Source organism: Trichosurus vulpecula, chromosome 8, assembly GCF_011100635.1.
Source record: "Trichosurus vulpecula isolate mTriVul1 chromosome 8, mTriVul1.pri, whole genome shotgun sequence".
Classification (NCBI taxonomy): Eukaryota; Metazoa; Chordata; class Mammalia; order Diprotodontia; family Phalangeridae; genus Trichosurus; species Trichosurus vulpecula.
In genome coordinates this window covers 81,297,997-81,362,856 of record NC_050580.1, presented here as the reverse complement: position 1 = coordinate 81,362,856, position 64,860 = coordinate 81,297,997, and the positions used below count along the sequence as shown (strand labels likewise).

Here is a 64,860-nt window from a genome sequence, read left to right as displayed (position 1 = left end):
TACAATGGATGACTTCTGTTCAGTAGAGAATGGGATCTTATAGAAGGGATGAAGCTTCAGGAGAATAGGACACAAGAACAAACGGAGGCAACTAGGTGGTGCAGTGGATAGAGCAGTGGTCCTGGAGTCCAGAGGACCTGAGTTCAAATCCAGCCTCAGACACTTGTTAGCTTAACTAGCTGTGTGGTCCTGGGCAAGTCACTTAACCCTGATTGCCTCACAACACTCCCCCCCCCCCAGAAAAAAAAAAGTCTTGGAGCCTTAATTCACAAAGGAACATATTCATTAATGTTTACACATCTTGGATTGAAAATTTTAAGATACAGATTTTGAAATGAACTCTCTTACCTATATCTACAATTAAAAGCATAATATATCTTTAGAATAATAATAACTTATATAGCACTAATTATGTGCCAGGTACAGTGCCTATACATATAAGAAAAGGGAAGACATTGCCTCCTGTCAAGGAGCTTACAATCAAAAGAAGGAAAACAACCAACCCATCAAAGGAAACTTAAAAGGACTGGAGTGGGATAAGGTACTGAAGATGAAGGTATGATGATGATGGAGTGGATTCCAAAGAGTGCAGCTTTCTGCTACATGCTTTTATACAAGTTTCTTATTTTCCCTATGGGAACATACTGTATTTGTTATCATTTTGTGATTTGAACTAAATACTTATCTAAATTTTATGCAAGAAAATGGACTTTGAGTAATAATGGATATTTCTTGCAGTGATTTAGAAATACCAGCCAAGGGGCAACTAGGTGGCACAGTGAGTAGAGCACTGGCCCTGGAGTCAGAAGGACCTGAGTACAAAGCTGGCCTCAGACACTTGACACACTTACTAGCTGGGTGACCTTGGGCAAATCACTTAACCCCAATTGCCCTGCCTTCCCTCCTCAAAAAAAAAATAGAAATATCAGTCACAGTGTGAAGAATTAAAGTAAATCTTAATCACACACAGTCTTTATACACACTAGAGGAGTAAACTGCAGATTTTTTTGAGCATCCTTGCATAAGATAAGATTTGTACTTAATCTCTACTGATTTTAGAAAAAAATCATGGAGAGGGAGGAGCAAAAGTAAGACTTAGGATATGTATTGTGCATTTCAACTCCTTTACATTTTTTGCATATGAGGAAAAACTGGAACATAGATTTTAAAAATGATTTATAAAGTATAGCCTTATTTTGTTACTTGTTAGACTTTCAAAAAGCTTTTTGGGGTCCAGTCAATGATTAATAACATAATAAGCAGTCCAATACCTAGCAGTTACTGGGCAAACTTAACATTTTTCATATATCCACAAATCCACGTGGGAAAATATTAAAAATTTTAGACTTTGATATCTTTTACATTTTCCACCCATTATATTAAGAAATGATAGGCGCTTTATTTTGTCAAAAAGCAGTGCATGCATCTTGGCAGTTATGTGTGGCTTCTAGTAAAATGACAATCTGTTGTTCAGCAGAAATGGTTCTTCACCAAGACAGCATACAAAGATTGTATTTCTAAGAGTAATTACTACAAATGGGCCATGTAGCCACCCCTTGTTTGTCTAGCAACTCAGTGAAATTTGAATAATCGCCTATTCCCCTTCACATAATCTATACATGTCCTCCAATAAGATTCTGCCCTGGACTGACTTTCTCTGTTACACTTGGTTATTTCATCAGCTCCCTGTGGATTGACATCTCTATGCATTTGGTTCGTAAACTCAAGTCCAGTACTGAACTTTCTCCTCCAAACAATTCCCCTCTCCCTAAATTCCGCATTACTCCCAAGGAAACCATTTTACCAGTACCCATATTTCCAACCTAAGTGTCATATTCTTCCTCATTCTCATTTAACCCCTATGTCCAATCTGTTGCCAAGTCCTTTTGATTCTCTCCACGGTAGCTCTCATAGACCCTTTCTCTCCTCTGATAGTGCTGCCGCTCGAGTGAATCACTCATCACCTCATGCCTGGTCTAACACAATTGCTTTCTGGTTCCTGCCTCTAGAGGAAGGGTGGGATTAAGCATTTTTTAATAGTGCCTACTATGTGCCAGACACTGGCTAAGTGCTTTACAAATTAATTTGATCCTCACAACAACCCTACAGGTGGGTGCTTTAATCCCTATTTTATAATTGAAACTGAGCTAAATATAGACTTGCCCAGAGTTACAGCTAATATGTTAGGTCATATTTGAATTCAGATCTTCCCTGACTCCAAGCCCATCCATTGTTGCCACTGCACTCAGCTGTCAGTGATCTTTCCAAAGCACAGGCTTGACCATGTCACTCCCCTCCCCACCCCAAATCCCCAGCTCCAATGGTTCCCTGTCACCTCCAAGATCAAATATAAAGTCCTTTTACTTTTAAAGCCATTCATAACCTCCCTCCTCACTCCACACTTCACTTTGCCATTCTTAGATGCATGTTACCCTGGAGTGCTGGTGCTTGCCTGCTCAATGTTCATATTTACCTTCTCTCACTAAAAACAGACCTATACTTCTTGCCTTATTGTGAGAGCCTTAATGAGTGAAAGTATATAGGATAAAGTTTGCCTGCTGACCTGAAACCCCCAAGTAATCAGCCTCAAATTTCCTTTGTTGGGAGCTTCATACTTTCTGGAGGTGTATCTCATCTTGGTTCTTCTGAAACTGAGGCTGCCTGTCTTAGGTTACTCTTCCTGTGGCAGGAATCCTTGGAGAAAATGTTGATTGCCCTTGGGGCTTCAGAGACCCAGAAAATTTTGGTGTTCCCTCTCCGGTATTAGACTCCGGTATTTTAGGGATCCCTGGAGAAAATTTGGGTTTCTCTACTATGTTGCTGAATTTCCTAGAATTAAACTGATTCTGTGACTCTGACCTCAGAGGAGAAAGGGGTGGCCTTTAGCAGAAGAGGGAGAGGGTGAAGTGGCCCAGCTCCCCAGAGCTCAGAGATGATTTATAAATACCAAGCCTGAGAATGAGGAGGTGACCACCTGTCTACCCTACATCCTAAATCTCTTCAGGTGGAAATCTGAATAATCTAGGAAGATCTGTACTTAGAAGGTTTCATTCTGAAATAAGACTGAAAGAACATTTTTTACACATACATATGCTGTTTTTCAAAACTGTAGTGAAGTTTGATTTTTAAAGTGCAAATTAACTTATAAGCATTGCTGAATTTATAAAAAGCATTTTTATAATTAATGTGTTTTTGCTGAATACTAATGGCGTAACTATAACGTGTTGGTCAATGAAACCTATCTCCAGATGTTTCTGGGGATGTGTCTACAGTCAGTGACAGATATGGTAGGGGAAAAATCAGATAAAGATGAACAGGAAATAATGTTTTATATTAACTTTGATGGGGAATTTTAAAAGTTTTAAACCCTTGTGCTTTTTTTTCAGCTGTCATGATTGCAGTGAATTTTGTATTTTGCAGATATTTAGGAGCAGCATGTGGCCTGATGTTTGTGGTCATATATATGCCTCTCATTCACATAACATACCTATACAATGAAAGCCTGACACATCCCACACTGTTACTCCATGCCCATTTTAAAGATCTTATGCAAATTAATTATGCCTTCTGGGTTTTTAAGAGTCTCCTGGCATCTTTTAAAAATGTAGTTGTTCCTGAAGTGCCTCAGTGATGTTCATTGTAAATATTAAAGACTAACAAAAAAGGAACCTCTTCCTCCTCAACAACTCAAGTTTTCCTGAATAAAGGTATGATAGGTCCTACAAGTCCTTTCCATGAGAGCTGGGAGAGACTTCAACTTAAAAAGGCCAAGGTTTCCCACTGCATCTGGTCATCTCCAGTTCTGATCTATATCGTGTCAGTGGACCTAGATGGCTCTGGAGAAGAAAGTGAGGCCGGTGACTTTGTATAGCCCTCCCTCGCTTACATCCAATTCACTTGCAAGTCATGGCATCACCTCCCTGATGTCGTGCTCCTCTTCAAGAACGAAGGACAAACAACAATAGGTCAACAAAGTTTTTTATATTATAAAAACGCCCTCAGTCTTGGAAAAGATTAAGAAATACTTCCTCTCAGTAAGGTACTATGGGATATGACACACACTCTCAAAGTCCTAGAATCAATGATTTTCTTTAATGTTTGTTAAAGGTATTGGTTGTAAGGGGAGAAGGGGCCATATTGGGAAATAACTCTGGTGTATAGGAAGCAAGATGAATCATTAAAACTTCAAATAACAAATTGAATGGCCCCTCCTGATACTTTAAAATATCCTACTTTGGAACAAGGGTAGGGTTATCTTTATCTTATGGGCAGGCCCAAGTCTATTGGATGCTTACTCAGGATACCAAGGAATTATTAGCTGATTGATCTTGTGTTAGCAGTGCTCCCCAGCTTTGGATTCTAAGCCTTGTATTGCATTAGCAGTAAGGAACAGTGTCAATGGAACCATATGTGGTCGTTGCTGTTGGCTTACTGATCTGTATCTCCTGTCTGCTTCTCATTTTATCATGGAAAAAGGGCTTTGGAAGAGGAAAGCTTCCACTTGGTCCTGTTCCTCTTCCCATTATTGGCAATATACAGCAGCTGGACCTTAAGAATGTCTCAGAATCTCTTTGCATGGTAAGTAAACAACTCTTGCTCCTGTTGGTTTCATTCCTGACTAATGGCTGTCAATTTGTTTTGGGAGACTTTTCAAGCAGCTTATTTGAATGAGTACAACATGTTAGAGTAGGTGGATATCTTGTAGGTTTTCTAGACCTTATTTTGATTCACTGTAGTGGCCATCAGGGCCCAGTGTTTCAGCAGTAGCTGGGTGCTATCAAGTCCCTGTAGGTATCGATGAAATCCATTCTACAAAAAGTGCCATCCTATGCTATTACTGTTCACATTGGCCCTGCAAAGTTCTAGGAGAAAATGCCATCAGTCCCACTTGAAATGCTCACTGCCCCCTGTGGGAAGAAAGGGGGTGTTTAATGTGCTTGATTATTGCTGCTGCCTGAGGAATGAGTCGGTTCGACCAATAGGTAGGGACCTGCAGCCTTTGTTGGATCGGAGTGGAGAATGTTTTCCTTGCATATTCCTTCACAGGAGCCTTCAGGCAGCTTCTGTGTACAACCCCAGTCCTTGCATGTAATTTTAAATGTGCTTGGCTGAAAGCAAGCTCAGCCTCAAGAGGAACCAGCAAGTTCAGAACTCAGACCTGTAGATCTCAAAGCCTTTTGAAAGGTAGCCTGGAGTGAGTGGTAGAAAAGGCATTGAACTTGGTATTAGAAAGGCCTGGGTTCAAGTCCAGATTGTCACAGTTGATAGCTTTGTGCTTTGGGTGATTCATGATGACGTCTGTGGACCTTAGTTTCCTATGTCTGTATGAGAACATTATCAATAAGTATCGTATTTGCCTCACAGAGTTGTGAGAAAAATTGTGTGAGGTTAACCTGTGAAAACAAAAATATGTTCTCATTTTGACCTAGTAGATTTCCTAACTGATATTTTTATCATATCCTCCCCAGATATACCCTGATCTTTGTGGCCTCAGTGTCCTCATCTGTAAAGTTATGATTGGCTTAGGAGTTCTTCATATTGGGAATATGAACTCCCTGTGGGTCTGTCGATATATTTCAGAGGTTCTGTGAGTTTGGATGGGAAAAATGACATCTTTATTTTATTCTGATATAAGTGGTTTCCTTTGTAATCCTATGTATTTTATTTTAAAAATATCTTTCAGAGGAACACACAGGCTTCTCCACACTATTTAAAGCATCCACAACAACAAAAAAGATTAAGAACCTGTGGTTTAAATGCTCTCTAAGGTCCCTTCTGGATCTATACCCATGATGCAATGATACTGATTTGTAGGATTTCTATTGGAATCAGGACCTCTTTTTGCTCCAGAATTTCACTGACATCCTTGTCCCTATTCCCCACTCTGCTATTCTTTTTTTTGGCAATGTTTATCCATTCATTTTTTTCTTTTTATAATTAAGATTTTTTATTCTTAGTTTACAACACTAAGTTCCACATAACTTTGAGTTCCAGATTTTCTTCCCCCCTCCCCAGCCCCCTTCCCACCCCAAGACGGCATGGAATATGATATATCTTCTACATATAACTTCACATTGAACTTATTTACACAATAGTCAGGTTGTAAAGAAGAATTACCACTAATGGAATGAATCATGAGAAAGAAGAAACAAAACAAAACAAAAAAAAAACCAAAGACAAAAACAAAAAAGAAAAAAAAAGGGGGGGGAAAAAGGCAAGCATAAGGTATGTCTCAATCCGCATTCAGACTCCATAGTTCTTTCTCTGGATGTAGATAGCATTGTCCATCGTGAGTCCTTTGGAATTGTCTTTGCACCTTGTATTACTGAGAAGAGCGAAGTCTATCAGGATTAGTCATCACAGAATCCATATATCTGTGGCTGTGTATAATGTTCTCCTGGTTCTACTCCCCCCACTCAGCATTATATAGTGTAGGTTTTTGCAGGTTATTGTGAAGTCCGTATCTTCCCCATTTCTTATAGCACAGTAGTAGTCCATTACCTTCAAATACCACAACTTGTTCAGCCATTCCCCAATTGATGGGCATCCCCTAGACTTCCAATTCTTTGCTACTACAAAAAGAGCTGCTATAAATATTTTTGTACACATGGGTCCTTTTCCCACTTGTGTGATCTCTTTGGGATACAACCCTAGAAGTGGTATTGCTGGGTCAAAGGGTATGAACGTTTTTATAGCCTTTTGGGCACAGTTCCATATTGCTCTCCAGAATGACTGGATCAGTTCACAACTCTACCAGCAATGTAGCAATGTTCCAATTTTCCCACATCCTCTCCAGCATTTACCATTTTCCTGTTTTGTCATTTTAGCCCATCTGACAGGAAAGATGTGGTATCTAAGAGTTGTTTTGATTTGCATTTCTCTAATCAGTAGGGATTTAGAGCATTTTTTCATATGCCTATAGACATCTTTAATTTCTTCCTCTGAAAACTGCCTGTTCATATCCTTTGACCATTTCTCCTTTGGGGAGTGACTTGTATTCCTATAAATTTGGCTCAATTCCCTGTATATTTTAGAGATGAGGCCCTTTGTCAGAGACAGTAGTTGTAAAGATTTTCTCCCAATTTTCTGCTTCCCTCCTAATCTTTGTTGCATTGGCTTTTTTTATACAAAAACATTTCAGTTTAGCATAATCAAAATTATCTAGTTCGCATTTTGTAATGCTCTCTATCTCTTGTTGTGTCATGAATTCTTTTCTTTTCCATAAATCTGATAGGTAAACTATTCCTTGCTCTCCCAAATTGCTTAAAGTATCAGCCTTTATTCCTAAATCATGAACCCATTTTGACTTTAGTATTAGTGTAAGATATTGGTCTATGCCCTACCATTTTCCAATTTTCCCAGCAGTTTTTGTGAAATAGTGAATTCTTAGCCCAGAAGCTGGATTCTTTGGGTTTATCAAAGAGTAGATTGCTATAGTCCTTCACCACTGCATCTTGTGTACTTATCCTATTGCACTGAACCACAACTCTGTTTCTTAGCCAGTACCAGGTAGTTTTGATGACTGCTGCTTTGTAGTACAGTTTAATATCTGGTATGGCTAGGGCACCTTCCCTAGCATTTCTTTTCATTAATTCCCTAGATATGCTAGACCTCTTGTTCTTCCAGATGAATTTTGTTATTATTTTATCCAGCTCTGTAAAATAATTTTTTGGTAGTTCAATTGGTATGGCACTGAATAGATAAATTAATTTAGGTAAAATTGTCATTTTTATTATATTAGCTCAGCCTAACCATGAGGAACTGATATTTTTCCATTTATTTAGATCTGACTTAATTCATGTGAAAAGTGTTTCATATTTATGTTCATATAGGCCCTGGGTTTGTCTTGGCAGATAGACTCCCAAATATTTTATAGTGTCTACAGTAACTTTGAATGGAATTTCTCTTTCTATCTCTTGCTATTGGGCTTTGTGAGTAATGTATAGGTATGTTGAGGATTTATGTGGGTTTTATTTTATATCCTGCAACTTTGCTAAAGTTGTTTATTATTTCAAGTAGTCTTTTACTTGATTCTCTAGGATTCTCTAAATAAATCATCATATCATCTGCAAAAAGTGATAATTTAGTTTCTTCATTTCCTATTGTAATTCCTTCAATTTCTTTTTCTCCTCTTATTGCTACAGCTAACGTTTCTAGTACCAAATTGAATACTAGGGGTGATAATGGACATCCTTGTTCCTTGATCTTATTGGGAATGCATCTAGCTTATCCCCATTACAAATAGTGCTTGTTGATAGTTTTAGATAGATGTTATTTATAATTTTAAGGAAGGCTTCATTTATTCCTATGCTTTCTAGTGTTTTTAATAGGAATGGGTGTTGTATTTTGTCAAAGACTTTTTCTACATCTGTTGAGATGATCATATGGTTTCTGCGAGTTTTGTTGTTGATATGATCAATTATGCTGATAGTTGTTCTAATATTCAACCAGCCTTGCATTCCTGGAATAAATCCTACCTGGTTGTAGTATATCATTCTCGTGATAAGTTGGCTGCAATCTTTTTGCTAATATTGTATTTAAAAATTTTGCATCAATATTCATTAGGGAAATTGGTCTATAATTTTCTTTCTGTGTTTTGACTCTTCCTCGTTTAGGTATTAGTACCATATTTGTGTCATAAAAAGAATTTGGAAGGACTCCTTCTCTGCCTATTTTCCCAAATAGTCTATAAAGAATAGGAATTAATTGTTCTTTAAGTGTTTGGTAAAATTGACATGTAAAAACCATCTGGCCCTGGAGATTTTTTTCTAGGGAGTTCATTGATGGCTTGCTCAATTTCTTTTTTTGAGATGGGATTATTTTGGAATTTTACTTCCTCTTCTGTTAACCTGGGCAATTTATATTTTTGTAGATATTCATCCATATCCCTAAGGTTGTCAAATTTATGGACATACAATTGGGCATAATAATTCCTAATTATTGTTTTAATTTCCTCTTCATTGGAGGTGAGTTCACCCTTTTAATTTTTGATACTGATAATGATTTTCTTCTTTTTTTTTAATCAAATTGACCAAAGGTTTATCAATTTTGTTGGTTTTTTCATAAAACCAGCTCTTTGTTCTATTTATTAATTCAGTAGTTTTCTTAATTTCAATTTTATTCATCTCTCCTTTGATTTTCAGTATTTCTAATTTGGTATTTAATTGGGGATTTTCAATTTGTTGTTTTTCTAGTTTTTTCAGTTGCATGCCCAGTTCATTGATCTCCTTTTTCTCTATTTTATTCATGTAAGCATTTAGAGATATAAAACTTATCCTAAGAACTGCTTTTGCTGCATCCTATAAGTTTTGGTATGTTGTCTCATTATTGTCATTTTCTTGAATGAAGTTATTAATTGTCTCTATGATTTGTTCTTTGGTCCACTCATTCTTTAGAATTAGATTATTTAGTTTCCAATTAATTTTTAGCTTATTTTTCCATGGTTCTTTATGACAAATGATTTTTATTGCATTGTGATCTGAAAAGGATGCTTTGACTACTTATGCCTTTCTGCACTGGATTGTGAGGTTTTTTGCCCTAGTACGTGGTCAATTTTTTTTTATTCTTTTTTTTAAATTTAATTTAAATTTATTTATTTAACATATTTGGTTTTTAGCATTGATTTTCACAACAGTTTGAATTACAAATTTTCTCCCCATTTCTACCCTCCCCCCCCCCCACTCCAAGATGGCATATATTCTGGTTGCCCTGTTCCCCAGTCAGCCCTCCCCTCTATCACCCCCCTCCCCTCTCATCCCCTTTTCCCTTCCTTTCTTGTAGGGCAAGATAAATTTCTACACCCCGTTGCCTGTGTATCTTATTTTTTAGTTGCATGCAAAAACTTTTTTTTTTTCTTGAACATCTGATTTTAAAACTTTAAGTTCCAAATTCTCTCCCCTCTTCCCTTCCCACCCACCCTCCCTAAGAAGTCGAGCAATTCAACCTAGGCCACACATGTATCATTATGTATAACCCTTCCACAATACTCATGTTGTGAAAGGCTAACTACATTTTGCTCCTTCCCAACCCATCCCGCTTTATTGAATTTTCTCCCTTGACCCTGTCCCCTTTCCAAAGTGTTTGTTTTGATTACCTCCACCCCCATCTGCCCTCCCCTCCATCATCCCCCCCCCCTTTTATTTTTATTTTTATCTTCCTCTGTCTTCTTTCCTGTGGGGTAAGATACCCAACTGAGTATGTATGGTATTCCCCCTCAGGCCAAATCTGATGAGAGCAAGGTTCGCTCATTCCCCCCTCACCTGCCCTCTCCCCTCCTCCCACAGAACTGCTTCCTCTTGCCACCTTTATGCGAGATAATCCACCCCATTCTATCTTTCCCTATCTCCCTCTCTCAGTATGTTGCTCTCTCATCCCTTAATTTCATTTTATTTCTTTTAGATATCTTCCCTTCATCTTCAACTCACCCTGTGTCTGCTCTCTCTTTTACATATATATATATATATACACATACATACACATACATACATATACACATAGATATATACATACATACACATTCACTTACATATATACAAAAACATATATATATATATGCATATTCCCTTCAACTACCCTAATACTGAGGTCTCATGAATCATACACATCATCTTTCCATGTAGGAATGTAAACAAAAGAGTTCAACTTTAGTAAGTCCCTTGCAATTTCTGTTTCTTGATTACCTTTTCATGCTTCTCTTGATTCTTGTGTTTGAAAGTCAAATTTTCTATTCAGTTCTGGTCTTTTCACTGAGAAAGCTTGAAAGTCCTCTATTTTATTGGAAGTCCATATTTTGCCTTGGAACATGATACTCAGTTTTGCTGGGTAGGTGATTCTAGGTTTTAATCCTAGCTCCATTGACCTCTGGAATATCGCATTCCAAGCCCTTCGATCTCTTAATGTAGAAGCTGCCAGATCTTGGGTTATTCTGATTGGGTTTCCACAATACTCAAATTGTTTCTTTCTGGCTGCTTGCAGTATTTTCTCCTTGATCTGGGAGCTCTGGAATTTGGCGACAATATTCCTAGGAGATTTCTTTTTGGGATCTATTTGAGGAGGCGATCGATGGATTCTTTCAATTTCTATTTTGCCCTGTGGCTCTAGAATATCAGGGCAGTTCTCCTTGATAATTTCTTGAAAGATGGTATTTAGGCTCTTTTTTTGATCATGGCTTTCAGGTAGTCCAATAATTTTTAAATTATCTCTCCTGGATCTATTTTCCAGGTCAGTGGTTTTTCCAAGGAGATATTTCACATTGTCTTCCATTTTTTCATTCCTTTGGTTCTGTTTAATAATATCCTGATTCTCATAAAGTCACTAGCTTCCACTTGCTCCAATCTAATTTTTAAAGTAGTATTTTCTTCAGTGGTCTTTTGGACCTCCTTTTCCATTTGGCTAATTCTGCCTTTCAAGGCATTCTTCTCTTCATTGGCTTTTTGGAGCTCTTTTGCCATTTGAGTTAGTCTGTTTTTTAAGGTGTTGTTTTCTTCAGTGTATTTTTCAGTATTTTTTTGGGTCTCCTTTAGCAGGTCATTGACTTGTTTTTCATGGTTTTCTCGCATCCTTCTCATTTCTCTTCCCAATTTTTCCTCTACTTCTCTAACTTGCTTTTCCAAATCCTTTTTGAGTTCTTCTATGGCCTGGGGCCAGTTCATGTTTTTCTTGGAGGCTTTTGTTGTAGGCTCTATGACTTTGTTGTCTTCTTTAGGCTGTATGTTTTGGTCTTCTTTGTCACCAAAGAAAGAATCCAAAGTCTGAGACTGAATCTGGGCGCGTTTTCGCTGCCTGGCCATATTCCCAACCAACTAACTTGACCCTTGAGTTTTTCAGTGGGGCATGACTGCTTGTAGACTAACGAGTTCTATGTTCCACGTTTGGGGGGGAGGTGCCAGCTCTGTCAGACCCGCACTACTCCTTCCCCAAGAACCCCCAGCCCGGGCTGGGCTTAGATCTTCAGCAGGCTGTTGCACTCCTGCTCTGATCCACCACTTAATTCCTCCCACCAGGTGGGCCTGGGGCCAGAAGCAGCAGCAACCCCACCTCCGCTGCCCCCGGGGCTAGAAGCTGAACCGCGAACTCCTTCCACTCCCGCAGCTTTTCCCACTAACCTTCTCCGCAGTCTTTGGTGTTTGTGGGTCGAGGGGTCTGGTAACTGCCGCAGCTCACATATTCAGGGCGCTAGGGGCCCCATCCGCCCGACTCCAAGTTTGGTTGTTCCACGCCGCTCAGGCTGGGCTCTGTTCCACTCCGTTCCCAGCTCCCAGCTCCCAGCTCCGTGTGGAATAGACCTCACCCAGAGACCATCCAGGCTGTCCTGGGCTGGAGCCCTGCTTCCCTCTGCTGTTCTGTGGGTTCTGCCGTACATGGTCAATTTTTGAGTATGTGCCATGTACCGCTGAGAAAAAAGTATATTCCTTTTTATCCCCATTCAGTTTTCTCCAGAGGTCTATCATATCTGCCTTTTCTAAAATTCTGTTCACCTCCTTAACTTCTTTCTTGTTTATTTTGAGGTTAGATTTATCTAGTTCAGAGATGGGGAGGTTGAGGTCTCTCATTACTATAGTTTTTCTGTCTATTTCTTCCTGTAACTCCCTTAACCTCTCCTCTAGGAATTTGCATGCCATACTTCTTGGTGCATATATGTTAAACAATGTTATTGCTTCATTGTTTATGGTGCCTTTTAGCAGGATGTAGTGTCCTTCCTTATCTCTTTTAATTAGATCTATCTTTCCTTTTGCTTTGTCTGAGATTAGGATTGCTACCCTTGCTTTTTTTACTTTAGCTGAAGCACAATATATTTTAGTCCAGCCTTTTCCCTTTACCCTGTGTGTATTCCCCTGTTTCAAATGTGTTTCTTGTAAACAGCATATTGTAGGATTATGGTTTTTAATCCATTCTGCCATCTGCTTCCATTTTATGGGAGAGTTCATCCCATTCACATTCACAGTTATGATTACTGTCTGTGTCTTTTTCTCCATCCTATTTCCCCCGTTTATGCTTTTATTTCTCCCTTTCCCCTTCCACTCCTCAACAAAGTTTTGTTTTGACCACTGCCTTCCTCAGTTTACCCTTCCTCTTGATTCCCCTCCGTTATCTTACTGTTTTCCACTTGCTACTTCTTCCCTCCCTTCTGACCACCCCCCTCCCTTTTTCCCCCCTTTCCCTTCCTACTGCCTGTAGGACAAGTTAGATTTCTACTTATCAGGGCATGTTATTCCCTTCTTGTACCAAATCCAATGAGAGTAAAGCTCAAATACTGCTCTTCTCCCTCCCTTCTTTTCCCTCTACTATAATGTGTTTTTGTGCCTCTTCATTTGATGTAATTTACCCTTTTCTACTACCTCCTTACTTCTTCTCCCAGAACCTTTTATATCTCTTAATTCTTTTTTATCCTTATATCAGTTAATTATACAGACATCCACAGTCTATGTGTATCCCTTTCAATTATCATAATAACTGTACTACTATATATATATATACATATATATATATATAACATATATAAGATGATATAGTGCTATATAAAGATGTAAATAATTTTCCCTTATTGATTAATAAGGTTTGTGGGGTTTTTTCCCCTCTTTGCCTTTTTATGTCCCTCTTGAGTTTCGTGTTTGAGTTCTGGCCTTTTCATCAGGAAGGTCTGGAATTCCCTTATTTTTTTGAACGTCTATCACCTTGCCTGAAAAATTATGCTCAGTCTTGCTGGGTAGTTGATCCTTGGTTGTAGTCCCAGCTCCTTTGCCCTTTGGAATATCATATTCCAATTTCTCCTGTCATTTAATGTAGAAGCTGAGAGATCCTGCGTGATCCTGAAATTTGGCTATAATATTTCTTGGTGTTTTCAGTTTGGGATCTCTTTCAGGCGGTGATCGGTGGATTCTTTCAATGATTATTTTGCCCTCTAGTTCTAGGACCTCTGGGCAGTTATCTTTGATAATTTCTTGGAAGATCCTGTCAAAGATCTTTTTTTCATTGTGGATTTCTGGTAGACCAATAATTCTTAAATTGTCTCTCCTGGATCTATTTTCCAGGTCAGTTGTTTTCCCAATCAGATATTTCACATTTTTTTTTCTATTTTTTCATTCTTTACATTTTGTTTTACTACTTCTTGATGCCTCATAGAGTCATTAGTTTCCACTTGCTCAACTCTAATTTTTAATGAGTTGCTGTCTTCATTTTGCTTTTGAGTCTCCTTTCTAATTGGTTGATATTACCTCTCAGGGTGTCATTTTCTCTATTTAGATTCTGAATCTCCATAGCCATTTTGTCAAACTTATTCTTTAGGGACTTGATTTCATCAGTGGATATTTTTTTCCATTTTTTTCATTTTTTTTCTTTCACCTCCCTAATTTGATTTTTAAAATCCTCCTTTAGCTCTTCTAGTAATGCTTTTTGGTCTTGAGACCAGTTCACATTACCTCTCCAAGCCTACAGATTCGTTCCTTTGGCCTTTCAGACTCTCCTGGCTTGGAAATTTCCCCCACTCAGACTGCTCGCGGTTTCTAACTCTCTCAAATCTGCTCAGATTCTCTTTTTTATGGGAATCTCACAGAACTTGTGAGAGAGCTCCAGAAGATGCTGTTTTCATGCAGCCATCTTGGCTCTGCCCCTTGAGATATGTCTAGGAGGAAATTCAATCATCCCTACTTAAAATACTCATTCCCCACCATAGGAAGAAAAGGTATATTTAATGTGCCTGATTATTTCTGCTGCCTGAGGAATGAATAGATCCTGCCAACAGGTAGGGCCCTCCAGTCTTTGTTGAATCAGAGTGGAGAATGTTTTCCTTGCACATTCCTTCAAAGGAGAACACAGAAATCCTCTGTGTGCAGCCCCAGTTCTTGCATGTAATCTTAAATGTACCTGGCTGAAAGCAAGGCCAGCCTCAAGAGGAACCAGCAATTTCTGAACTCAGACCTCTAGATCTCAAAGCCTTTGAAGGTAGCCTGGGATGGTAGAAAAGGCATTGAACTTGCTATTAGAAAGGCCTGGGTTTGACATTCCTAGCTTTGTCCCTTGGGCAAGTATGATCACCTCTGTGGACTTTAGTTTCCTAGGTCTGTATGACAACATTATCAATTATTGTCCTATCTGCCTCACAGAGTTGTGAGAAGAGATTAGTTGAGTTTAACATGTGAAAACAAAAATATGCTCTCATTTTGACCTAGTAGATTTCCTAACTGATATTTTTATCATGTTCTCCCCAGACATACCTTGATCTTTGGGGCCTCAGTGTTCTCATCTGTAAAATTACAATTGGTTTAGAAAAGGAGTTCTTCATCTTGGTACCATGACTTCCCAATGGGTCCATAGATAATATTTCAGAGGTTCTGTGAGCTCAGATGTGAAAAATGACATCCTTTATTTTATTCTAATTATGTTTTTCCAGTTGTAATCCTGTTTTATTCTAAAAATGTCATTCAGAGGAGCTCATACGCTTCACAAGGATATTAAAAGCTTCCATAACAAGAAAAGGGTTAAGAACCTGTGGTTTAAATGATCCCTAAGGTTGCTTCTGGATGTATAACCATGATCCAGTGATACTGATTTGTAGGATTTCTATTGGAATCAGGATTCTATTGGAACCAGAATTTCAGTGATAGCATTGTCTCTGTTTCCCAACTCTGCTATTCCCAAAGTTGTAGATGAATAATAATAATAATAATGATAATAATAGCATGTATATTGTGATTTGAGGTTTGCTCAGTATTTTACAAACACTATCTAGTTATTCTCACAAAACCCTTAAAATTAGGTGTTATTATTATCCTCAGTTTACAGATGAGGAGACTGAGGCAGACAGAGGTTAAGGGACTTCCTGGAGTCACATAGCTATGAGGTATCTGAAGCTGGATTTTGGGTAAGGTCTTCTTGATCCCAGGTCCAGTGCTGTGTCCACTATGGCACCCAGCTATGAAATATTGGATCAACCTCTCAGAAAGGCTGGGGATACTGCCCCAAGGTCATATACTGTACCTCATTAGCCAGTCTTCTGACTGCTAGCCCAAGGAACGGAATGAAATTTTAGCCTTTTGAACCGTCTATAGCTTGGATTGGGTTCATGGATTGCATCATCCTTCTCTGTAATAAATGTCAGAAATGTGTTGAAGGAGATGATAATGGATTGAGAACTTCTCCAATAAGGTCAGCAATAGTAATCTAAGCTGTTTATCACCTAATTCAGTGATGACCCTCTCACCAATGCCCACCTCTCTTTCCACAGCTAGCTAAAAAGTATGGCCCAGTGTTCACTCTGAAGTTGGGTGTTGAGCGTATTGTCGTGTTACATGGGTACCAGGCAGTGAAAGAAGCTCTGATTGATCATGGGGACAAGTTTGCTGACAGAGCACAGAAACCGATGTTCAATGCGGTTAACCAAGGATCAGGTAAGTTTCTGCTTGGTGTAGAGGAAGAAGAGAAAGACAAGAATAGGGAAAAGAATAGTATTCTGAGAAATTGGTGGACCCACTTTCAAACCAAAGCCACCAAAGCAGTGGCATGCTGGGTAGGATGTAATGAGCGGTATGGAAGCCGTTTGTCTTTTCTCCATGGTGGCAAGTGAGTAATGTCATGTTTTATGTTATAGCCAGTTAAAGTAGGAAGAAAGAGACTAAGGGAAAAATAAAAAGAGACAGACAGAGACAGATACACACTCAGAGAGAAAGAGACAGAGATAGAAAGGGAGAGAAAAGGAAAGAAAGAAAAGAGGGGAGAGAGAGAAAGAAAAGAAAGAAGAGAGAGAAAGGAAGGAAGAACGAGAGTGAAAATAAGGAAGAAAAGCAGAAAGAGAAAAAGAATGGAAAGATTGAACCAAGGAAAGAAAGAATGAAAGAGGGAAAAAGAGAGAAGGGAAGAGAGAAAGAGAATGATGTTGGGATGTAAGTGTCCTGGAGGGAGAAGAGAGATGTCCTTCTCCCATCCATCTATCCTTTACAGTTTCCTGTAATCATTTACCCCTCAGGTGTGACATTTATCTTCAAAGATCCATTACTCTAGTTCATGTTCCAGTTGGTTGAGGTTTTTCCTTGCTTTTCAGAGATCCAGTGTTCAGCTGTTTAGCACCTACATTAGTGTCTTCTTACTGGAACCTGACTACAAGTTTATGTAGCCTGGGATTCCTAGGAACATGTTTTCTGGCAATCTGAGTAGTGTCTCCTCCATATACTATATGAATATATCATTAGGAGACAATGTCAGATGTCTGCTAAAATCTGTGTCTAGTCTGGCAGGACATTGTCTAGATCTACTAGTCTGATACTAACATAAAAAAACAAATTAGATTAGGCTAGCGAGACCTATTCTTGAAGAACCCATACTGACCCATAAGTGACCACCTTTTTAAGTGTTTACAAATCAACTTCTCTTGAGAGTAGTAAGAAAGAGAGTAACTGAGACAAGACCCCACACTGTGTACGCCATTAATACCTTTGACTTGCCTTGTACTTATTGTTGGGCATAGCAGAAAAGGGTCAATGGCAGCCAATAGATGTACAAGGTTAGAAAATTTGGCAGAAAATGGATGAAATGAAGCTGGTGGTCAGCGATTTGCTACCTGCCACCAATAACAGGCAAATCAAAGTTGCTTCAGTCTGCAAGGATAATTATCATCCAAAATGTCAAGCTTTTGAAGGCCAAAGAAGGTGTAGTATAGGCAACTGTGGATTGGAATCCATATGAAAGAAAGGTATCTATACTTTTTGAAATAGTCTTAAAAATTATAATAATCTGGCTACTTCTGGAATAGGTCACCTTGCTTGGGCTACTAGAGCTAAAATTAGGACCCAAATACCTCTCTCATGGTATTCTACAAGCTACATCCTGGCAAAAGTCTCTGACAATATTTTTGATTACCACCCTTGATAACCTGACTAGAAGGCAATTTCTCTTTTTACAGAAAATGTCGAACACTTGGGGTAGGGATATTTGAGTAAACCAAGGTGGGAAATGAATGAATCAACAATAACAATAAGGCAGCTAACAGATACAGTACCTACTATGTGCCAGGCACTTTGTTAAGTGCTTTATAAATATCATCTCACAGGGGCAGCTAGGTTGTGCAATGAGTAGAGCACTGGCCCTGGAGTCAGGAGGACCTGAGTTCAAATCCGGCCTCAAACACTTGACACATGTACTAACTGTGTGACCTTGGGCAAGTCACTTAACCCCAATTGCCCTGCCAAAAAGCAAATAAATAAATAAATAAATAAATAAATATCATCTCACTTGATCTTTGCAACTGCTCCAGGAGGTGTGTGCTATTGTTATTCTTCATTTTGCAGGTGAGGAAACTGAGGCAAAAAGAAGTTAAGTGACTAGCTCAGCTAGTAAGTATCTAAGGCTAGATTTGAACTCAGATGTCTTGACTGCAGGCCTAGTGTTCTATCCTTTGTGCCACGTAGCTGCTTTGGTTATTAGGCAGTAGTTTATCTGAACAAAAGATCTGGGAAATCTCAATTGATTGCGGGCTTGACATAAATGAGCAGCACAAAATGGTAGCCCATGGAGGCCCATAATGACCTCCTATAAAAGGTGGGATTTGAGGTGAGTATTAAAGGAGATCAAAGATACTAGGAGGAAGGAGAGCATTAAAGCCATGGGGGAAGGAAAAAGGGAATAAGAAAGTCAACGTGAAGGTACTGAAATGGAAAGTGGAGTTCCATGTGGGAGGACCTGGAACATAGAGTTTGTAGAAGGGAGTGAGATGGAGGAAGATCTGCACCTATCATGTGCTGAGCAGTGGGTGAGGTGTTGGGAGATGGAAAGACAAACATGAATATAGTCAGTTCCCTCTAGGGGTTTACAGTTGGATGGGGTGGGGAAGAGACAACATGTACATTTTCACATATATATGGATAGATATATATACACACATACATATGTGTATATATATATACACACATACATATGTGTATATATATATACACACACATACATATGTGTATATATATATATACATAGTATATATATATTATATATATATATTTTTAGACACTATGCATACATACTGTGCACACAGACACACACAGAGACACAAAATAGATGCAAGGAGAGGACAGTAGCAACTATGGAGATCTGCTAACATCTGATTCTACAATGTGGCACTTTAGCTGAGCTGATTCTGGGGCATGATTCCAGGGCAGCGCACCATATATGAGGAACACCCAAATGCCTTGTTCACCCTAGTGTGCTTGGAGGGGAATAATGTGCAGTAAGTTTGAAAGGGTAGGTTGTGGCCAGGTTGCGAAGCCTTGTAAAAACCTAATAGAAGTTTATGCCTTTGCTCCTTAATGTGATAGGGAACCAAAGAATTTGTTGAATAGGGTCATGATATGTTCAGCTTCTCACTTGAGAAAAATCACTTTGTTTATTGTCTTTCACGCTGGAAGAGAACCAAAACGATATCACTATGTCAGGGTCAAGGTACAGTGTGTCTGACTGTGGCTCATCAGTCCAGTTACTCTGGTAGCTAGGTGAAGGATGAATTGAAGAGAGTAGACTGGAGGCAGAAATATTGCAATATTCCAGGCAAAGCAGTGATTAAGTCGTGGACTAGAGTGGTGGATACATGAGTGAAGGCAGGGGAACAGTTGTGAAAGCTGATGTAGGGGTAACTAGGTGTCTCCTTGGATAGATCCCTTGTTTGGGAGTTAGGAGAACCTTAGTTCAATTCTGGCTTCAGACACTTGCCACTTCCTAGCTGTGTGACCCTGGGCAACTCACTTCACCCCAGTTGCCTCACCTAAAAAAAAATGAAAGAACGCTGTTGCAGAGATAGGAAAGCTTAGACAACTAATTAGATGTGAGGGTAAGGGAAGAATTAGGAATCAAGGACCCAATGAGATTGCTAACCTGAATGATTGGAAGGGTGGTGGTTCCCTCAACAGGAATACAGCACAAAAGAAGGGGAGTTTTGGGTGAGGAAGATAGTAAATTCAACTGTGAATGTGATGAATTTGAGATGTCTATAAGAAGTAAAGAAATGGGAGTGTGAAGGGTAGTGTTTTTCCTGTTATTTTCCTTTCATTTCATCATCTGATGTGGCAAGAATCCAGGATTTTGGTTAGAATTCCTGAGTCCTAGGCTTAGTGTGATATTTAACTATTCCTTGCTTCAGGTGAGTCACTTAATCTTTCTCCAATTTTTTATATATAAAATGAGAGGAGAGGACTGGACAATTTCTAAGATCCCTTGCCTGTATCAGTGTATGATTCAGGTAAATCAGATACAGAACAATGGCAGAAGTTAAAATTTCCTGAAAAATTTTTTCTAAACCCCTTTTTTTACATCTTCACCTACGCTGAAACGTTCTTGGTTTTCTTTCTTTTTTTTGAAGGTATTCTGAGGCAGAGTAGGAGTTACTTAAGGTCCAGTGTTTTTTGTTCTATGAAATTAGGAGTATGTGTCAGTGAATGTATATTGATTAGCAGAATGAGCAGAGAGCAGAAGCCCTTTGTTGGGGATCTCAACTTTGCCACAGATCCTAGGAGGTCTCACTGTGTTAGCTTCTACTTTTTCAGGGAGGTATTTAATGAAACCAACGTGAATTAAAGTCCATTCCAAGGAATATGAATCACTTTCTTGTCTGAGGTTTTCTTTAAGCAGGATCTTGAAACAGAGGGTGAAGAGTTTGATCCTGATAAAGGTACTTTGAAAACAAGATTGCCAGCAAATATAGTTTGTGATTTAAGGGTAATTCGGTGAAGTCCTCAAAGGTGATATCTGGAGTTAGGAAGGTGTGATGTATTCAGGGAAGGAAGGACATGACATTTTAATGTCAGTAGGTATTTATCATACATGTACCATAACTGTATGTGTACATCTTTACCATTGCTCAAATTAACTACCAGTCTTTGTGTTATTGTATTTTCTTCTGACTCAACAATCCTTTCCCCACAAACAACATTCCTACATAGTACCTATCCTTAGGAAAAAAAGGAAGCTCAGAAAAGCCATCTAATGTAAGGATTGCTAGTGAGCTTAGGTAACTTTCCATTCTTATTGAGAGTACCTCTTGTCACTCAGCCATTTCAGTCCTGTCTAACTCTTTGTGACCTCATTTGGGGTCTTCTTGGCAAAGATACTAGAACAGTTTGCCATTCCCTTCTCCAGATCATTTCACAGATGAAGAAGTGAGGCAGACAGGGTTAATTGACTTGTTCAGGGTCATGTAAATACTAAGTGTCTGAGGTTGGATTTGAACTCATGAAGATGAGTCTTCCTTACTCCAGGCCCTATTCTCCATCCAATCCACCACCTAGTAAGCCATACAAAGACAAGAAGGAGAGACTCTCACTCTTTGGTCCCTGTGTGAAGTAGGGAGACTAGCACTTCAAGGCATTGTAATCCTTTAGGTTCTTTGGGTCAAAAGATACAGAGATACAAACTAACTAACCCTACAAACATTCAGGGTCTCCAAAATAGGTCTTTATCCTGGCCTGCCTCTTTGTAGCCACTACATTTCCAGGAGGAGGATGTGGGTGTAGGGCCACCTGATGTTTCTGACCATGGGGAAGAGAGAATGATGTGTGGGATGGGGCAGGAGAGGGTATTGATAGAGGAAAAAGCAAACTGACACCTGTGCTATTTCATTCTATTCTGCTAGGAGAAGGGGTGTGGGCCAAAGGCCCTGGGAATAGACTTTTTTTACATGGATTATAAGGAACTTTGGAGTCTCAGGCTTTTCTTCTTTCTGCTCCCCTTCATAGGCATTATTGTGAGCAATGGAGAGGCATGGAAACAAATCCGGTGCTTCTCCCTCATGACCCTGAGGAATTTTGGGATGGGGAAGAAGAGCATTGAAGAGCGTGTCCAAGAAGAGGCCGGGTACCTTGTGGAGGAGTTAAAAAAAACGAAAGGTTGGTGTGTTTTTACTTTGTTACCACTGACCTTAGAAAAATCCATTCTGTCCCTGTTAACTTCTGCAGACTGAGGTTGGTCCAAGAAGTTACTTTAGTCTGAAACCACCATGTTTGCACTTTGGGTCCATCCTGGAATATGCCCATAACCATGTGCTCATTCCTAGAAGCCCTGAAGGACGACAGCTGAAGAGAGAAGAGATGGGAGGAAGTACAGCTCTGCTAATGAGTTCATGCTAATCTTGTGGCGAGGAGCATTTGGGGGATGACTTTCTGTGTTTTTATCCTTTTCAGATGGAGCAGAGCTCACAAGAACGTAGCTGCACCAGTTCTGTTACCTCTGGTCAACAGTTCTAGGGGGAGAAGGCATTGCTTTAGGATCATTTTTAGGAATCCAGGGATTTTCTTGATATTTTGGTGACTAGTTGAAGGAAGGGAAGCAGAGCTGAGAACATTGCTAGGAAGGCAGTGAGCTGACTCAGCAAGTTCTCTTGGAAGCTCTTTCCCTTCAGGCTTCCTCCTCCTCCCTTATCTGAGGTATCTAGTGGAGGGTTTGTCTTCCTTCTATGAAATCTGAAACTTAGAGGGGCCACAGGGCCCTGGAGGAGGGCATGAATAGAGATGCTAATGCCATAAATTCAATGGAATAACTACTTTTAAACCATAAAAGACAAAGTCTATGTATAGTGTGTGTGTGTGTATGTGTGCGCGCGCGTGTGTGTGTGTTTGTGTCTATGTGTGTGTTTGTGTCTGTGTGTCTTTATGTGGGTGTGTCTCTGTGGGTGTGTCTGTGTCTGTGTGTTTTTGGTGGCAGTAATTCGGTAGTAATAGGGTACTGTCAGATGTTACTCCTGGGGTGGAGCCAAGATCGCAGTGTGAAAACAGCGTCTTACCGGAGCTCTCTCACAAGTTCTGTCAGATTCCTATAAAAAAGCGAGTCTGAGCAGATTTGAGAGTTAGACCGCGAGCAGTCTGAGTAAGGCAAATTTCCAAGCCAGGAGAGTCTGAAAAGCCGAAGGGACAAGTCTGTAGACTGGGAGAGCGCTCGGCATGCAGAGCTGCTCCAGACAGCACCAAAGCGGAAGCAGCCGCCTGGGAAACCCATGTGGGAGACAGGCTGGGACAAACCTGGGCACCCCAAACCGGTGGAGATCCCCAGACCTCCCAACACAGGACATATACCAGTCATGGCAACCTACCATTGCCACCTTGACATCATCACTCCTTTGACAGCTCAGGACTCTGAACCTAAGAGCATTTGGCATAGCAAGGCTTCAAGTCCAGTGCTTGCAACCCTCATTATGGGATTACTGATTGAAATAAAATGAAATATAATTTAAAACAGACATGAAGAAGTCTGAAAGCAAAAGCTGGTTATGGTGAGGTGATGAATAGCAATTAAGAAAAGGGAAGTGATACAGTATGGTAGGAAGAGCAGTGTATCTGGGGCCGGGAGAGAATTTGGGTTGAATTCCACTTCTTGTGCCTTCCTAGTTGTGGCATAAATTAGCTAATGGTCTTGAGCCTCAGCAACCTCATCTATAAAATGGAAATTATGCTATTTGCCCTTAGTATACTTGTGTGGATCAAATCAGATGCTTCATAAAGGCTGCTTTGTGTTCAACCTGACTGCATCAAATAACTGTCGGCTACAATGTAAGCTAGAGGGGAAAGTAGAAGTCAGGTCCTACCTAAAGGCAAGCTTTCCTTTTGATCACAATGGCAGCATTAAAGTCTTTATCTCTCTCTCTCTCTCTCTCTCTCCTTTAGGATTGCCATGTGACCCTACGTTCATCCTTGGGTGTGCTCCCTGCAATGTAATCTGCTCTATCGTTTTCCAGAAACATTTTGAATATAGAGACCAGAAATTTCTATTTTTAATGAAGATGTTAAATGAAAATATTAAGATCGTAAGTTCCCCGTGGTTTCAGGTGAGAGCAATGTTCTCTCCTTTTGGAGCTCAGAATATTTTTTTCTTTACTTCAAAGAAACTACTGCAAGGAGTTAGTCTAGAGTTCATCATGCATTCCATTGGCAGGTACAAAAGTGTCACACTGGGATGTGTTCACATTTTCTTCTTTATTGACAAGCACTAAAGATGGAGAAGGTCACCCTGATATGGTCTGATTGGAGGGACATTACAAGGCCCCTCCTTGGGGTAGTTCACCCACTGCTCACAGAGACTGAATGTTAAAATTCATGTTACTTTAGAGAAGCTGACTTTTCCCTTGAGCATCTGGGTCTGAATCAGTTCAGCAGATGAGCTAGCTGTACCAATGGAAGGAGGTAGGCAGAGCTCCTAGAAGACCTCATAATGAGAAAGGATGGCAACTTTTCTGTAGGAAGTAAGAATTGAGAATGAAGGCCAAGGTAGGCTCAGGCAACCAAGGAACAGAATACTTAATTATGTTTAGGGAGTTTGTATAGAAAATGATGAGAAAAGTCACTATTTTACAAAGGCCATTTTCCTATACTTACTCAGCCCTCTTCTGAACATTATCCAAATGTTAGAGTAGAAAATTATTTTCTCTTTCTAATAAAGCATGATATCAAACTCTTCTTTTTAGGTCTACAATTCTTTTCCTTCTCTAGTATATTATCTCCCTGGATCTCATCACAAAGCAATTAAAAATACTCATTCACTACATAAATTTATTTTGGAAGAAGTGAAGGAACACCAAAGGACACTGGACCCCAGTAATCCTCGGGACTTCATTGACTGTTTCCTGATCAATGCAGGTACAGTGTGAGCAGTTTTTTGGAATCTCCGTTCTTGTACGTGAAATGGCTTGTGTATTCAGAGGCTGACATTTTCACAAATGAATAACAGTAAATAACCATATTAATTGTAATGTGCTCAGAGCACTATACAGGGCAGATTGGAGAATTAGAAGACATGGTCCTAGCCCTAATGGAATTCCTAAGCCAACAGAAAGAAGGAAGCACATGTAAAGACAAGAGAATATTTATCAGGAATGTGTAGGGAAAGACCAAATAGATTATAAATTGAAGACTTAATTGATGAAGGAATTTGGCATTAGCAAGAAATATAATATTTGGGGAGGGGATAATATAAAACTTCCTTCTAGAAGAGTTAGGTTTTGTTCTGGGTCTTGAAGAAGGTCCTAGAGCTAGGCAGTGAGGACTGGGCAGGACATTTCAGGACTCTGGAAAGAAAGGAGGGTATAGGGAACTTCAGTCTGAGCTGCCTGATTGGAGTGGAGGGGTTGCTATGGTAGGTATTCGTGGGGAGGACGGTTGGTTTTACAGTCAAGATGGTGGAGTTAGAGGTTCCTCACTTTCCATCCCCTTCACAAACAACAAAGGAAAGCAAAAGGGAAGGAAATCATTGAAAACTTACATAAAGAAAAAAAATCTCTGAAATTAGAATGTAAACTAAAACAAACAAAACTCTAATGTAATCCTCATGGAGTAAATGATACTTTGAAAATACCAGAAATGTGGTAAAAGGTAAAAGATATGCTGATGGACATCCTGAAATGGGTCAATGACCCACTTAAAGGGATGAAATGTACTCTTAGGTCACCACTTATGCTTTTCTTGCCATACCAGCCAGAAGACACATTAATTCAAAGTATAATGCATTTAATTTAGCAATATAGCAACATAACTGATAAGGAAATCCCTCTTTCCCTAGGCTATCTACATAAGGGTGTATTCTTCAATAGATTCCCGACCCATTAGTAGATGAGGGAATGTGGGAGAGGGCAAATATGTAGACTAGAGCAAGAGATTTTTAGGATAATTAACATAGCCTCGTAATGCTCTCAGATCAGTTTATATCTCAAGAATGCCATATGTTCTTTCCCCCTCATCATCCACAGTGGGAGTAGGCCTTGGTGGACTTGAACTTGAATTATGTTCTCCAGCACCTGCCTGGTAGTCCTATGTTTTTACCTTTCTTACCTTTATTCCATAGGGTGTGTGTTATATATTCAATTTCTGACCTCAGTGGTGACTTTTCCTCAATACCAACACCACATGGTCAGGGGCAACGCCTTTAGCATCTCAATTTTCTCATTAGTAAAATGATAATAATAATGCACTACCTCCATCACAGTATTTTGATGAGCACAAAATGGGAAAATGTACATGGATCCCTTTTGTATAAATTGTTATGTTTATGTAAGTTGATAATTTTTTTCCTTCCTCATTTGCTAAACTAATAAATCCTGTTTACCTCGCTAAACTTATATAGAATTTGTCTCATATATCTCTAAATTCATAACAGGAATTATTAGCTTCATAAATCAGGAGGAAAATACAATGGCTTATGTTTCTATAGTCCTTGTGCATTTGTTTTGTCATTTCTGTCATGTCCAACTCTCATGATTCCATTTTGTGTTTTCTTGACAATGATACTGGAGTGATTTTCCATTTCCTTCTCCAGCTCATTTTACAGATGAGGAAACTGTGGCAAATAGGGTTATATAACTTGTTCAGGGCCACACAGCCAGTAAATTTCTGAAGCCAAATTTCACCCTAGGAATATTGAGTCTTCCTGACTCAAGGTCCAACACTCAATCCACTGCCCCACCTAGCTGCTTGTATATATCCACAGATATTATTGGTATATAATATAAAGGTATAGATATCTTGAAAGATAGCCTGATACAATATAGTTGTTTCAAACATGAATAGAAATGGATCCTAGTGGACATCATATTGACATAGAAAACCCACAAATTAAGATCATTGATGTTGTTTTGTGTACTTATTTTGCTAAATATTTCCAAATTACATTTTAATCTGGTTTGTTTCCCACACAGTTTTGCTGGTTTCTTGTGGCCTGAGGGTTGAGAATTTGACACTACTGATATAGGAGAGAAAGGGCTGGCCTCAGAGCCAGGCAAAACTGAGTTTAAGTCCCCTCTCTGACACAAAATGTCTATGTGATCCTGGACAGGTCACTTAACCTTAGAGTGCCCTAGGGCTAGGCAACTCTCTTGAGACTTTAATTTTTTCATATAAAGGGCAGACTTGAATTGACAGAGAGCATTTTATTTTAACCTGGAAATTCCTTGTGCCTGTGAAAAGGCAGGTGTTGTCTCTTTCTCTCTGTGTGTGTGTGTGTGTGTGTGTGTCTGTCTGTCTGTCTCTCTTTGTCCCCTTTGTCACATAGACAAAGGCCAAACTGCCTTGATAACTGCCAGCTTTTTCTTCCATTTTAGATTGTGTTGCTCAAACTTTATTTATAGGATCATAGATTTGAAACTGAAAGGGATCTTGGAGGTCATTGAATCCAACCCCCTCATTTTAAAGATGAGGAAACTAAAATATAAAATGATTAAATGACTTGCCCAATATCAAGATCAGAGGTGGCTGGGGGTGGGGGCAGTTAGGTGACACAGTGAATAGAGCACTGTGACTTTAGGAGCATCTGGGTTCAAATCTGGCCTCAGACACTTACTAGCTGTGTGACCTTGGCCCAGTCACTTAACCCTGATTTCTTCCATCCCCAGTTACTTTTTTAAATGTGAACTGGGATTCAAACCAAGGTCTTTTGCCTTCATATCCATCACACTTTCCATTATCCCCTGCTGTGCCCATTACTTTTCAATTAATTATCCCAAATTATTCCTAGGAAAAGCAACAACCGCATTCTGAATTTCCCATTGACAACTTGCTCCGTACTGCTGTTGATCTATTTGGTGCAGGAACAGAGACAACAAGCACCACCCTGAGATATGGACTCCTGCTTCTCCTGAAACACCCTGAGATAACAGGTAGGATTTCAGGCAAATATAGGCAATAATAAAAAGCCATAACTTAGTCAACATGAAAGAGGTTCTTGTTCTTTTAAGACTTTGCTTGGAAAATTTTCTGTTGTCATTTTCATATATTGAAGTCATTATAGGTTCAAGTTTACTTATTCCTCCTCCTCCAGTACTAGCTGCCCCCTGCTTCATTAAGTGGTATGTAATTGTGTGTTATTATTACAGACAGGCATGGAGATAGTGATAGGGGTAGAGATTATAACCGGTGATAGAACTGGGAGGAACTGAGTGATTGAGAGGCAGTGTTTCCTGATTTCTCATTGATCCTGCCTGACCACAGGAGGAGCTGATGCACCTAGATTCTTGTCACTCATAGAACGGGGTAGGACAGTGCCTTGGGCCTATGATTGGTCACACTGAGTTCTGGAACAGGTCCAGACTGAGATCCTTCCTCACTTCCTCAATGAAGTGCTGCTTGTCCTCTTTTTTTAAGGATGACTTGAGCCTGTCCTGAGGACATGGCACATAGGTACCTGAACGGATTCTCTGGTTTAGACTAAAATGGAATTTTCATCTATCTATCAATATCTATGCATCTATGAGAATGTGAGAGTCAAATCCATTATTTTCCAGTGTAGCTCTTGGTGCAAATTCAGAGAAAATATAAGAGAAGGTATTTTTTGTCTATACTTTTCAGATCAATTTTCATTCACGTATTGACAGGAAAAATGCATGAAGAGATTGATCGTGTGATTGGCCGAAATTGAAGTCCCTGCATGGAGGACAGAAACAAGATGCCTTACACCAATGCTGTGATACATGAGATCCAGCGCTACATTGACCTGGTTCCCACCAGCCTGCCCCATGCAGTGTCAGAAGATGTCCAATTTAGACAATATCTTATCCCGAAGGTCAGAAGTATTTTTCATTTTAGCACAAGATTTTGCACACTCTTCCATTGAATTGCAGAATCTTAGAGTTAGAAGGAACCTCAGGTCAAACTACATCCCTGAGAAGTGGTCACAATAGTTCAGAATTTGAAGTGATTTCAGTGGTCATATGTCCATCCCCAATCTGAAAAAGAATTCCATCTTCAGTATGTTCACACTCTGGTCATCCAATCTTTGTTTAAAGACTGTCCATCAAGGGGGGCCACTTAATGGAATGCTGTAGCATATGATTCTGATCAGCCCTGAAACTTATTTGAAGTACGTTTCCTTTCTTGCCTTTGGCCTAAGTTTGCAGTTTTGTAACTTTATTGCTCTTGGTTTTGTTCTCTGGAGCAAAACAGAACAAAGTTACTCTCTCTTTCTAGTAACAGTCCATAAAACACTTGAAATCAGCTAGTACGTCTCCTGTTCTATTATGTCTTCTAAATATCCCCATTTCCTTCAACCCATCCTCAAATGGCACTGACTCGTCATTCTTACCATCTTGTTGCCCTTCTTTGAGTGACCTCCAGCTCTTCAATGTCCTCCTAAAATATGACTCTGAGAGTGAATACAGTCCTCATTTGTGATCTGGTGAGATCATCGTACAACAGTGTTTACTTCCAAGCTGCCATTGAGCATTCAGTCATTATCTCTTGTATGTAGTCAGTCAATCTAAGTTTAAATCCACTTAATTATACAATAGTATAACTTGTATATTTTCATCTTTTTGAGAACATAAAAATCTTTATCAAATTCTTTGCTAAAATCTCAGCAAACTGTACGTACAGCATTCTCCTGATCTAACATTCTTTTAATACCTGCAAAAAAAGAAATAGTGTTGATGCCTCTCTAGACCTTTGTGATCACCACTTCCTTATCTAGAGTCACTTCCTTATTCCTTCCTTATTTAGATTAATTATCTCTTTAGAAAAATATTCTAGACTGTGAAGCGCAGTTTTTTCACTTTATTTTTCTTGCGCAGGTGCATAGGTGCTCTCTCATTTTCTCCTTACTTCTCTGGGTATTAAATCCCTATAAGCCATCTTGATTTATTTATTCTATCCTTTCAGTTCAAAAATCATTCCCTTGGTCTGACAAAAAAAAAAACAGAATCAAAAGAAAAATTGATAAGTTTTGTATCTTCTCATTTGTCATCCCCATCCTATAACCCTCTCGGGTGTGGAATTGTCCTTTCTTTAATCCTCCTCTTTTCCACAATATAGTTTTTACAAATCCCTTCTTGTTCCTCTTGGTTAGCCTCACCAGCCTCTGTTCATTCTGGGCTTCACCACTTCTGTCATTCTTATGGAACTGTGATGTGCTTCTTTTACTCATCCTTGTCTTTGAAAAATCTAAGTTGTGTGGTGAGTTCCCTGTAATAACACTAGCTATTGTTTATAAAGGACTTTGAGGTTTGCTTTACATAGATTATCTCATTTAATCTTTACAACATCTCTGTAGGAGTTTACGCCATTATTATCCCCATTTTACAGGTGCGTAAACTCAGAGAGACCACCTGGCTTCCCTAGGGTCATGCAGCTAGCAAGTGTCTGAGTGAGGAGTTGTACTAAGGTCTTTCTGTTTTCAGGTCTTGCAATCTCCCCACTGCACCACCTGACTACCTTATCCACATTGTTACCTTTAGAGAATCGTCCTTTTTCTTGCATTATCAGAAGTATCTTTCTTTGTGTGTTCAGAAACCAACTCTTGTCTTTCTTGGTGATAATAATAATAACTAGTGTTAAGGTTTGTGAAGCATTTTACAAATATTATCTCTTCTTGTCCTCCAAACAACCCTGAAATGTAGGCACTATTGTTATTGTCATTTTACAGATGAGGAAACTGAGTCTGAGATAGATTAAGTGATTTGACCAGGGTCACACAACTAGTGCCTATTCGAGGTCAGATCAGGTCTTCCTGACTCCAAGTCCTATTCTCTATACATTGGATGACTTATTCCCTCTGTTATGCACTCTAAGATGGACTTGTTACTTTCCACAATATTCCCATCATTACCATCCATAGTGTGCACCAAAAGAGTGTCAAGTGTGATAGCATCCCCTGCAACACAGCATGATCCCTTCAGAGGAATAATGTTGTGCCACAGGGGTTCTACAGATCTCTATTCACATTGTTGTTGTCCAAGTTCCTCTCAGATGGTGAGGATTGAATCAAAAAAAGAATTTCCTTCTTTGGTTCGGCTACCTTTGCAGGACAAAATTACTAAGAAAAGTCAGGGAAAAGAAAGGAAACTTAAAGAAAGGAATGAATAATTGAAATGTTTCATCACTGCTCTACTGCGTCTAACACCCAGGGCTTATAATCTGTTTTCTGCATTCCTTGTCCATTTCTTCTCTCTGTCCAAGTGGCATGTAGAATAAACTGTTATCACAATGTCACCCTTGATGTTGCCTCCACTTCTCTTTACCTAGATGCTTCTCATAATTCTTCTTTCCTCTTCTTCCTATACCTTCTTGATTTCTACTACGCCACTCTCTTTCCAATCCTATTTGTTTTGAATAAGATATGCTCTTTCGACAACTTCAGTCTTGTTAAGGATTTCCTACTAACAGGTCCTAGTTATAACTTTGAGGTCAAATTTGCTTCCTTGTCTTAAAATCTCCAATCCATTTTCTTTTATCAGCCATACTTTAAGTATTTAAAAACCCATTTTGACTATATTTGTGAGAAATAAAAAGAATAATCTTTTCAGCCTTTGTTAGGTAAGTCATTCCATTTCTGGCTAGGAGTCTGTCATTCCTAAATTTTAATTAAAATGTGGTCCAGAAATCCAAATCCCATTCTCAAATGCCCTCTTACAAGATACCCATTTCTGAAGTCTGCCTTTCCTTTCTGAATCTTTCGCTTTCAGTACTTCCATAATGAATACACTATCTTTACTACTAAGGTCTTTAGTGTTTTTTTGTCCTAAATGTCAAAACCTTTGGAAATGCTTCCCTGGTCCCTTATGGAAGTAGTATTTTTGCTCATGTGAATCACTAGAGGCAAGTAGTAGTCATCCTTCTTACCAAGTTTTGGGAGGTTCTCTGTTATGTGTTTGTTATGTAGTCTGAGAATATGGCAGTACTATCTATTTTTATCATTGTCAGCAAACAACTAGTTCAGTATCTTTCCACAAGGAGTCACCAGTCACTGTTCTTGCCTTCTTTCTCAATGTCTTACCGGATAACACCTGTGAAGCTCCTTTACCATGCTTTAGAACAGGAGCAAGTGCTTCTTCCTTAAAACCTGTGGTTTCTTCATCTTTAAGAAGAGCTACTGATTTGTTTATACTTATTATTCTTTGTGACATTCTTTTATTCTTCAACATCCTGACACAGGTCAGAATTCATTTCTCCCTCTTCAGATTATCTGGCACATATTTGAATTTATCCACTATTGGTGTGGTTATTGTCCAGCCAGGTGGCCCTTTCCTTCTTTGATAGATGTAATGGTCAAGTTATTTTCTTAACTTTTAGGAATCTGCGATCTGCCTCCTTGGGTCTTTTTCTCATCAGTACTTTTCTGCCCCTCAAGATATCAAAATTCAGTTTCATTTCTCACAATATTATTTCAGATTTTCTGATTTACTATCAGCACTGGAGTTTAAAAAATATTGGCTCTTTCCATACTGAAAAATGAGGTGTTTGGACTAGATGATAGTTCTAAGTTGTCTTTCAACTCTAACATTCCATGGGTTCTTATTTTCTAATAATTTGTGTGTATCTTCTCATTTCAGGAAACCACTGTAATACCATTACTGTCTTCTGTTCTCTATGATGAAGAAGAGTTCCCCAATCCACACAAGTTTGACCCAGGACACTTCCTGGATGAAAGTGGCAAGTTTAAAAAGAGTGACTATTTCATGCCTTTTTCAGCAGGTAAGGCATTCATCTAAAGGTGTGCATCAAAGATGGATTGATAACTCAGAGGACCTGTGTTTTGATCCTGCTTTGCTACTTATTAACTGTGTGACCTTGGTCAGATTATTTTATTTCTCTGGGCTTCAGTTACCTCATATACCTAATGATTGGGTTAGAATAGGTGACTCTTTGGTTCTTCCAAGTTGTAACACCTAGGAGCTAGGTGGAGACAGAATACATCATTCTTCCAATTCTCCTTGGGGTTCATCAACTAAATCAGTTGGATTTCGGGGTAGTTATCTGAGCTTATTCCAAATAAGTGTCAGGACTGAGATAGCTGCCACACTGTTCTGCATCCAGACCTACAAGTAAAGCTTCCTCCACCTCCCCATATTAAATACTATGCTCCCAGTCACCCTCAACCAGGAGCTACTTCTCAGATAAAGTCTTCCAGGCTTTTATGTTAGCATGGTACAATCTTGTATCTTTTCAGTCCAAGGAAGAGGACTGGGTTATCTTTGTAGGCCCATTACTCAAGTACCATTATGGCTAAGGACACTGAAGGTCTAAGCTTACATTTTTGATTTTGTAAAAATTTGACTCCTGACTAGGACACATAAGTATGGAACCTCCTTTCCTAGTTATGTAGATTTCAATGGGGATCTATTGGTACTGAATTATAGTTGATGGTCTGCTTGTCCTTTCCCCTTCAATTCTTGGGTGATCCTATTGGTTATTAGGTAATGGTGGTGATAGTTATGTCTCGGATCCAAAGGGAACGTTGATCCTTCTTCTGTCACCTTTCTGCATTGTAGTTACTCTGGGTGGTCATGAACTTATTCCTTTAGATTTTAAATGATCATGAACTTAGTCCTTCAGATTATAAATGAGTGGTTGTTTTCTCCCTGGGCAATGCTCCTTTCCTCTGAATATATATCCCAGGATTTGTTCTGGCTCAGGGAGAATAATTTAGAAAGAGGATCCTGGAGGTGTCTTTCCTCTCTGTTCAGGAGCAAGTAGCTCTTCAAAGGAGTCTAAAACCAGAGATGAAAAGATTGGGTGCAGAGTTTTATCTAATGCCGCTGAGTGTTAGTGGGCTCCCTATAAGTGTGAAAAAGTGGTCTAGATGAGTTGAAGTGTATGAATATTAAAACCTTGCATTTGTCTCTTTCAGGAAAAAGGATATGTGTTGGCGAGGGTCTGGCTCGGATGGAATTATTTCTGTTTTTTACTAGCATCTTGCAGAGTTTTACCTTGAAATCTATCATTGACCCAAAAAATATTGATACCTCCCCTATTTTCAGTGGACTTACCAAAATACCCTCCTTCTATGAGCTCTGCTTTCTACCTTACAAAAACATGTGAAGGACCACCCCTGGTTCCAAATGCTGTAGAGTCTCTTCCTGTGCTATGAAGAAGCTGCTTTGAAAGCCCTCTATCATTTCAGCTTACTATACCCTTCTTGCTTAATCTAATACTCCCAATTTTCCCCAACATTCCCCAGAAATTCCCTGTTCTTGGAATATCTCTTCTCTTCTCTTCCAGCTCCACTGATTGGAATCCTACCCATCCTTCAAATCACAGTTCTGATGCCCTATCCTTGTGACCTCTTTAGTACTTACAGTCTGTACCACACAATCCACACAATTTAAGACTGAATTATATTGCCCTCTTATGTTGTGTATTCTTTCAATAACGTTAGTTGATCGTCTCTTGTGCTCCTCACTGGATCTTAAGTTTCTTATTATTAGTTAGGGACTTTATCCTATACTTGTGTGCAATTATCCACCACCAATGGTTTAGAAGCAATTTTCTACTCCTTACATGTCTCTGGCCATACACATCAATACATACACATAGCCTACTCTGATTTTAACATAACTACTCACAATGCAACGGCAGTGAGGTGGTACCTTGGACAGAGTGTAGGATCTGGAGACAGGAAGACCTGAGTTAAAATCCAGCCTTGGACACTGCCTGGCTGTATAACCCTGGGCAAGTCACTTCATCTCTGTTTGCTTCGGTTTCCTTCCCCGTAAAATGGGGATAATCATAGCATTTCTCTCCCACAATTGTCCTGAGTATCAAAGGTGTTGATAATTGTTAAGCATTTAGCAAAGTATCTGGAACATAGTAAGTGCTCTATAAATGTTAGCTGCAAGTGTTATTATTATTATTACAGCAATGAAAACAACTACCACTAGTAGTAGTACTACTACCACTACTACTAGAACCACTACCAGTACTATGTATTTCACCAGCCTACTTTATTTACAAAATATGTATGTAAAAAAATGCAGGGCACACTTGAGTATTTCAGTTTCAATGATGCAGGGAGTGCCTAGAGGATATTAATGTGAGAATAGCCTGGAAAGGAATACAGACATTGAATGTCAGGCAGAAGAGTTTCAAGTTTAGTCAGTAAACAAAAGTGAGCTGAATACTGGCCTCATCTATACAAAAGGAAGGTTATTTGGACAGTATATGAGGAATGTATTTTATGGGGGAGATGACTTTTGCAACCATACAACGTCAAATAGGCTAGGTTATTTCAGGATTTGGGGGAACGTAATTATTTGACACGCACATTACAATGATTGATTTAATGAGGGTAGTAGATAGGATTCTACATGTATTCAATTCCAATCAATTATGCATCTGGCTGAGGATTTTCAACTGGGCCATACAGAGTTATTCAGTTGGGAAATCCAGTTCCTTGTAAGCAAAGGTCAGGCTCCAAGTTACCTGCCCACTCTTTGTTGTCCATCCCTCTTGTAGCCTTGTAGAGGAAGAAGTGTCATAATAGGCAAGGCCAACTAGTCCATATCACTAGTTTTAGAGGTAATGTACCGAGGTGCTCATCGTCCAAGGATACATATATTTTTCCAAGGCCTATCATTACCTATACATTAATGTAGCTTGTTATTAAGAGTTATATCCTCATCTTTAATACAGAACAATGTCGGTTCACATATCAAGTAAAGAACACATCCAGTGTTCTCTCATTCTTTGTATACAGATGAAAAAGGTAACAATTCCTCTTCCAATTGCTTTCTGGAGGAAAGTCTTGTATCCATAGAAAACTGATATGGAGACATTCATTTACTTTTAAAGCTATAATATGAGCAGGATGCTCAAATTTCTCGCTATACAAAATGCTACTAAGAAGGGATTCTTTCATTTGCCTATGATGACATACTTCCAAAATACACACAAATAGTCCAGTATCTTTTTGTCAAAGAGTCTGGGAACTCAGGATTGGGTATATGCACAAGTACCTGTGGGTATCTAAAAGGTACAAAAAGCAAGCATGTAGTGAGATTACTGTCAGCAGCCTCCAAAAAATGGTAAGAGTTCTCCTCCCTTCAGCCACGTGGCCAATCTTGGTTGACTCTGATCCTGTTTGAGGAAAGGATGAAGATTCAAAGAGATAACCAATCTGATAGCTTTCACAGTCCCTGATATATAAAAAAATGTTTAATCAATGCTTTTTCATTCATTCATACGTTTGTTCATTCAGTCATTCTTTAGGGCATTCAAAATCAAAGACCAATCCCTTTCTCCCATTGGGACATTCTAGGTTGCATTTCTGTAGCAGAAGTGAAGATCTGGGGCAAGAGGCACCATTTCCCATACTTCACGGCTATATAGAAGTGCTTACAAAAATCAAGCTATTATCACAAAAAATGCACAGGGAAAGGAGAAAGAATCCAACCATAGGAAATTATTATGGGAATATAGATGACCAGGGTTCATCTTCAGAGGAGGATATTGAAGGAAAGAAATCCGCAAAGAGTAATGTCAAGTGGTCACTTGTCCAAAAAGAATTTGTAGAAGAACTTTCGTAGAAGAAATTCTTCTATGAAAAACTAAAGAAAAAATAATCCAAAGAAAACCAAGAAGGTTATGAAAGGAAAGTCAACCAACTAGAAAAGGAGATCCAGAATCTTAAGGAAGAAAATGACACCTTAATATTAGCACTGGGCAAAGTAAAGCCAGTGAAATTATAAGAGATCAAGAAATAATTAAACAAAATATGAATAATGAAAAAGTAGAAGAGAAAGTGAAACATCATATGAGAAAAACAACAGGTTTGAAGAATAGATAAAGGAGAGAAAATATAAGAATAATCAGACTCACTGAAAGTTATGTGAAAAAAGAATCTTGAGGTGCAAGAAGAAGAATGGATACAGAGGAATTAGATGGGGGAGGAGGGCTGGTAGTTCTGGTAACCTAGTTTCATTGGGAATAGGTTAAAGAGGAAACAATATATATATATATATATATATATATATATAAGAAAAACAACAAGTGTGAAGAATAGATCAAGGAGAGAAAATATAAGAATAATCAGACTAATTGAAAGTTATGATAAAAAAGAATCTTGATACAATAATATAAGAAATAAGTAAAGATATTTTTTCCTGAAGCATTAGAACGAGGAGGTGAAGTAGAATTAGAAAAAATCCATAGATCACCACTTCAAATAGATCGTTTGAGGAAAACTCATGGGAATAGCATAGTCAAATTCAGAAATCACCAGCTCAAGTATAAAATATTAAAAGCATCAAGATTAAAGCAATTTAAATATGATGTTGCCACAATCAGAATTACACAAGACTTAGTAGCAGAGACATTAAAGGACCACAGGTCTTAGAACGCAATATATTGAAGAGCAAAGGACCTGGGACTCTGGTGAAAATATCAGACCCTGCCAAGTTAAGTATTATCCTGAATGAAACGAAATGGACATTTCATCAACTCAGACTTTCAAGACTTCATTAAAAAATACTGAACTTAATAGAAGATTCAGCAGACAAGAACCAAGAGAAACATAAGGTACATACCAAAGACTGATTATAAGAGATTCATAAGGACAGACAGTTTACCTTTTACGTATGTAAAATGTAAGTCTAAGATTCTTATTAACAATTGGGTAGCTCATAAGAAAGATTGGGGTCAACCTGACTATGATATGAATTTAAAAAGTAAAACTGTTTCGGAACAGCTAAAAGGAGTAATTATTTTATACAAATGAGGTGCAAGAAGAAGAATGGATACAGAGGAATTAGATGGGGGAGGAGGGCTGGTAGTTCTGGTAACCTAGTTTCATTGGGAATAGGTTAAAGAGGAAACAATACATATATATTTAGAAGAGTATAAAAGTTTTCCCAATTTATAAGAAATAAAATGGTAGGGGCCTAGGGAGAGGGGAGAGGACAAGGGAGGGATTTTCAGAGGGGAGAATGAGGGAATAGGTAAAAAGGGGTTGTGGAAGGGTGTTTAGATTTATGGGAATGGGAGAATAGGGGAGGAAACCTTGGAGGGCGATAGGTAAGTAATAGGAGGGCAAGGTAGTGGGTAGAAGTAAACTATAGGAGGCAGGAGGGATAGGAAACAGGAGATATGCACAAATATTAACAACAAAGATCAAGAGTAGAATATGTTTGGGAAAGTATATGTCTGCATATTTATGTATATATGTATAATATATATGTATATATCTATAGAGAAACATATCTAAACTTTCTCGTAGCCTTCTACACTCTGACCTCGTAATAAACATAAGAAGGGTAAGCTCATTCAGCAGTTGGCAAATAGCAAAAGCATATGGAAAGGCAATTTTCTTTTTCTTCTTTTTTTTTAAATTTTACTTTAGAGTCAAGTTCTAGAACAGAAATACAGAATAGAGAAAAGAAACAACAATTTATCAAAAATGTAAATGTTGAAATGTAAATACAAAGTAAGAAAGAAGAAAAGCATGTTATGTTCATATCAGAACATAAGAGAGGATTCAAAATATGTAACAGTAAATTTTCATTTCAAGAAAGCTTGTATGATAAATAATACACCTTGTGTTGAGAATTGTCCATCTTTTCTTTGCTTCCTCAGGTTGTCTTTTGTTTTGTCTTGTGCCCTTTTAAACTTTGTTCTTTTTTTCTCCTCCTGCCGCCTCCTGGAAAGCTACACTATTGTTTAGATAACTTTTTCGATAACTATAGACATATACATATGCATATACATATATACATGCATATATAGCCATATACTTTCCTAAACATACTCTACTCCTGATCATTGTTTTTATGTTTGTGCATATCTCTTGTTTCCTATCCCTCCTGCCTCCTCTACTTTACATCCACCCACTACCTTGCTCTCCTATTACTTGCCTACCCCATCTCCTGGACCAACTACCTTGCCCTCCTATTACTTGGCTTCCCCCCTCCAAGGATCCCTCCCTTATCCTCCCACTTCCATAAATCAAAACACCTTTCTATACCCCCCTTTTACCTATTCCCTCATTCTCTCCTCTAAAAATTCCTCCCTTGACCTCACCCTCTCCCTATGCCCCTACCATTTTATTTCTTATTAATTTAGAAGACTTTCATACTCTTCTTAATGTATATGTATTGTACCCTCTTAAACGCATTCCTGGTGAATGCAGGTTACCAGAACTACTGGCCCTCCTCCTCCATCTAATTCTTTTGTATCTTTTCTTCCTCCTGCACCTCATTTGTATGAAATAATTACTTTTTTTAGCTGTTCCTAAATGGTTTTACTTTTTAAAATTCATATCATAATCACGTTTACCCCCATCTTTCCTATGAGCTCACCAGTTATTAATAAGAATCTTAGACAAACATTTTTAGTTTTGCTTTTTTGTTTTTTTGGAGGGGGGAAGGCAGGGCAATTGGGGTTAAGTGACTTGCCCAAGGTCACACAGCTAGTAAGTATTTCAAGAGTCTGAGGCCAGATTTGAACTCAGGTCCTCCTGACTCCAGGGCTGATGCTCTACTTACAGCACCACCTAGCTGTGCTGACATACATTTTTCATTATATAAATGGTAAACAGTCTGTCCTCATGAATCCTTTATAATTACTCTTTGGTATATACCTTATGTTTCTCTTGGCTCTTGTATGTTGAATATTCTATTAAGTTCAGCATATTTTTTTTACAAAGTCTTGAAAGTCTGAGAGTTTATCACATGTCCATTTTTTTCATTCAAAATAGTACTGAACTTTGCAGGGTATGATATTTTTGGCTGGAGCCGCAGGTCTTTTGGTATTCAATATATTGTGTTCCACGACCTGTAGTCCTCTAGGGTCTCTGCTGCTAAGTCTTGTGTAATTCTGATTGTGACACCTTCCTATTTAACTTGTTTTAATCTTGTTGCTTTTAATGTTTTATCCTTGAGCTTCAAAATTTGACTTTGGTATTCCTATGAGTTCTCCTCAGTTCACCTCCTTGTTCTAATGCTTCAGGACAATTTTCTTTAATTTTTTTTTGTATTATCGTATCAAGATTCTTTTTTTGATAATAACTTTCAGTTTGTCCAATTATTTTTATGTTTTCTCTTCTTGATGTATTCTCTAAATCCATTGCTTTTCTTATAAGATGTTTCACTTTCTCTTCTATTTTTCATTATTCATGTTTTGTTTAATTATTTCTTGATCTTTTATAATTTTGCTGGTTTCACTTTGCCCAATTCTAATTTTCAAGGTGGCATTTTCCTCCTTAAGATTCTGGATCTCCTTTTCCAATTGGTCAACTTTACTTTCATAACCTTTTTGTTTTTCTTGGAGTCTTTGTTTTTTAAAATTTTTTCCTCCATCTCTGTCATTTGATTTTTAGTCTTTTTTAAGATCTATAAATTCTTTTTGGGCAGGTGACCACTTGACATTACTCTTTGCGCGTTTCTTTACTTTGATATCCTCCTCTGAAGATGAACCCTGGTCTTCTCTATTCCCTTAATAGCTATATGATTGGACTCTTTCTCCTTTGCCTGTGCATTTTTTTGTGGTAATAGCTTGATTTTTGTAATCACCTCTAGCCCTGGGGTATGGGAAATGGTGCCACTTGCCCCAGATCTTCAGTTCTTAGCTCTAGCCTGGGATCAAAGCCTACAGTGCAACCTCCTATAAGTGCCCAAAGACAGGGACTTTCCCTGCTTCTGCACTCACCGCGTGTGTGCTGGTTCTAAAGGGGTGCTTGAGAGCTTGTGCTTTGACAGTAATTCTAACATTTCTCCTTAATCTCTGCTTGAGTGCCTGTGCCTGGACCCCAATTCCAAAGCCACATCCAGTTCTAAAATCAAATCTCTCTCTAGCCTCAAAATACTGTCTCAGGCAGTTCCTCTCCAGTTCAAGGGCATCATGCCTAAACAAAACACATCTCTCCTCCTGTTACTGCGGCCAGCTGCACTTATAGAATTTATTGGTTTGGACTCTGTGTACATGCTAATTGGCTGTGCACTGGGCCATAATGATATTTACTACCTTACTGATAAGTATCCTAGACATAGTCAAATGTATACTCCCTTACATTCATTTTGTCTAACAAGACATTTGATGAGAGCCACCTGGATATTTCCAGTCAGCCCTGACCATTAGTTGACCTAGTGACATTTCATGGTCAAAACCACACCTCCAAGGTGCTGCCTCTCTTTCAATTGTCATAATATCAGTAGTGTTCTCAAGATTGACATATATATGTACATATATATATATATATCATATAAAAATATTATCCTATATAAGGATGTAAACAATTTGCCCTCATTGATTAACAAGGTTTTTCCCCCATTTACCTTTTTAATCTCTCCCTTGAGTTTTGTATTCAAAGATCACATTTTTCATTGAACTCTGTTCTTTTCATCAGGAGGTCTGGAATTCCCTTATTTTGTTGAATTTCTTTATTTCATTGATTGTCTGTCTCCTCGCCTGAAAAATTATGCTCAATTTTGCTGGGTAGTTGATTGTTGGCTGTAGTCCAAGCTCCTTTGCCTTTTGGAATATCATATTCCAATCCCACCTATCTTTTTATGTAGAAGCTGCAAGATCCTGTGCATTCCTGACTGTAGTGTTGCGATATTTGGATTGTTTCTTTCTGGCTGCTTGCAGTATTTTCTCCTTGATCCAATTCTAATTTTTATAAATTGTTTTCTTCATTTTGCTTCTGATCATCCTTTTCCATTTGGTTAATTTTACTTTTCATGGCATCATTTTCTCCAATTAGATTGTGAATTTCTTTAACCATTTTGCCAATTCTACTTTATAAAGATTTGATCTAATCAGTGAATTTTTTTTCAATTTTTTCTTTTACCTCTCTAATTTGGTTTTTAAAATCCTCCTTGAGTTCTTCCAGGAATGCTTTTTGGGCTTGAGACCAGTTCATATTCCCTTTTGAGGTTTCAGATGTGGGTATAGTGTCAATGCTGTCCTCTTCTGAATTGGTATTTTGATTGTCCGTCTCCATAAAAAGAATGAACAGTCCTCTGTTTTCTGGAGTTCTTCTTCATGTTGGTTAACTTTTTCCTGGCTTTAAAGTGGATCTGTGCTTCTGGGACTCTGTTCCAGGGCTCTGTCCCAGGCTTCTTGTGCTAGGAATTGTGGGCCTAGTTGCTGGCTTTGTGTGCTGTGGCCTCTGGTTTTGGAAATGTGGGGGAGGGGTGGTCTGGCTGCTGGAAGTCCCCTCTTACCCTAAGACTTCACTACAGCCTGGGTGGTCTCAGACATTGTCTGTGCTGTTGTGTGCCACTTCCCGTGGCTGTGCAAAGGCACCTCTTGGTTCCTGGTGTTGACCCTTGCTGGGTCCATCTCCCTGGGGTTCAGAAACTCCCGCTGTTGGGTTACTGAAGCCCCACGTCTGGCTCCTCTATTTCAGGACTTCTCCCGAGGGAGTATTATCTGCATGGGGAAGGGAGGAATGAGAGTCATTTTACCTGGTCCTCATGGCTCCTGGAAGTTCAAGAAGGCAAGTTTCAAACCTTTAGACTGTGGTCTGCAAGCTTCAGGAGTAGTTGCTCTTGTGTCTGCAGATGCTGCTCTGCTGCCTGCCTTAGCTCAGACAGACTCCCTTCCTGGGCTGGCAGGCCTGGGGATTGCCACCAGTTTTGCATGCCTGGTGTTCTCCCAGCCTGTATTGCTGGCTGAGTTCTTCAACTGCTCCTGCTTTGGTGTGGTCTGTTGGGGTTCTGTTTGCCAGGTGCTCTCCCAGCCTACAGATTCATCCTGTCAACCTTGCAGACTCTCCTGGCTTGGAAATTTGCCATACTCAGTCTACTAGTGTCTTCTCACTCTCTCAAATCTGCTCAGATTCACTTTTTTAGAGTTATCTGACAGAATTTGTGAGAGAGCTCTGGTAGGAAGCTGTTTTCACACCACCATCGTGACTCCACCCTGAGTTTACCCTTCTTATATTTATTAGCAGGTCAGCATTCATTAGAAGTAAAACTCTATTTTGCCAGAAAAGGCAGAGTCATTAACTGATTAGCTTTGTGTTTACACTCTGTACAGGCATTGGATTCTCAACCTTTCACATGGGTAATAACAAGGAAGGATTGCAGTGGATCGATCTATGGTGCCTAATTTTGGCCTAGTGTTCTGTGTCTCCTGTCTGCTACTTATTTCAGCATGGAGGAAAGCATTTGGAAGAGGAAAGCTCCCTCTTGGCCCTGCTCCTCTTCCAGTTATTGGTACTATGTTGCAGTTGGATACCAAGAATGTTCCCAAATTCTTATTCATGGTAAGTGATGATCACTCTGTCCTATTGGTTTCATTTCTGGCTTTCAATGGCAGTGCATTTTAGAACACCATCTTAGAGGAAATTATCCTAACGGGCATAGCATATGTTACAGAACAGAGACATTGTACAGATTATCTATTCCACATTTTAATTTAATTGTGGCCGTCATGGCCCATGGCCTCAGCAGAAGCAGGGCACTATCAGTTTTTATAGAAGTCTTCAGAATTCAGTTCTGTAGATGACTCAATCTTTATTTTTTTAGGGATTTTAATTTTTATTTTCTGTCACTATGAACCTGAAAAATATCACTGTATGTACATGTATATGTATGTTTGTATGCATGTTGCTGTGCAGAAAGTTTGAAAGTCTGGGTATTTATTCCTCTTTTATTTCCCCTCCCAAGGGAAACAGAAGGGTGGAACTAGTTCATGGTGCCATGTAGACACCCCTTGCTTGTCTAGCAACTCAGTAAAGTTTGAGTAATAGCCTAGTCCCCTCCACATACTCTATAATCCATACATGTCCTCCAAGATTCTGCTCTGGACCACCTTCTTTCTCTATTTTATTTGGTTATTTCATCAGCATCTCATGGAGTGACGTCTCTAAGCAGATGCTTCCTAAACTCAAGTTCGGTGCTGATTAGGATTTCCCATTTCCCTAAACTCTGCATTACTCTCCATGAAACCATTTTACCAGTACCTAGATTTCCAACCTAGATGTCACATTCTTCCTCATTCTCATTTAACCCTTATATCCAATCTGTGGCCAAGTTGTCTTGATTTTCTCCACAATAGCTCTCATAGACCCTTTCTCTCTTCCCTTACCAAACTCTATTCTTACTCTTGAATCTACATCCATACCTTCAATCCCTCAGCTTTTTGGGTTTTTTTTTCCCGTAGGCCATCACTCGTGCATGAAGTGCACTCTTTTCTTTTATTCCTTCTTCACCTCTTGGTAAACCAGTTCAACTCTACACTGTCCCCTTGAGTCCCAGCCCTTTTATTTGTTGGTTGTCTTTTGCCTCTTTTTGTATCCCCACCACTAAGCATAGTACTTGACACACAGTAGGTGCTTAGTAGGTGTTTGATTGCTATATCCTACGAATCCTCAGTCTTGAATCATTCTCACTACATCACCTTTTCTACTTCACATGATGCTGCTGAATGATGCTGGAGAGAATGATGTGACAATTCTGATCAGGTCCACTACAGATCTTTGTCACACAACCTCAACTGGGCTAGGCTTCATTATCATATCAGTACTCCACTTCCCACAGCAATTCTTCCAAACCTTTTTATCCTTCCTTCAATTTTCCATGGCTCCCCCTCCTGTACTTTCAGCTGAGAATGTGGACCCCTATTTTTACAGAAAAATTGCATTAATTCACCTTGAGCTCCCTCCTCTGCTTTTCCTCATCTCAAGCAATAAACATTTGTTAAGTGCCTACTATGTACCAGAAGCACTGGGGACATATATATAAAAAGGCAAAAGATAGTAGCCTCTCTAAGGAGCTCATAATGTAATGGGGGAGTCAACGTGCAAAGAAACAAAAGTCAAGCTATCTAAAAGATAAATAGGAAGCAACGAATAGAAAGAAAGCACTAGAATTAGGGGATAGTCTGACAGGCTTTGGGCAAAAGATGGGATTTTACTTGGGACTTAAAGGAAGCCAGGGATGTCAGTATAGTATCACTCATATGCCTTCTGCCACTATCTCTTTCATTCTCATCTCACATGAAAAGTGATCTCACTCCTTTCTAAGGCTAATCACTCTCTGTCTACACAAGCAGTCTTATTCCATCCCATCTCCTTCCACAGATTTCCACCTGTCAGACTGTAAGCTCCTTGAGTGCAGGGTTTGTCTTTTCCCTCTTTGTTTATCCCCAGCACATAGGAGTGCTTGTCACATAGTATATACTTAATAAATGTTAATCGACTGACATATCCTACACAGTCATTTTTACAAAGAGAAAGGAAAAACAAACACAAGATAGAAATTACCCAGTACGAGGGCTCCTGAGGTTACGTTGCTGGAGTTCTGACCCAGTCAGGATCTGAGCTATAAACATTTCAATCCCCTTAGAAATTCAGCAGGTAACCAGCCACTAAAGTGCTGCTGTGAATAAAGCTAGACTTGGAGTTCGGGAGATCTGAGACACTTTCTAGCTTTGTGACTCTGGGCAAGTCAGTTAACCTGAGTTTCCTCAACTGTAAATTGGGGATGACATGACCATCTCACAAAGCTCTTGTGAGCATCCAATGAGATGACATTTGTGCAGCACTTGGTATAGTGTCTGGTGCCTGGTAGGTGCTATATAAAGGCTTATTCCCTTTCCTCCAATAACTTCTTTTTATTCTGCGGTTGTAAGGTAATCGTTTCTTGGGTTCATTGAAGTACAAGGGATTGCAACAACAAACTTTAGTGCTCTCTCTTTTGCAGTTATTGTTAGCTAATATTTAATTGAAAATTCTCTTGCCTTTTCTCTAGTTTTCCCTGGCCAAGTCCTAGTGTGGGTAAGATTACTCCCACCATTTACTGCCTTTGCTCTTACTCCTGTACTAGTGAATGAAGCTGGAGAGAAGCGTGAAAATGTGCCAGTTGGGTCCACTACAGACTTTATATATCATCTCAGTTGGGCTGCTAATATGGCAGAGCAATCCTTTCGTGCCCCCATAATCAGCTATCTTAGTAAGATGGTTTTTCCAAGACTCATTTGCCTCTGGTCAATTCCCTCAAGACTCCCTCTCCTCACACCCCTCCCAGCTGACCTCCTTATCTCATATTTCTTTTGTTTGTTTTTTTTTGATGGGGGAAGGCAAGGCAGTTGGGGTTAAGTGACTTGCCCCAGGTCACACAGCTAGTAAGTGTGTCAAGTGTCTGAGGCCATATTTGAACTCAGGTCTTCCTGACTCTAGGGCCACTGCTCTGCTTACTGTGCCACCTAGCTGCCCCCTCATCTCATATTTCACTGAAAGAACTGAAGTCATTTGCCCTTAGCTCCCTCTTATATCTCCTTCCCTTTCTCCCTTCTTTCTTCCCTTCCTTCCCTTGTTTCTTGCTTCCTTCCCTCCATCTTCTTCCCTCCCTCTGACTTTCTCTTTTTCCTCTTTCTCCCTTCCTTCTTTCCTTCCTTTCTTTGTTCTTTGCTTCCTTCCTTCCCTCCATTTTCTTCCCTTCCTCCCTCTCTCCCTCTTACTTCCTCTTTTGTCCCTCCTTCACTCTCTCCCTCCCTCCCTCCCTTCTTCCTTCTTTCTTTTTTTCCTTCCTTCCTTCCTTTCTTCTTTTATTCCTCATACAATCACAGACCGGCCAGTGAAGCTGCAGTCCTGGAAGAACATGGATGTTGAGTGGAACCCAGAGTGGATACAAAAGATTCCCTTTGGGACCATTTGGTCTCTTACCCTTTTCGTGTCTGATGAGGAGGATGTGCTGCTGTACTCCTCCCTGTCCGGGAAGGGCCCCAGACCCTGTTTCACTCACAACTTTTTAAAGTCATATAAAGCGACCTTGCCTGGCGGAAATATTGGACCCGTACATTTATAGGAACCTATTGAAGAAATTCTTCTCCTGGAACTTTTGTTATTGGATTCATTAAATTGAGAACCACTAGTAAATAACTGGCAATTCTTTTTCTCTCATTTTACTTATTTCATTTTTTTCTTAACTACATATAAAAGCAATTTCAAGCATTTATTTACGAAAATTTTAAGTTCCAGACTCTATGTGTATATGTATGTATGCATATGTGTATATATATATTAAATACTTGTGCAATCAGGTGAAACATATTTCTATATTAGCCAAGTTACAAAATAAAACATAGGAAAAAGGAAAAAAAACCAACAAGAAAAAAGTGAAGCAAAACCAAAAGATTTGATCTGCATTCAGATTCCATCAGTTTTTTCTCTGGAGGTAGAAAGGTATTTTATTCGTGAGTCCTTTAGAATTGTTTTGGATCATTGTATTGCTGAGAATAGCTAAGTCATTCCCAGTTGGTCGTCATACAATATTGCTCTTTTTGCGTACAATATTCTCCTGGTTCTGCTCACCTCTCTTTCCCAGTTTTTTCTGAAAACATCCTGCTCATCATTTCTCATATCACAAGAGTATTCCATCACAATCATGTACCACCACTTGTTCAGCCATTCCCCAACTGATGAGCCTTCCCCCAGTTTCCAATTCTTTGCCACCACAGAAACAGGTGCCATAAATATTTTTGTATGTATGGTCCTTTTCCTTTTTCTCTGATCTCTTTGGGGTACAGCCGTAGTAGTGGTATTGCTGGGTCAAAGGGTATGCACAGTTTTATGGCCTTTTGGGCATAGTTCCACACTGCTCTCAGGAACAGTTTTTATCATTTCATGAGAGTTCACTGTTACCAACAGTGCATTTGTGTCTCAGTTTTCCTACATCCCCTCTAGCAATTACTATTTTCCTTTTCTGTCATATTAGTCAATCTGATAGATATGAGGTGGTACCTCAGAGTTCTTTTAATTTGCATTTCTCTAAACAATAGTAATATAGAGTATTTTCATATGAATATTGAAAGCTTTGATTTCTTCATCTTGAAACTGCCTGTCCATATCTTCTGACCTTTTATCTATTGGGGAATGACTCATTCGTAGATGTTTCACTGAATTCTTTATTTATCAGACAAACTTGCTATAAATTTTCCTCATCTCCCAGTTTTGTGCTTTCCTTCTGATCTTGGTTGTATTTATGTGTGCGTGCATGTGTGTGTGTGTGATTCTGGATCTTCTTTTCCAATTGGTTAACTTTCCTTTCATAACTTTCTTGTTTTTCTTGGATTGTTCTTTTTTTTAAAAAATCTTTTTCTCCATGTCTGTCATTTGATTTTTAAAGTCGTTTTTAAGATCTATAAATTCTTTTTGGGCAGGTGACCACTTGACATTAATTACTCTTTGGGGGTTTCTGTACTTCAATATTCTCCTCTGAAGATGAACCCTGGTCTTATCTATTCCTATAATAGCTATATGATTGGATTCTTTCTCCTTTGCCTGTGCATTTTTTGGTGGCAATAGCTTGATTTTTGTAATCACCTCTAGACCTGGGGTATGGGAAATGGTTCCACTTGCCCCAGATCTTCAGTTCTAAGCTCTAGCCTGGAATCAAAGCCAACAGTGCAACCTCCTGTTAGTGCCCAAAGACAGGGGCTTTCAGCCTCACTACTTCTGCACTCACCGGGTGTGTGCTGATTCTGATGGGGTCCTTGGGTGCTTGTTCTTGGACCCTAATTCTAGCATTTCTCCTTAACCTCTGCTTGAGTGCCTTTGCCTGGACCCCAATTCCAAAAACACATCCAGTTTTAAAATCACATCTCTCCCTGGCCTCAAAACACTCTCACAGGCAATTGCTCTCCAGTTCAAGGGCTGCATGCCTTAACAAAACACTTATCTCTCCTCTTGATACTGTGGCCAGCATTACCTAAAGAATTTATTGGTTTGGACTCCCTGTGTACATGCTAATTGGTTGTGCACTGGGCCATAACCTTATTTACTTACTGACTTTACTGATATGTATCCTAGACTTAGTCAAATGTATACTTCCTTACTTTCACCTTGTCTAAGAAGACATATGATGAGAGCCACCTGGATATTTCCAGTCAGCCCTGACCATTAGTTGACTTAGTGACATTTCATGGTGAAAACCACACCTCCAGGTCACCCTCCCTGGGCTATTTCCCATTGAACTCTGGGCAAGATACCTGCACAGTAGATACAAAAGTGCATGTTGCTTTTGTTATATTATAAAATATAAAGTTCAGTTTCCACAGAGATGAAGCCATAGGGCACATCTTGTGAAATTTTCCACACAGAGGACTTGACAACTTAAAGGTTGCTGACATAGGGTCTGTGACAGTCTTGTGAAATAAGTTTCTGCACAGAGGGAACCATAGGGCCCCTCTTATGAAACAAGTTTCCATATAGAGGGCCCTGACCTTGTGACAGCCCGAGGATTACTAAGATAAGAAAAAGACTTTAAAAAGAACCTGACCATTCAGCAATGTATGGAAAGGGTGTCTCAGAAGCCTTGCCCTGGTCAGTAATATAATAACTAACATGGCCAATAGGGAATGATGTAATTGGGGACCAGTCCTGACCAAGAAGGGATGAGGTTTTCCTAGGCGGGCACTAATCCCATAAAATCTCAATTTCTCCTTCTGTAAGACGCACTTTTTGTTTCTGAGGATTTGTGCCCACATCTTGAGAACCGAAAGGGGATACCTTAGAGACTCTTAAATAAAACACTTGGGATGCCAACTTCAGAATTGATTCTGGGGTCTTCTTTATATCACTTTAAGAACTGATCACCCCTTAACCACTCCCTAATCCCATCCCACAACACCTAATTGACATGTTTCACCCTAAAACCTCCTATAAAATCTTTTCCTGCCCCCCTGTAAGGTTGCATATTCTGTAAGAATCTTTGACCGCTGTAAAGCATAATAAATCTTTGTCACCTTGACTTAAAGAATACTTGGGTCCATGAATTCAGTCCAAACCGGCCCGACCCTCTCCAGTACTCAGGTCCTTGAGGGGAGTACCTCTCAATGACCCCATCTGGTAATTTCAGTCTTGGGGTTCCTGGACCTTGGCTCCCTCAACGCTCAACAGTTTCTTTTCACCTCCACCGTTCTTCACAGCACAGCTGGATCTGGCGTTCCTCATCAGCAGACATTCCCTCAATCTTGCTGTGCTCAAATGCCCAACTCTCCTCACCACCCCAGGGTTAAAAGTTCCTGTGGCTGGGGCCTAGGTAGCTTCTCAGACCAAGTAACCCAGGATTCGATGCTTTTTTGTGTGAGCAGCTTGCTGCTTGTTGCTAAAATGGAACTTAGCCTGGAGGTGTTTACTCTTTCCAGGGACCAAACCTCAGCTTGGGATTTTTCTTCGGATCTTCTCAAGTTTTCCCAGGAAGACCCTATTATTCTTTGTTCACCCTAAGTTGCTATTTTAACTCTTTTGTGGAGGAAAATCTTGAGACCTTGGAATTTTCTGACCTACTCCTCCATTTTCCCAGATCGTCTCCACTCTCTACTTTGGAGGCTGAACATGTGTTCTGAATGATTCTAGTTGATTCACCATATCCCTTTTGGTTGACTTTGTTCAATATTTCATGGCCCACAAGTGTCTCATTGCATTTTAGTCCTAAAACTGAATATTTCCACTGGCTTTAGTTAAGCGTAGTCCACAACACGCGTCTTCTTTCTCTGTGTCTGTTTGTTTAGTGAACTCTCTACTTTCTGTCCACCATACTGTACCTACCCAGGGATCCCTCTGAAGTTTCTTATAGTAAATTCAGAGAAGGAATCACAGAAAGGTAGACCTGAAAAGGCCCTTAAAGGTCACATAGCATATGACCAAGAGTATGCTGGATCTCAGGCAGCTAGTTGGTACAGTGGATACAGCACTAGGTCTGGTGTCAGGAAGACCTGAGTTTTAATTGACCCTCATACACTTACTAGGTGTGTGACCATGACCCTGGGCTAGTCAATCAACCTTGTTTGCCTCAGTTTTCTCATTTGTAAATTGAGCTGGAGAAGGAAATGGAAAACAACACCAGTATCTTTGCCAAGAAAACTCCCAATGGGGTCACAAAGAGTTGTAAGTAACTGAAATGACTGAACAAGTGCTATATCCACCTTGTAGCATCTCATGAGATGTGATTCTCAAAATTCCAGTGTGATCCATGTAACCAGAATGGCCTTTGTTTTCTTTGAATGACTCAGCTTACCTCATTGAGCCTCTGGACACTGTGGCTTGCTCTTCAGCAGACAACTTCCTGTGTGATGAGTCATGGGGCTGGCTGAGGGGAGGTGTTAACCTCTACCCTAGGGGGAGGGGCCAACTCAGGAACCAATCGGCCCTGGTCATTCGGGCGGAGCTTGATGATGTCAAAAACCCTATAAGAGGGGAGAGGACAGCTTGAAGATCTTCTTTTCCTTTTCCGGTTGGAGCCAGCGACAGTTACGACAGTTACGTCAGTTACAGCGACAGTTACATCGTCAGTTTCAGTTGCAGCTTCAGTAACAGACACAGACACAGCTGAGGCAGGAGCTGCCAGTAGCAGAGCTGATCTACGGGAGGAAGCTGAACAAAGACTTCAGGCCAGTGGGTAATCTTATTACCATCGAGGGGGAAGCATGATTTTGCTTTACGCAATCATGCTTCTCTGTAGCCTCCTGGTTACTCTTGCAAGGCGTACTTATTGGGCCTGGAAGATTTTGATCAACATATCAAAATGGGGCTTCTGGTTCATGGGTTGGTTACTGTGGAGCCTAAATAAATGTTTTGATTCTTCTGCCTTCTACTTTGAGAGTTTCTTATATCCGGCGGTTCCGAACCTTTCAGACATGTTTATGATCCTCTTTGAGATTATAAACTCTGCCCTCCTGATACATTTGGCGTCACGAACAGGATCGCTAGGTATAAGATCTCTATTTAGAAGCAGAACAATTCCAGAGGAAGAGATGAATATCCCAGGATGGGAGGATCCATTTTATTCCTCCCTAGCAAAAGAATTGGCTAAAAAAGCTGGACCCTGTGAAAACTGGGAACCAAGGCTACGGAAAGGAGATCCTAGGGATTTGGAAAAGTGTTTACGAGAAGTTGGGATTCAGTCAGGGGCATCACTATCTAGGCAAAGCTGGATAGTGTTATCAGCCTACCGGCTAGTATACGAAAGATTGAGATTAAGTGAAAGACATGGGGGCACTCCTACCCCACAGGAAGAAGAGGAATCTCAGATAGCAGGAGACCAAACTGACTCAAATGAGAACTTTTCTATTAATGTGGCTAAGAGCAACAGGAGACCAAAAAAGCCCAGAGTGCATTTCAACCCAGCCCAGAAAGAGCCTGACTGCCTGCTTCGTCCTAGCCATGGTGGCAGAGGAAGTGAGTGGGGAGAGAATGAGACAATGTTAGGGGCTGAGGCACAAAACACTACTGGGGTTCAGGATGTGCCTCACACAGAGAATAGGAGATGGTTAAATGATCAGACAAGGGCTCGACCCATACAAAGGAGGAAGACAGAAACCCGAGGTGAAGATTCAGTTACAAGGGAAATTCAGGAAGATTTCTCACCGCAAGAGGTCACAGATATTTTGAGTAGATTCAGCCAAAGAATAGGAGAACCATTGATATCTTGGATGGTAAGACTCAGTGATCAAGGGGCCGGTGGAATATCAGTAGATGGGACAGACTGCATGAGATTCATAGGTATCAGCCATGATCCTCTAGTTCAACAAGCTTTTAGGGAACATCATCAGCAAGGAGATGGTGATAGCGGGACTACTCTGTTGGCATTAGCCGCTGTGGGATGCAATAAGAGATATGCTACTGATTCTATGTGGCCCACTGAGCACAGACCCTGGTATTCACTTAGAGATTGTATCATGAGACTAAAGGAGGAGGTAATGAAGACTGCCATTATGGTAGGAACTGCAGACAAATATTACAATGATTCAATGGAACTGCCTCATAGGAATTTAATAATTAGGACAGCTCCCCCTGCTTATAAACAACTAATTTTGAATTTATTACTTGGAGAAGTAGGGAGCCGTCTTACAACAGTGATAAATAAGATTTTACAGTTACATGACTTAGGTGACTGGGGAGGGGATAGATCTCCTCGAGAGAGAAGGGTGAATAACCAGCAAACTTGGCGCCAAAGGAGAGTAACAAGGAAAGAAATGTTTACTGCTTTATTGAGAGCAGGAGTAGGTTTTGAAATGATAGATGGAATTCCAACCAATGAATTATACAGAATGTATAGAGGACTTGATAACACGAGAAATAGGGAAATAAGAACTGCTCCTGCAAGCCCACAAGCCACTCAGAGTGAAGGTGACCTTGTGTGATCAACGGATGAAAACTTGTACATTTGGGGAAAGGCTGGGAGGACAATCTTAGTCTATATCTAGGGTGGGATCCTCTTGGCTTCCTCATTATGTTCCTTTTGAAAAGAAACATTTCCCACCTGAGTTTGGCTCTGATGTTGGATCTTTGCATAACTGAAATCTCAACCAAACTTGAGATGATTTTATTTGAAGAATTATAGTCCATACTTGTCTATTCTTTTGTCCTTTGTTTTGGCTAACCTTGTTGCTAGTTTTGTTTCCTTCAGGCTTAAGCACCCTGCACTTTCCGGTGACTGCCTAAGCATGTAGCATTCTTGGAATTCCTGCCAGCTCGTTAAAGAAATGACCTCTGGAATGGGACTTTTTGGGGGCAGGGCCATCTCTACATCCAATTTCAGCATGAAGAAGCTATGGAAAATGAGACCTTCACCCCTCACCCCAAGATTTTGAGCCCCAATCGTTCAAGGGGGGTGGAAATGATGATAGTGTTCTGTTTACTTATTTTGTGTTATCCTTGCTGTGTTGTTTTATTGTTATGATATTATTGATCCTATGTAATGGATACAAGGATTTAGGGGTGGACATTTGAATTATTAATAATTATTTTGGGGATGATTGATTGAAGAGATTATCTTGCTGGGACCTAGGGGTGGATCACATTTGAATCGTTAACCAATGTTTGGGAATGTCACTGAATGATATGTTTTGCTTTATAATGAATGATATGTTTTAGTTTCCTTTGTAATTGAATCACAATGTATGTTCTAGGATACATGGCTGATTAGATTATGTATCCTATAACAAGGGGTGGAGTGTAACCAGAATGGCCTTTGTTTTCTTTGAATGACTCAGCTTACCTCATTGAGCCTCTGGACACTGTGGCTTGCTCTTCAGCAGACAACTTCCTGTGTGATGAGTCATGGGGCTGGCTGAGGGGAGGTGTTAACCTCTACCCTAGGGGGAGGGGCCAACTCAGGAACCAATCGGCCCTGGTCATTCGGGCGGAGCTTGATGATGTCAAAAACCCTATAAGAGGGGAGAGGACAGCTTGAAGATCTTCTTTTCCTTTTCCGGTTGGAGCCAGCGACAGTTACGACAGTTACGTCAGTTACAGCGACAGTTACATCGTCAGTTTCAGTTGCAGCTTCAGTAACAGACACAGACACAGCTGAGGCAGGAGCTGCCAGTAGCAGAGCTGATCTACGGGAGGAAGCTGAACAAAGACTTCAGGCCAGTGGGTAATCTTATTACCATCGAGGGGGAAGCATGATTTTGCTTTACGCAATCATGCTTCTCTGTAGCCTCCTGGTTACTCTTGCAAGGCGTACTTATTGGGCCTGGAAGATTTTGATCAACATATCAAAATGGGGCTTCTGGTTCATGGGTTGGTTACTGTGGAGCCTAAATAAATGTTTTGATTCTTCTGCCTTCTACTTTGAGAGTTTCTTATATCCGGCGGTTCCGAACCTTTCAGACATGTTTATGATCCTCTTTGAGATTATAAACTCTGCCCTCCTGATACAATCCATTATAGCAAATGTTACAAATAAAGGTTTTGTTGTTTTCTTGTTGATTGTCTAGCCTTAAGAAAGTAAAGGAGAAAATGTTCATAATACACCTTAGATTTATATATACATTTTTCATTAATTAATTAATTTTTTTAGTTTACAACACTCGGTTCCACAAGTTTTTGAGTTCCAAATTCCCCCCCACCATCTCCCTCCAAGACAGTATGGAATCTGATATAGGTTCTACATATACCTTCATATTAAGCTTCTTTTCCCAATAATCAAATTGTAAAGAAGAATTGTAACCAATGAAATGAACCATGAGAAAGATGTAGCTCAACCAAACATAAAAAAAGAGAGCTGATAGTTTGCCCAAAAAGAATTTATAGAACATCTTAAAAAAGACTTAAAAATCAAATGACAGAGATGGAGGAAAAAGTAAAAAAAAATAATCCAAAGAAACCCAAGAAGGTTATGAAAGGAAAGTCAACCAATTAGAAAAGGAGATCCAGAATCTTAAGAAAGAAAATGACACCTTGAAAATTAGAATTGGGCAAAGAGAAGCCAGTGAAATTATAAGAAATCAGGAAATAATTAAACAAAATATGAATAATGAAAAAATAGAAGAGAAAGTGAAACATTGTATCAGAAAAACAACAGATTTGGAGAATAGATCAAAGAGAGAAAATATAAGAATAATCAGATCAACTGAAAGTTATGATAAAAAAGAATCTTGATATAATAATATAAGAAATAATTAAAGATATTTTTTCGTGAAGCATTAGAATAGGGAGGGGAAGTAGAAACAGAAAAAAATCCATCGATCACCGCTATAAAAGGATCCTTTGAGGAAAACTCATAGGAATATCCTAGTCAAATTCAGGAACCCCCAGCTCAACGATGAAATATTAAAAGCATCAAGATTAAAACAATTTAAATATGATGATGCCTCAATAAGAATTACACAAGCCCTAGTAGCAGAGACATTAAAAGACCACAGGTCTTAGAACCCAACATATTGAACAGCAAAAGACCTGGGACTCTGGCAGAAAATATCATACCCTGCAAAGTTAAGTATTATCCTGAATGAAACAAAATGGACATTTGATAAACTCTCAGACTTTCAAGACTTCATTAAAAAAATCCTGAACCTAATAGCAGATTCAACAGATGAGAACCAAGAGAAACATAAGGTACATACCAAAGACTGATTATAGGGGATTCCAAAGGACAGACTGTTTACCCTTTATATATGTAAAATGTATGTCTAATATTCTTATTAATAATTGGGTAGGTCATAAGGAAGATTGGGGTAAACCTGACTATGATATGAATTTAAAAAGTAAAACCATTTAGGAACAGCTAAAAGGAGGAATCACTTTATACAAATGAGGTGCAAGAGGAAGAATGGATGCAGAAGAATTAGATGAGGGAGGAGCGCTGGTAGTTCTGGTAACCTAGTTTCATCAGGAATGGGTTTAAGAGGAAACAATACGTATATATTCAGAAGAGTATAAAAGTCTTCTAAAATCTTAATAAATAAAATGGTAGGGGTCCCAGGGAGAGGGGTGAGAACAAGGAAGGGATTTTTAGAGGGGAGAATGAGGGAATAGGTAAAAGGGGGTATAGAAGGGTGTGTAGATTTATGGGAATGGGAGAATAGGGGAGAGAACCTTGGAGGGGGTAGGTAAGTAATAGGAGGGCAAGGTAGTGCATAGAAGTAAAGTGGAGAAGGCAGGAGGGATAGGAAACAGGAGATATGCACAAACATTAAAAACAAAGATCAAGAGTAGAATATGTTGGGAAAGTATATGTCTCTATGTGTATGTTTATATATATGTAATGTATACGAATATATCTATGGCTATAGAGAAACACATCTAAGCTTTATTGTAGCTTTCTGGGGGTTAGGGGAGGGAACAAAGAGCAAAGTAAAAGTGCATAGCAGAGAACAAAAGCAAACTCACAAGGAAGCAAAGAAAAGATGGACAATTCTCAACACAACATGTATTATTTACCATACAGCCTTTCTTGAAATGAAAATTTATTGTTCCATATTTTTAATCATCTCTTATGTTCTGTTATGCACATGACCTGCTTTCTTTTCTTTCTTACTTTGTATTTAAATTTCAACATTTAAGTTCATGATAAATTTTTGTTTCTTTTCTCTTTTCTGTATTTGTATTCTGGCCCTTGAGTCTAAAGTAAAATTTAAAAGAAGAAAAAGAAAATTGTCCTTCCATATGCTTTGGTCATTTGCCAACTGGGGAATGAGCTTACCCTTCTTATATTTATTAGCAGGTCAGAGTTCATTAGAAGTAAAACTCTTTTGCTAGAAAAGGTGGAGTGATTAATTGATTAACTTTCTGTTTACACTTTGTACAGGTATTGGATTCTCAACCTTCCACAAGGGTAATAACAAGGAAGAATTTCATTGGATCCATCTGTGGTGACTACTTTTGGCCTAGTGTGCTCTATCTTGTGTCTGCTTCTTTGTTCAGCATGGAGGAAGGCATTTGGAAGAAGAAAGCTCCCTCCTGGCCGTGTTCTTCTTCCAGTTATTAATAGTATGTTGCAGTTGGATACTAAGAATATCCCTAAATTCTTATTCATCGTAAGTAATTATCACTCTGTCCTATTGGTTTCATTTCTGGCTTCCAATGACAATGTGTTTTAGGAGACCATCTTCAAGGAAATTATCCTAATGAGCATCATATATGTTAGAGAAAGGAGGTACTCTACAGACTATCTAGTCCAAATTTTGATTCACTTGTGGCTGTCATGGCCCTTTGCCTCTGCAGAAGCAGGGCACTATCAAGTTCTGTAGGAGTCTAAGGGGGATGGAACTAGTTCATAGTCCCATGTAGCCACTCTTTGCTTGTCTAGCAACTTAGTAAAATTTGAGTAATAGCCTACTCCCCTCCACATACTCTATAATCTATACATGCCCTCCAAGATTCTGCTCTGGACCACCTTCTTTCTCTATTTCACTTGGTTATTTCATCTGCTTCTCATGGAGTGACATCTCTAAGTAGATGATTCCTAAACCCAAGTTCAGTGCTGAACTTTCTCCTCCAAACTCTTCCCATTTCCCTAACTTCCCCATTACTCTCAAGGAAATCATTTTACCAGTGCCTAGATTTCCAACCTAGATGTCATATTCTTCCTCATTCTCATTTAACCCCTATGTCCAATGTGTTGCCAAGTCATTTTGATTCTCTCTGCAATAGCTGTCATAGACCCTTTCTCTTCTCCCCTATCAAACTCTACTCTTAGTCTTGACTCTATACTGTTACCTTCAATCCCTCAGCCCTTTGTTTTCCCTAGCTCATCACCCCTGCATGACCTCCACTCTTTTCTTCTACTCCATCTTGACTTCTTGGTAAACCAGTTCAACTCTACACTATCCCCTTGAGTCCTAGTCCTTTTATTTGGTTGTCTTTTGCCTCTTTTTGTATCCCCAGCACTAAGCACAGTACCTGACACATAGCAGGTGGTTAGTAAGTGTTTGATTGATTTATCCTGCCAATCCTGAGCCTTGAATCATTATTGCTACATCACCTTTGCTATTTCACATGGTGCTGCTGAATGAAGGTGGAGGAAATGACATGACCATTCTGAATAGGTACACTGCAGATTTATGTCACACAACCTCAACTGGGCTAGGCAGTCCTTCTGTACCTTTTTTTTTATCATATCACTACTCCATTTCCGACAGCAATTCTTCCAAACCTTTACATCCCTCCTTCAATTTCCCATGGTTCCCTTTTCCTCTACTTTCAGCTGAGAACCTGGCCCCCTATTTTTACAGAAAAAAATTGTTCATTCATCATGAGCTCCTTTCTCTCCTTTTCCTCATCTCAAGCAATAAACATTTGTTAAGTGCCCATTGTGTCCCAGGAAACACTGGGGATAGAAAAAGAGTCAAAAGACAGTAGCCTCTCTAAGGAGCTCATAATGTAATGGGGGAGTCAATATGCAAAGAAATATATAAACAAGCTATCTAAAAGATAAATAAGAAATAACAGAAGGAAGACCCTAGAATTAAGAGGGAGTCTGAAAGGCTTTGTGTAGAAGATGGGATTTTACTTGAGAGTTAAAGGAAGTCAGGGAAGTCAGTATAGAATCACTCATATGCCTGCTGCCACTCTCTCCTTCACCCCCATCTCAGTGAAGAAGTGATCTCGCTTGTTTTCCAGGCTAACTCCTCTCTTATTACATCCTGTCTCCTTCAATAGATTTCCACCTCTGTCATCCCCAATCTCTCCCACTCTACTGGCTCCTTCCCTACTACCTACAAACATGCCCACATCTCTCTCAACCTCAAAAAATCCCCACTCAAGTCCAGCCCTTCCATGCTTTGTAACTAAACTCCTTGAAAATCTGTCTTTAATTGATGCCTCCCCTTTCTGTCCTCTCCTTTCTTCTTTTTTTAAAAATCATTATTTATTTATTTAATATTTTTAGTTTTCAGTATTGATTTCCACAAGAGTTTGAATTACACATTTTTCTCCCCCATTTCTACCCTCCCCCCCACTCCACAGATGGCACATATTCTGATTTCCCATTCCCCAGTCAGCCTTCCTTCTGTCACCCCACTACCCTCCATCTCTTTTCTCTTACTTTCTGTATTGCAGAATAGATTTCTATGCCCCATTGCCTATATATCTTATATCCTAGTTGCTGCAAAACTTTTTTTGAACATCTCTTTTAAAACTGTGAGTTCCAAATTCTCTCCCTTATTTCCCTCCCGACCCACCCTCCCTAGAAGGCAAACAATTCAAAGTAGGCCACATGTATTCATTATGCAAAACCTTCCACAATAAATTATGTTGTGAAAGGCTAGCTATATTTTGCGCCTTCCTATCCTATCCCCCTTTATTCAGTTTTCTCCCTTACCCTGTCCTTTTTGAAAGTGTTTGGCTTGTTGGATTACCTCTTCCTCCTATCTGGCCCGCCTTACTATCAGTCCCTCGCTTTTTTCATCTCCTTCCTCCTTCTTTCCTGTGGGTAAGATACCCAATTGAGTGTGTATGTTATTCCCTCCTCAGGTCAAATCTGATGAGAGCAACATTCACTCATTCCCCCTCACCTGCCCACTTTCCCTTCCCAAGAACTGCTTTTTCTTGCCACTTTTATGTGAGATAACGTACCCCATTCTATCTTCCTCCCTCTCTCAATATATTCCTCTCTCATCCCTTAATTTAATTTTTTTAGATATCATCCCTTCATATTCAACTCACCCTATGCCCTCTGTCTATATACATATATATGTATTTATAAATTCCCTTCAGCTACCCTAATACTGATGTTTCATGAATTATACACATCAAAATTCCATGTAGGAATGTAACCAAAACAGTTCAACTTTAGTAAGTCCCTTATGATTTCTCTTTCTTGTTAACCTTTTTATGCTTCTTTTGATTCTTGTGTTTGAAAGTCAAATTTTCTATTCAGCTCCGGTCTTTTCACTGAGAAATCTTGAAAGTCCTCTATTTTATTGAAAATCCATATTTTGCCTTGGAGCATTTTACTTGGTTTTGCTGGGTAGGTGATTCTTGGTTTTAATCTTAGCTCCATTGATATCCGGAATATTGTATTCCATGCCCTTCAATCCCTTAATGTGGAAGCTGATAGATCCAGTGCTATCCTGACTGTTTTTCCACAATACTCAAATTGTTTCTTTCTGGCTGCTTACAGTACTTTCTCCTTGACCTGGTAGCTCTGGAATTGGTGACAATATTCCTAGAAGTTTTCTTTTTGGGATCTTTTTGAGGAGGTGATTGGTGGATTCTTTCAATTTCTATTTTACCCTCTGGCTCTAGAATAACAGGGCAGTTCTCCTTGATAATTTGTTGAAAGATGATATCAAGGTCTTTTTTTTGTTCATGGCTTTCAGGTAGTCCAATAATTTTCAAATTATCTCTCCTGGGCTATTTTCCAGGTCAGTGGTTTTTCCAATGAGATATTTCACATTGTCTTCCATTTTTCATTCATTTGGTTCTGTTTTATAATATCTTGATTTCACATAAAGTCCCTAGCTTCCACTTGCTCCAATCTAATTTTTAAGGTAGTATTTTCCTCAGTGGATTTTTATACTTCACCAAGTATGTTATTCCCTCCTTGAACCAAAACCCGATTATAGTACAGCTCAAACACTGAAGTTCTTCCTCCCTTCTTTCCTTCTAGTATAAAAGGTTTTTGTGCCTCTTCATGTGATGTGATTCACCCTTTCTGCCTCCTCTTTACCTCTTCTCCCATTACAATCCCTTTTTATCCCTTAATTAAGTTTTTTAATTATCACATCACTTAATTTATACCCACACCCTTTGTCTGTGTATATACTTTTTAGAAGTTGTACTAACTATACAATTCTCAAAATTAGCAAACATCATCCTCCCATATAGGGATGTAAACAGTTTGCCCTTATTGAACAACAGGTTGTTTTTTTTATAATTTCTTTCTCTGTTTACCTTTTTATGCCTCTCTTGAGTTTTTTTGGAAGTCTGGAGTGTTATTTGAATATCAGATTTTCCGTTGAGCTCTGGCCTTTTCTTCAGGAAGGTCTGGAATTCCCTTATTACATTGAATGTCCACTTCCTTGCCTGAAAGATTATACTTAATTTTGCTGAGTAGTTGATCCTTGGTTGTAGTTCAAGTCCTTTGCCTTATGGAATGTCATATTGCAGTCCCTCTGATCTTTTAGTGTAGAAGCTGCAAGGTGCGGTGTGATTTGTATTGTAGTTATGTGATATTTGAATTGTTTCTTTTTGGATTCTTGCAGTATTTTCTCCCTGACCCAATAATTCTCGAATTTGGCTATAATATTCCTTGGAGTTTATACTTTGGGATCTCTTTCAGGTTCTAGGACCTTGGGACAGTTTTCCTTTAGGATTTCTTGGAGGATACTGTCAAGGTTCTTTTTTACACCATAGCTTTCTATAAGACCAATAATTCTCAGATTATTTCTCCTGGATCTATTTTCCAGGCCAGTTACTTTTCCATTGAGACATTTTAGGTTTTCTTCTATTTTTCATTCTTTAGGTTTTGTTTGACTGATTCTTAATGCCTCATAGAGTCTTTAGTTTCTATTTCCCCAATTCTTATTTTTAACAAATTCTTTTCTTCAGATACTTTTTGCATCTCTCTTTCCATTTGGCCAATTTTACTTTTCAAGGAATCATTTTTTCTTGTTAGATTCTGTAATTTTTCCTTTACCTCTCTAATTTGGCTTTTAAAATCCTCTCTGAGCTCTTCCAAGAATGCTTTTTGGGCTTGAGCTCAGATAATAATCCCTTTCGAGGTTTCAAATGTGGGTATAGTGCTAATGCTTTCCTCTTCTGAATTCGTATTTTGATCTTCCCTGTCCCCATAGTAAGATTCTATGGTCTTTACTTTTCTAGCTTGTCCATGGTGGTTGCCTTTTTTCTGGCTTTTAAAGTGGATCTCAGCTTGTATGGTACAGGTGGCTCTGTCCCAAGCTTCTTGTGTTGGGAGCTAGGGCCCTGGTTACTGGCTTTCTGTGCTGTGGCCTCTGGTTTTGTCAGCTAGAAGCTGTATACTGCTGCAGGTCACCTGATGCTGAGTTGGAGCTGGCTGGCGTGTGCCAAGTATCGAGGCCCCAGTGAAGTCTTTATGAGTTTCCTGAGGGGGTCACGACATGAGGTGGTGGGGAGGGGTGTTCTGGCTGCTGGAAGTCTCCTCTTCACCTAGGGCTGTGCTATATAGCATGAGTGGTCTCAGACGTAGGTCTGCACTGGTGCCTGCCAATTCCCCTGGCTGTGCAAAGACATGCCTGTGATCCTGGTGTTGGCGTTTGCTGCCTCCACCCCCCTGAGGCTCAGGAACTCTCACTTATCTGGTAAGGTTGGACTTGCTGGGATGACTCCCTTCCTGTACTGGTCTCCTTTTGTCACCACAAAAGGGGGTCTCCCTAGCCTCCAGAGCTAAAAGACTACTGAACTCCCACTTTTGGCTCCCCTATTCCAGGGTTTCTCCTAAGGCAGTATTCTCTGGGTTATTCAAGGGAGGGATGAGAGCTCTTCGAGTTTACTGTGTAATCACAACTCCTGGAAGTTCAAGAAGGTGAGTTTCAAACCTTTTGACTGTGGGCTGATTGCTTCAGGAGTAGTTGCTGCTGCTGCCACAGGCTCTGTACTCCTGTCTCACCTAGCTCCAACAGACTCCCATCCTGCACCAAGAGGCCTGGTGATTGCCACCATAGCCTGCAGACTGGGCCTGCTTCTGTTCTGGTATGGTGCTCTTGTATGGTCAGGGGTGGTTCCACGTGCCTGGAACTCTTTCAGCTAAGTGCAACAGATCCCTCTCTTTCTGGACCCTCCTGGCTTGGAAATATGCCATAGTCTGTCTCCTAGTGGATTCTACCACTCTCAAATCTGTCCAGATTTACTTCTCAAGAGATTTCTGAAAGAATTTGTGAAAGAGCTCAGGCATGTCCCTGCTTTCATCCCATCATCTTGGTTCTATCCCATTAGTCTAATTTTTAAGGTGTTATTAACTGTGAGGAAGATTCCCTCTCCACAGCCCCACTGCGTCACCATGCCAGTCTCTTCCTTACCCCAGGATCACCACCCAGGACTGTGACCCAGATTTAAGCATGGTAAAGCAAGAGAATCATGCCTCAGTGCCAGAAAAGAGGTCCCTGAAATCCCCTTCTTATCAGCCTCTTAATCACCCCATCCATGGGCCTGGAGCTCCAGAAACTGCCACCATTGCTGCTGCTGCCATCACTTCCACTACTTCTGCCATGCCAGGGCTGGGCCCGACCATGCTCTCCTCTCACCCAGGTCCGACAGTTTTTCCACTTGCCTTCTATTTTGTCTTCAGTGTTTGTGGGCTGAGAAGTACAGAAACTGCCACAGTTGCCAGTGATTCACTCCCCTGAGGCCTGTTCCAGCCCTGTCTGTTCAGGTGTGGCCCATGCCGGACTGAGCTCCACTCCCAGCCCAGTGTAATAGACCTTTTTTTTGTTGACGTTTCAGGTTGTCTTGGGCTGGACATTTGCTTCACTCTGTCATTTTGTGGGTTCTGTAGGTCTAGAATTTGTTTAGGGTCATTTTCATAGGTGTTTGAAGGATTTTGGGGGAGAGGTCAAGCAAGTCCCTGCTTTCACTTCACCATCTTGGCTCTGTCCCCTATGTACTTCTTACATGAAAACGTTGCCAGTATTCTTAAAAGTGTCATCACTACTAGGGCAGTTAGAAAGAAAGGTTTGGGTTGAGTTTTTTTATGATAGGATTATTCTAAAAACAAAATTGGATAGGAAAAGGTAAAAAGGAGCAATTATCTCAAAAGTGGGATATTATCTCAAAAACAAAAGGAAGAACTGATACAAAAGAAGCAGGTGGAGCTGGAGGGCTTGTAATGTTGGAATGTAACTCTCATGAGATCTGGGTTAAAGAGGAAACAATGTGTACATCCAGAGGACTGTAGAAATCTTCTGGACTTGTTAGAAAGTTAGAAGACTAGGAGACAGCATCAGGGAGGGACTTTTAGAAGGGTATGTAGATTAAGATTTAGGAGGGTTGGGGTAGACAATAATAGAGGTACTCTTAGAGGGGTGGGTAGAATAAAGAATAAGAGGGTAAAGGGAGAAGATAAGGTAAAAGGGATATTCACAAATAGTAATTATAACTTTGAATGTGAATGAGATGATTCACTCATAAAATGGGAACAGATAGCAGAATGGATTAAAAATCAGAATCCAACAATATGTTGTTAACAAGAAGCACATTTATGAATTAGAGATACACACAGAGTTAAAATGGAGAGCTAGAGAGGAATTTATTATGCTTTAGCTGATGCAAAAAAGGCAGAGTTAACAATGATGATCTCAGACAAAGTTATGGCTAAAATTGATTTAATTAAAAAAGATAAACAGGGTAACTATATTTTGATAAAAAGTACTATAGACGATAAAGCAATATCAGTATTGAACCTGTGTGCATCAAAATCTGTAACATCTCAATTTGTAAAAGAAACGTTAAATGAATTAGAGGAGGAGCTAGATAGCAGTACTATAATAGTGGGAGACTTTAACTTTTCCTTCTCAGAACTAGAAACCTAGCCCAAAAATAATTAATAAAAAAGTCAAGGAAGTGAATAGAATTTTAGATAAGCCAGATATATTAGACATCTGGAGAGACCTGAATGGAAATGGAAAAGAATAAACCTTTTTCTCAGTACTTCATGGTATCCTTACAATGACTGACCATATATTGGACATAAAAATGTTATTGTTAGAAGCAGAAATATTAAAATTATCCTTTTTAGGCCACAATGCAATAAAATTATGTTTAGTAAAGGACCAGGAAAACATGGTTTAAAAATTACTTCGAGATTAAGCAACCTCATTTTAAAAAATGAGTGGGTTAAAGAACAAGTCATAGAAATAATTTCATGAAAGGGAGTAACAATAATGAGATAATATATCAAAACCTCTGACATATAATAAAAATTGTGATCAGAGGAAAATTTATATTTCTAAATGCTTATATCAATAAAATAGAGAAAGAACTGATCAATGAAGTGTGTATTCA

The 64,860-nt window shown here is 39.4% G+C and overlaps 1 pseudogene; it reads left to right on the top strand.

The window, feature by feature from the left end:
- Window positions 1-4,398: 4,398 nt before the first annotated feature.
- Window positions 4,399-33,773, top strand: LOC118828303 (annotated as a pseudogene).
- The last annotated feature ends 31,087 nt before the right edge of the window (window positions 33,774-64,860 follow it).